The sequence below is a fragment of the Zootoca vivipara genome, chromosome 12, assembly GCF_965207765.1.
Source record: "Zootoca vivipara chromosome 12, rZooViv2.hap1.1, whole genome shotgun sequence".
Taxonomy (NCBI): Eukaryota; Metazoa; Chordata; class Lepidosauria; order Squamata; family Lacertidae; genus Zootoca; species Zootoca vivipara.
The window spans coordinates 41,830,605-41,891,552 of NC_142595.1; the positions used below are offsets into that span (position 1 = coordinate 41,830,605).

Consider the following 60,948-nt stretch of genomic DNA (forward strand, 5'->3'; position numbering starts at 1 on the left):
CCTTCGGTAGAATCAATGCTCTCAAAAGAGGTTTCTTTGCATTCATTTGTCAACCAATTCTGCCATACACCACCTAATAAGCAATGGCTTTTAAGTCCATTCTGATTCTTGGAGCTTTAGAGTTTTGGAATATAGGGAACTGTCTTATACAGAGTCAAATCACTGATCCGTCCAGCTCAGTATTATCTACACTGGGAACGGCTTGGCCTGAGGAGAGTTGTAGTTCAGAAACATCTGCAGAGAGCCAAAGGCTTTCCCACACCTGCTGTATACAGACTGATAGCTGCTTTCAAAGGTTACAGAGAAAGAGTCTACACATGAGACCTTCTGAATGCAACATATATGTGTTACCATTGCGGTAGGGCCCTCCCCCAAAGTAAGGAAAGCAGGTAAAGAGAAACACAGATGGTGAAGTACAAGAGCCTGAAGAGAGACAATTTTCAAGTACCGCAAACCAGAGGAAAGAATTGGCAGCCAATCGGTATGTTATTTTGGGTTAATCAGCTGCTGGTGGCAATGGGACATAAGGAGGTGGCTTAGAAGTATCAGTAAAAGCCAGGTCACGGCAGTACAATATGTTGTCCGTGCCGAAACCCATATTGTATTGCCAGACAAAAATGCTGGTATTTGGAGGAAGATTGAGGCTGAGTTTTTCAGAGATGTCAGCTGCATCGCTCCATGTTTCATCTCTGCTGTCAATCTTTGTCCCGCCATATTCAGCTGAAAGGGAAATTTGTGCCTGCAACAGTAATTTAGTGAGACCTGATGCTCCAACTTCCACAGACGAAGCGACTTTCCAGTTGCGTTCCATGCTCTGCTTCTTTGTCTTCACATATCCAACCTTCTTAGTAATTTGCTGTTCCCAAGAAACACTTACTTTGGCATCATTTCTGATGGTTTTGACAGACTTCCAGACACCAAAAGCTTTACCATTGTTTATAGACACGCCTCCAGGGAGGAAGTTGAGCACATTAGCATGTATGGAAAATGTGGTAGGGCTTTTGTTTGACATGTCGTCGACTCGGTAATACTCAACTCCCCATTTGCTATTTGGTCTCAGAAGGTATATTTTGTCCTTGGTTCCCCAGTAATACAGACCATCTTTGAGCTTTGGGTGAAGAGGAAGCTCCTTGGCATCTAGGTCTTCATGCATATTGGTGACACGGCGGTACACTCCCCTCTTCTTGAATATAATGAAAAAGTACTTATCGTAGGAGAAGTAATGGTCCCCGTTTTGGCAGTTCCGATGGAGAGTGTAGACCACACTATGACTGTCAGTGTTCAGGTTGCCTACTCGGCGGTAAGAGGTCCCCTTGATGATGTAAAATAAGTCATCACCATGGGCCAAGTAGTGGTCTCCACCACGGACAGAGTTGTGCAGACTGAAGATCTCGAGGTCTTTGCCTTGATTGAAATTAGTAGATCTCATGTAGCAGCCCAGGTCTGAACGGACAATGTAGTAATACTCGTCCACACCACAGAAATCAATTCCTTTAGTTTTGCTCTTGGGAAGTATTCCATTCACCCCTTTAGAAGAAAGAAGGAAGAAAGAAATGGCTAGTTAGTACTCTCATTTAGTTTGTTCAGCATCCTTGCACCAACTTACTCCCACTGCATATTTCTTAGAGGAAAAACTGGTTTCCTATCTAGTAACAGCAAAAACCAATCAAAAATTGAACCACCTGGTACAAGTCAGGCAAAGATGATAATTCACTGCCACCCTCTACATGCCCCCCTGCAGGACACTCCATTCCATTCTGTCTCCTGTGTGCTTTCCATTCCTGTACCCTCAACAGTCAGTCAGTCACCATTCCACGACAATTCAGCAAGCTTAGGCCTCACTGGCTGGTTTCCCCTCTCAATCATACCTGCCACGTCCTGGACTGCAGAATCCCAGACTGGCAGCTGCGTAGTCATCCCGCGTAGTAGTCAGCATAGCTGCCAAGTACCCCATATTTCCTGGGAAACCCCCGGGTTTTTTAGCCTTTCCTGCTGGTCTACCATTTGAGCTCCTCTCCCGTTAATCCCCCTTATTTTATCCCCTATCGCGTAGACGCAACTTCCGGTGTCACTTTGCCCATCTATGGGCACCAAAAATGACCGCCGCCGGACATGCGTAGACGTGACTTTCAGCACCAGCGCCGGCCATTTTCGGTGCCCATAGATGGGCAAAGCAGGAAAAAGTGGCCGCTGGCAGGAGAATATAAGGGAGAATAACGGGAGATGAAGTGATATGGGGGACCGCTGGGAAAAGGTACGAATAGGTATGAAAAAACAGGGGTTTCCTGGGGAAAACGGGGTACTTGGCAGCTATACTCTCAATTAATTATGCCAACCCATACATTTCTGTTATTTGTACTTTGAGAACCTTGGACATTCTTTTTAAAGCTTTATTTAAATAAAACAAGTATTACATGTATTACAAGTATTTATTACATGTTATTTAAGTATTACAAAACAAACAAGAGGGGGAAAACCCAACAATTCAAAACAAACATATATATTCAATATATTCAAACAAACCTAAAGAAAAAAATAACCTTTTCCCTTTCCCTCTCCCATCCCTCACACTTCCCTCTATCTCTATCCATGTCCAATCTTCTTTTACCTACTGCTCTATTTATAGTTGCATTGTTCACTATATCTATTTATTTATTTATCCTATCATTCCTACTAAATTTCATGGTAAAGGTAAAGGTAAAGGGACCCCTGACCATTTGGTCCAGTCGTGACCGACTCATCTAACTTTATTGGCCAAGGGAGCCGGCGTACAGCTTCCAGGTCATGTGGCCAGCATGACTAAGCTGCTTCTGGCGAAGCAGAGCAGAACACGGAAACGCTGTTTACCTTCCCGCTGGAGCAGTACCTATTTATCTACTTGCACTTGACGTGCTTTCAAACTGCTAGGTTGGCAGCAGCAGGGACCGAGCAATGGGAGCTCACCCCATCGCAGGGATTTGAACTGCCGACCTTCTGATCGGCAATCTCTTTCATGTTACCTTGCGGCTATTAAGTTACACCATATTAATTTTCAGACTCTAGCACCCACTTCCACCATGTATTCCTTAACACAATTCCACTCTTTCTTAATTGCTTGATTAGAACACCCTCTGATTGATGCTGTTAATTGTGCCATCTCCGCAAATTCAAACATCTTTATTCTCCATTCTATTAATTCTGGTATTTTGTCAGATTTCCAGTTTCTTGCCAGTACATTTTTGGCTGCTGCGGTTGCATAAAGAAATACATTCCTGTTGTTCTTAGGGATGTCATTGGAAACTAAACTTAATTTAAAAAAAGCCTCTGGTTTCTTCAAGATTGAAATTCTAAATATCCTTTTAAGCTCCTCATGTATCATTGTCCAATTTTTTTTCACTATCTTGCACCCCCCACCACATGTGATACATCGTCCCCACCCCTGCTTTACATCTCCAACTTAAGTTCATTTGTTTTTTTTATTCATCTTTGATAGTTTAGCTGGTGTGAGGTACCAGCGGTAAAACATAAAATGGTCTCAAGAGCTGGGTCAAACAATTACTTTAGACAGATGGGAAAGAGTTCCAAAGGTGGGGGCATGAGTGGTCACTGTTGGATAGGTCCCTGGCTGTTGTTGGGCAAATTTGTATGTTGCAATTTGATGGGTCAGCCCCCTGGGTATAAAAGCCAAGGAGAAAGGTTTCTCTTTCTCTTTGGCTGTGTTTTCGGATCCCCACCCTCCCTCAGCTGTTTTTAGGCCTCTGTGTTGACATTGCTGTCCCTCTCTTGGGGTCGCCTGTATTCAGGGGCCTGGTAGGAATTTTTTCCATTTGGCTAATTAGCTGGTGCCATCTGGTTTTTGCCTACTGCATAGCAAATAGTCACAACTTGTAAGGTTGGCGGTTAGGCATTGGCTATTGGTTGTGTATGGGGTCTGATGACTGTGTTTGCCCCATGAGTTAATGCCTAAGTTAGAGGAAGTTCTGGTCAGGAATACAGGGGCTCTATGCAGTGTCCATAACCCTGGTGGGGGGCCAGCAACACACATGAGCCCCAGGGAGCCTGAGGGGAGAGGGGAGAGCCAATTGGACCCGACTCCCTGTCTCTCCCTGTAGGGTTTCCTCTTGTTGACAAGGCGAGTTTATTTCTGTCCTTAGGTGACAGTTGGAGAACCAATGCCTACGCAACCACTCACTTATTTTATATTTCTATTTCAATAAATTTGTGGCCAAATTCATGCCAAAAACCATTAAACAAAAATTCTGTCTATGGTGTGAGTTATTTGAGGGGTGGTTTTGGGGACCTCCACACGCAAAAAAATTACAGCGTGCTACACAATTAAGCAGAACCTTGGACATTGGATCTTTTCTGAATGTTTGTGCACAAATTGTGCTATTTTACTACAGGGACTATGACATTCACCTCTGAAACACCTTTGATATTTGATATTTTTTTTAATGAAATAGCAGTCTAGCGTCTAGAATTTTTTAAAAAATAAATGCTGTCCCCCACCCCTGGTCTAGACACTCATTTTCTGTTTAAAAGAAACCATTACAAAGCGCAAGCTGTTCAATACTCACCAGTTGGGCCTGGGGCTGAAAGCCCCTGCCCACATATGCACGCCAGGAGGAACAAGAAGATTGACAGCATTTTTCTTCTCCTTAGTGCTCAGAAAGGCTCCAGCCATTTATTAAAAACTGTAGCTGGTGTGAGAGGCTGCAGAGGTGGGTCATGAAAGATCCTGGCCAATCACTTGTGCACACAACACACCGGGTCGGATCCAGATGGGCCACATTTCATAGCTGCTTTCTAGACCCAAAGGTATGCACAACTTTATAGGAAGAGGGCAGGCAAACAGGACCCTCTCATAGCAAGCATATCTCTGTTTAAGACCTAGCTGGTTGCCCCTTGATCCTTCTGCATTCCCCACTAGTCACATTGGAAATGTTGCCTGTGGTCCTTTGCAGATGACCTGTTCATTGAGCATACATTCTCCCATTGCCTCCTGTTTCTAGAACATCCCACGTTCAATACCCAGGATCTCCACAAACAGCTGGAAGATGCCCTATGTCACCTAATTACTTAGGCATAACTCACTGGCTTAAGAGATGAGACATAGATATGCATTATATAAATAATTGACTTCTTCATGAATTCAAGTAATCTCAAGTCATCTGGCTATGGTTCTATGCACCAGTCTTCACTGACAGGAACAGGGAAGACCAGCCAAAGACCACAACTTGAAAATGAGAGACAAAACAAAAAGATGTAAAATCAGTTGAGGGAAAGCAGGGGGAAATAGTGTGTAAATTTCAACAGAAGGTAGCAAACCAGTTTCTCGGAGTGGCTCATGCTTAAGATTTAAAGCATTTTGAAAAATGTATGTTGCGGTTTCGGAGATGTCCCTCCGTTGACCAATAAATTCATCCATGGGGCAGAATCATTAAGTATGTCATTAACACATTGACCTGCAGAGGAAGATATACCAGACCTTCATGGTTTCAAAACAATTCTGTTCTCTGCTAACTGCGGAGCTCTGTATCCAAAGCCCCTGATATTTTGGAAGCAACCAAAGAATGGCTACCTGCCCTGAAACAGGGTTTGACTGAAAGCAGGGCTTACCTGCCCATTAGGCCATGTGAGGTGACTACCTCTCCCCAATCCCCCGGGCAGCGAATCTGACCCCCAACTTATAGGTGCCACTCCCACTTAGATATTTCTCCAGCTGCATCCCACCCCCACCCCAACCCCTCTGTAGCCTCAGCCCTTTGGATATTTGAAAATTGCAATTATATCTCCTCTCAGTCTCCTCTTATCCAGGCTAAACATGCCCAGATCCCTCAACCATTGCTTATGAAGCCTTGACTTCCAGAGCCTTCCCCATCTTGGTGGCCTTCCTCTGCACCTGTTCCAGCTTATCTTTATCCTTCTTATATTGTGGTGCTCCAAACTGGACACAGTACATCAGGTGTGGTCTGACCAAAGCAGAATAGAGCAGTACTATTATTTCTCTTTATCTGGACACTAGACTTGTTTTGATGCAATCAAGACTAGTAGTAGTAATAATAATAATAATAATAATAATAATAATAATAATAATAATAATAATAATAATTTTATTCATACCCCACCCTTCCCAGTCGAGACCGGGCAAGCATAAAAGAAACAATTCAATTAAAATGCAGATTAAATACAATGTTAAAATTCAATTTTAAAAATAGGAATCTACAAGTGCAACCTCATTTAAATATCTGTAGAATAAAGCCTTAGGGGAGGGTAACACCGGGGTCAGACTGAGTCAGTCCAAAGGCCAGGCGGAACAGCTACATCTTGCAGGCCCTACGAAAAGATGACAACTCCCGCTGGGCCCTAGTCTCCTGAGAGGGAGTGTTCCACCAGGTCAGGGCTAGTACTGAAAAGGCCCTGGTCCTGGTCGAGGCCAGTCTAACAACCTTGTGACTCGGGATCTCCAGTATGTTATTATTTGTGGACCTTAACGTCCTCTGTGGGGCATACTGGGAGGCGTGGTCCCATAGGTACGAGGGTCCTAAAACTAGCATTAGCTTTCTTTAGTGCTGCATCATGCTGTTGACTCATGTGATGATTGTGGTTTACCAAGACCCCTAAATCCTTGCCCCATGTACTGGCCTGGATGGACCAATGGTCTGGCTTGGTATGAGGCAGTTTCCTATACTTCTGAGTGCATCTATATGCAGCCGCTGGGGGAGATCATCAGGGGGTTTGGGCTGGGTGTTCATCAGTATGCAGATGATACCCAGCTCTATCTCTCTTTCAAATCAGAACCAGTGAAGGCGGTGAAGGTCCTGTGTGAGTGTCTGGAGGGGGTTGGAGGATGGATGGCGGCTAACAGATTGAGATTAAATCCTGGCAAGACAGAAGTACTGTTTGTGGGGGACATGAGGCGGGCAGGTATGGGGGACTCCCTGGTCCTGAAGGGGGTAACTGTGCCCCTGAAGAACTAGGTACGCGGCCTGGGAGGCATTTTGGACTCACAGCTGTCCATGGAGGCGCAGGTTAATTCTGTCTCCAGGGCAGCTGTTTAACAGCTCCATCTGCTACGCAGGCTGAGACCCTACCTCCCCGCGGACTGTCTCGCCAGAGTGGTGCATGCTCTGGTTATCTCTCACTTGGACTACTGCAATGCGCTCTACGGGGGCTACCTTTGAAGGTGACGCGGAAACTACAATTAATCCAGATTGCGGTAGCTAGACTGGTGACTGTGAGTGGCCACTGAGACGAGTCCTGATTACACCAGTCCTGAAAGACCTACAATGTCTCCCAGTATGTTTCTGAGCAAAATTCAAAGTGTTGGTGCTGACCTTTAAAGCCCTAAATGGCCTCGGGTCCAGTATACCTGAAGGATTGTCTCTACCTCCATCTCTCTGCCAAGGGCCTTTTGGCGGTTCCCTTGCTGTGAGAAGCCAAGTTACAGGGAACCAGGCAGAGGGCTTCTCAGTAGTGGCACCCGCCCTGTGGAACACCCTCCCATCAGATGTCAAAAAGTAAAATAACTACCAGATTCTTAGAGGACACCTGAAGGCTGCCCTGTTTAGGGAAGCTTTTAATCTTCAAGAAATTAGTGTATTCTAATATTTTTGTTGGAAGCCGCCCAGAGTGGCTGGGGAAACCCAGCCAGATGGGCGTGGTATGAATAAATAATAATAATAATAATAATAATAATAATAATAATAATAATAAATCTGAATGAGTATCAACCATCAGGTTCAACAGGATAAAATAGCCACTAACCACCAAATGATTGCAGGATGTAGATAGCTTATATTTAATGGGTGCAAGTACAGTGTGTATCTGTTACTGGCAAGTAAATAATGTACTCTTCAGAGCATATAATGCAAATTTCTAAGACTGTAATCCTATCCACAGTTTGGGTGAGTAAGCCCTATTGAACACAGCCCTATTGAAGAAGAGTTTGGATTTGATATCCTGCTTCATCACTTCCCGAAGGAGTCTCAAAGCGGCTAATATTCCCCTTTCCCTTCCTCCCCTACAACAAACACTCTGTGAGGTGAGTGGGGCTGAGAGACTTCAGAGAAGTGTGACTAGCCCTAGGTCACCCAGCAGCTGCATGTGGAGGAGAGGAGATGTGAACCCGGTTCACTAGATTACGAGTCCACCGCTCTTAACCACTATACCACACTGGCTCAAATTAGGCTTACTTTTGCATGGAGACACTTATCCAAGCATTTGGGTGTCCTTCAGTATGTAGACACATGTTATGAAATTTTTATATAGTGAAATTTATATAGCACTTGATTGTAAACAACGATAACTCTGAAAGGCACACTTGAGGCTGGAAAATCCAGCCAGATGGGGGTGGGGTATAACTACTACTACTACTACTACTACTACTACTTGTATCAGCAGGGTTGAGACGGAGGTTTGCAGGAGAAGGTGGAATTGTTCCAAGAAACCGAAAGCAGACATTGGGGTCTCAACAATAGATGAAATCTGGAGGGGGCAGGGAGAAATGCAACTGTGTACCTAATCCCCTGGTACCCCGTACTACAACTTTTTGTTGTAGATTCTACTTGTTAATATAATTTCTCAATATGAAGTTCTGCTAATAAATGCATTGTATATCTTTTTTTCTTTATAAGCAACTAATATTTTAAAAAATACTGCTGCAAATTGCTCCTTGCAGAATATTGAGGTAGGGTAAGAATAATGTAAAATGCTCAGTTTCTAGTGGACCACTGAGGTTTCGGGATGTTGCAAAGCATTGGGGCTTAACAAAAAATTAATCTCTAAAATATATAAAACCATTGCTAGAATGGGAGTCTAAAGACGAATTTCCTGTTGTTTTTAAGCTACACCAAACATTCTCTGGAGCAATTCACAGTGATTAATTAAACCTTAACTGGTTGTTGTTGTTGTTGTTTTTGAAATCATTGTTATTGTTTTTACAAATACAAAGTACAAATAAACAGAGAACAAAAAATGTATCTATATCTCCAAATCTCAGGACTTCCTCCCATCCTCTCCATGGGGTCTCGTTTTAAACATCTACCACTGCATATTCATCCATACTCCAATTTTTATATCAAACCATTTACACCCATTATCCATGGTAATTTTTTCACTACAAGTGAAATAAAAATCCTGCTTTTGTTTCTATCTGCTTACAGTGGTCTCCTAAGTAACTTATAAATATTTCCCATTCTTTTATAAAGTTTTTATCCTCCTGGTTTCTGAGTTTTCCAGTCAGTTTTGCCATCTTGGCATAGTCCATCAGCTTGGTGTGGCATTCTTCTCTGGTAGGAACTTTATCTTCTTTCCATCTCTGAGCTAGTAGCATCTAGGCAGCTGTTGAAAAGTTTTTCTGTTCCTTTGGTATGTCGGTACCTGTAATTCCTAATAAAAAGGCTTCTGGTTTCTTAGCAAAAGTTAGTTCAAGCATTTTTTCCCATTTCATTATATATCATCTCCCAGAAAGCTTTTATTACCTTACAAGTCCACTACATCTGATAAAAGGTACCTTCTTTTTCTTTACATTTCTAGCATATATTAGTACTTGTCCTATACATCTTTGCTAACTTTTAGGAGTCAAATACCACCTGCACATCATTTTGATAGATTTTTCTTTCAATGTACAACATGCCGCAAATTTCAAATCTGTTTTCCAAAACCTTTCCCAATCTGCAATCTGGATATTACGTCCCAAATCCTTTGCCCAGTGTATCATTACTGACTTCTGAAGACTTCTGAGTCACTAAGACAGTGGGATAGTCCTTAGTACACAACCTTCCAACTGGTATAAAGCAAATTGTTTGGCTTTCCTTTGCACCACATAAGTGAGGTGAAATATGGGGGCAGGGGTGAAGAAGTAAAAGGAGGGCAGAAATCCCCTACTCCCATAGATGGGGTGCCTAAGGGATCAGCGAAGCGACAGCTCTCTCATTGTAAAAGGACCTTGGAAACTGCCCTTTCTTTCTCCTTGCAGATCACACCAAGCAGCTCTGCAGCTGGTGAAGGGTAAAAACAGCAGCAGGGGGGGGGGCTTAGAGCAAAGGAAACAGCCTTGCAGTGGGGTGGCCGGGGCTTAGCTGCCCTGCTTTTGTGCACCAGAACTGGAGTGGGGGGGGGACAACCTGGGATTTCCTGGACCTTGATATGCCACACCAATCAGTTTCCCTCCCTGCCAGGCAAGGGAAACCAAGGCAGGGAAACACCTGCATTGCACAGGGTTGGAATAGATGAAGGGCCTTCTGAAACATCTCAAGGCAAAACAGGCTGAAGCTCCAGGCTGAAAGACTGTGAGACTTAACACAGGAACTTCAGAGAAACCAACCTTGCTTTTATTAATGCATTCCAGCAAAACGTACAGCAGAGGTATGACACATTCCTTCCTTGATACAAGACATCAGTTTGGGAAAACTTCCACCAGGAGAAATCAAGCCAGGATCAGTAATGTTTCCAAATTTAAGAGATAACGAAATGGGTTGAAACCTCAGGCTCTATTCCCCCTCTCCCCCAGGCTACTCTATCCAGCCCTTTGAAGTTCCCCAAGCTTCCTTCCCTTCACTTCAATCTTCTCTCTGATTATTTGTATTCAGAAATGCATGCATGATTATCACTTTTTCTTTTTAAAGGAAATTCGTTGGTGAGATTTGCTGGGAAATTTAGTTGAGCCCTAATAACAGATAATCAATACTGGTGCTACTTTACATGTTCACTTTTGCAGCCATAAGCCTATTGTCAGGAAATAATTGCATCATACTCTGCATGATTTCTATGTAAGATCCAAAATTGTAACTATGGGCCTGCACTAATGCTCAGTCCCTTGCAGGAATTTGTTTTCCAGCAGGAGAGGACAAAGATGACTCGTCTGTAATCAACTAATTATTCTGTAAATCGAAAATAAATTAGGACCTCTTTTAAGATGAATTAGGACCTCTTTTAAGATGAATTACATTACGCCTGTGGGTCAGAGGATCTTCAGGAAGTAGTAGTCCCAGAAGTGAAGCTCTTCGCATTTCAGGCAACTGCCTACAAAATACATGGGGAGATGAAGTGATTCATTTTTGGCATGCCCCCAAACTGGAAGTGCTGCCCTAGTAGAAAAACCACTGCAGCTATCTTTCTAACCTTTGGTAGAATCAATGCTCTCAAAAGAGGTTTCTTTGCATTCATTTGTCAACCAATTCTGTCATGCATCACCTAAAATGTTATTGATGCTCAATCCATTCTCATTCTTGGAGCTTTAGAATGTAGGAATGTAGGGAACTGTCATACCGAGTCAGATCATTGATCTGTCCAGCTCAGTATTATCTACAATGGGAACTGCTGGGCCTGAGGGGAGTTGTAGTTCAGAAACATCTGCAGAGAGCCAAAGGTTTTCCCACACCTGGTGTATGTAGACCAATAGCTGCTTTCAAGGGTTTCAGAGAAAGGGTCTGGAAAGCAGGTAAATAAAAAACACAGATGGTGAAATAGAAGAGACTGAAGAGAGACGATTTTCAAGTACCATTAACCAGAGGACAGAATTGGCCGCCTATTGCTATGTTATTTTGGGTTAATCAGCTGCCGGTGGCAAAGGGACAAAAGTAGGTTGCTTAGAAGTATCAGTAAAAGCCAGGTCACGGCAGTACAATATGTCATCTTTGCCAAAACCCATCTTGTATTGCCAGACATAAATGTTGGTATTAGGAGGAATAGTGAGGTTGAGTTTTTCAGAGATATCAGTTGCGTCGCTCCATGTTTCATCTGTGCTGTCAATTTTTGTCCCGCCATATTCAGCTGTCATGGAGAATTGTGCCTGCAACAGTAATTTAGTGAGACCTTCTGCCCCAACTTTAACAGTTGAAGAGACTTTCCAGTTGTGCTCCATGCTGTTCACCTGTTCCTTCACGTATCCAACCTTCTTAGTAATTTGCTGTTCCCAAGAAATACTTATTTTGGCACTATTACTGATGGTTTTTACAGACTTCCAGACACCAAAAGCTTTACCATTATTTATAGACACGCCTCCAGGGAGGAAGTTAAGCACATTAGCATGGAAGGAAAGTGTGGAAGGGTTTTTATTCATCATGTCTTCGACTCGGTAAAACTCAACTCCCCATAACTTGTTTGGTTTCAGAAGGTATATACGGTTGTTGATTCCCCAGTAATACAGACCATCTTTGAGCTTTGGGTGAATAGTAGACTCAATAGCATCTCGGTCTTCATGCATATTGGTGACACGGCGGTACCATCCCCTCTTCTTGAATATAATGAAAAAGTACTTATCGTAGGAGAAGTAAAAGTCCCCATTTTGGCAGTTGCGATGGAGAGTGTAGACCGCACTATTACTGTCAGTGTTCAGGCTGGTTACTTGGCGGTAAGAGTTCCCCTTGATGATGTAAAATAAGCCATTACTATGGGCCAGGTAGTGGTCTCCACCACGGAGAGAGTTGTGCAGACCGAATATCTCCATCTCTTTGCCTTCATGGAAATCAGTAGATCTCAAGTAGCAGCCCAGGTCTGAACGGATAATGAAGTAATACTTGTCCACACCACAGAAATCAATTCCTTTAGTTTTGCTCTTGGGAAGTATTCCATTCACCTCTTTAGAAGAAAGACAGAAATGGCTAGTTAGTTCTCTCAGTTGGTTGGTTAACTGTTGTTCAGTGTTCTTGCACCAACTAACTCCCAATGCGTATTTGTTAGAGAAAGATCACGTGGTATGTCAGGCAAATGTAATATTTCAATGCTGTCCTCTGCATGCCCTCCTGCAGGACACTCCATTCCAATCCCTCTCTTGCATGGGTTTCCATTCCCCACACCTTCAACAGTCAGTCAATACTCCATGGGAATTGAGCAAGCTCAAGCCTCACGGGGTTGTTTCCTCCCCCAATTAATTACCCCAAAATGCATACTTCTTTTTTTGTACTTGGGAGAACCTTGGACATTCTATAGGCTTCCTGATATCTCCTGATTATTGTGCACAAATGGTGTTATTTGGCACTGTGACCCCCCCCCCCTTTTAAAGGCTATGCATCCAACTGATTACATTTGTCTCAAACGCTGCAATGATGTGGGGAATCCATGCAAAACTTCCTTCACAAAAAATATACACTAGTGGCCAAAATTGTGAAAAACTTTGTGATAATTCGTACTGTATTTCTAAGGTTTGATGGCTCATAACACCAGTCTTCTTTAGAATAATGCCATAAATTTTATATATCATTAGAAAGAAAATCTAATTCAGAATACAATGCAGGAAACTGTGTTGAATTAAATTCATTCTGAGGATTGATGAGACCAAACTATCCATGTCTGGTAGTGATGGAATAAAGTATGTATGAAGAAGAATTGGAGAAGGTTTGCCTCCTCAATGTATTACAGCTACCATGAAGCATCCAGTTAGTGTTATGGTGTGACAGCAAAGGCTCCATATCAGAGCCAGGAAGGAACAATGGCAAACATATTGGCCGGCTTGCAGGTTTTTGCCTACCTCATAGCAACCACCACAATTTTGCTGGATAAGGCATTGGGCTGGATCCTTAGTCACATGGATTGTTAGTCACTGAGGGATCCAGGAGGGAAGACTCTGTCCATGAGTCCACAGGGGGCCAATGGGCAAATATACCTCTCCCAATGGCAGCCTGAGCAGGATCATGGCACCCAATACACGTCGGGAGCGACTCCACAACACAAGGCTGTACACAAATATGGTTCCTATCAGGTATCAGAAAGCTGCCTGATGATGGATACATGCCCAATGCCTTAGCGAAACCTACTGTTTCCAGTAATCAGTAAAGCTGTGTCCTAATTCAACCAATACCAATCTCAGTGTCCATTTTTTAGGTCCTCCATGCACCAGTTTCCAGAATTTTGAACACTAGTGTATAGAACTTTAAATGTCTTTAAATCAGGCATCCCCAAACTCAGCCCTTCAGCTGTTTGGGGACTACAGTTCCCATTATCCCTGACCACTGGTCCTGTTAGCTAAGGATGATGGGAGTTGTAGTCCCAAAACAGCTGGAGGGCTGAGTTTGGGGGTGCTTGCTTTAAATGAAAAACTATATATGTATACTAGCTGGCCCTGCCACGCGTTGCTGTGGGTTATTTGTGTGATTTCCCCTACCCTGTGCCTATCCATAACATATCCCTATGATCCCCCCTCATCCCCCTCCCTCATCCCAACTCTGTCCTGATCCATGACCTATTATGCCCCTCTTTCCCCCACCCCAGCTTACCCCTGTGATTTCCCTCCGTCCAACCCCCTCTGGGTTATCCCTGTGACCCGTTCATTTTGCACACAATCATTCCCCCAATGCGGGTGTTCTGTAAAATTTTGCCCTGTCCCAACCCTGACTCCCCTACCCACGTGTGTTATGTGAAATAACATTTATTCTACCCAAAGGCGCGGCCCTGTAAAAGGCCCATATTCAGTTGATTCTATGCTGCGGCCTATTTGCCCCCCTGCATCCCCCACCCAGACAGGCCCCTAAATCCACTCAGCCTAGTCTGCAAAGCCGAACTGAAATACTGTGGAGAGGGCAGGTTTCATCCCTGTGTCTCCCCCCACCCTGTTCTGATCCATTACCTATCCCTGCCCCCCTATTCGCCCACCCCGGCAGGCCCCTACCTCCACCTGGCAATGTTGGGCCTTGTTGCTGCAAAAGGCCTGTTTTCAGTTGCTTGCTGTGGAATGTTGTGATGTCATCTGGTGGTGCATTTTTCGAGGCAGCAGTGGGCGATCTGCCTTCCTATTGGATGCTGCTGGAGTCTTCAGAGCTTCTGCTGGTGACGTCTAATTTGGGCGCCACTTTTTTGTGTTTAATCATTATTTTATGTATGAAAGGTTTGCTTTTTGGTGGGGGGAAATTATGCCAGATCCCTCACTGATGGACATGGAACATTGTGGCCAAATTTGTTACATTACAGTTCAGCGGTTACGGAGAAAGGCTGTGACCTCTGCGCAGGCAATGCCTACATTTATATATATATAGATATAATAAAATTCCTGCAGTAGACGTTCATATTCTGTATTAAAAGAATTTATTACCAATCCCTGGCTGATCATCAATACTCACCATTTGGACCTGGGGCTGAAAGCCCCTGCTCACATAGGGAGGCCAGCAGGAACAAGAGGCCTGGCAGCATCTTTCTTCTTCTTAGTGTGCAGAGTGGCTTCAGACCTTGCTTAAATAGGCAGCATGAGCGGCTGCAGAGGTGGGTCATGAAAGACCCTGGCTAATCACATGTGCACATAACACACAGGGTCTTGTGGATCTTGATGGGCAGCATTTCATAGCTGCTTTCCAGATCCAAAGGTATGCACAACTTTATAGGAAGAGGGCAGGCAAACAGGACCCTCTCATAGCAAGCATATCTCTGTTTAAGACCAAGCTGGAATGCTGAGATTAGTCTCCCACAGAGCACCCATGGGGTTGCCCCTTAATCCTTCTGCATTCCCCACTAGTCACATTGGAGATGTTGCCTGTGGTGCCTTGCAGATGACCTATTTATTGAGCATACATTCTCCTAGTGCCTCCTATTTCAAGAGGGATGATGGGTCAATGGCACATAACCTGCATGATATGCAGAAGGTCCCAGGTTCAATCCTCAGCATCTCCACATAGGGCTGGAAGAGACCCTATGTCTTCTAGTTACAGTCATACCTTGGTTTAAGTATGCTTCGGTCTGAGTACTTTCAGTTTAAGTACTCCACGGACCTGTCTGGAACGGATTAATCCACTTTCCATTACTTTCAATGGGAAAGTTCACTTCAGGTTAAGTACGCTTCAGTTTAAGTACTCCGCGGACTGTCTGGAATGGATTAATCCACTTTCCATTACTTTCTTTTTTTTATATATAAACATTTTTATTAGATTTTTCCAATTTAAATATCTAATCCATTTTCCAATTATATAAATTATACAAATATCAATTAAACATTTTAACAATATCAATTAAACAGATCTTTGTAGTATTTATATATGTTGGAAGCCACCCAGAGTAGTTGGGGAACCCAATAAGATGGATTGGGTACTACTACTACTACTACTACTACTAAGCAATCTGCAGGCTGACCAAGTGGTGTCTAAAAAGGGCTATGTGCATAAACGTATTGTTCAAAGGACATCAATGTGCAATCTCCTGGCTGGTTCATCATTGCTCAAAGTTAAGATACATGCTTTGAATGCATAAGATTCTATGTCCATGAGCAGCTATTGCTAGTTGATGGCTTATCTAGCCCTGCCTGGGACGATAATGCTGCAATGAGCCATTGGTCCAACTCAATGAGATTTGTGACCTTGGAGTGCTGACCTCTACGATGCCTTCCAGTTTCGTGAATCTATGGTTAAAGTGTGCAATCTACTAAAGTTTGATAGCTTGTCATGCCAGTTTGGCAGACCTAGGCTGGCATACCCTTTCATAAGGCAAATACAGTGGTACTTCTGAATAAGAACTTAATTCGTTCCGGAGGTCCGTTTTTAACCTGAAACAGTTCTTAACCTGAGGTACCACTTTAGCTAATGGAGACTTCTGCTGCTGCTGTGCCACCACCACACGATTTCGGTTCTCATCCTGAGGTAAAGTTCTTAACACGAGGTACTACTTCTGGGTTAGCAGAGTCTGTAACCTGAAGTGTCTGTAACCTGAGGTGTCTGTAACCCAAGGTACTACTGTATAAGTGATGTGATGCCACGGAAATAAAACAGTGGTGGTTCTCCTTAGCTCATCTCAGCAATGACAAGGGAAAAGCCAATGACAAGGAAATAGCTATCCTGCCATGTGCGACAATGTTGCTAAATGAACACATATTTCATTCCCTCAAACGATGGGAAAGACAATAAATCTTTGTGTGAAAAAGAGCACCCTAAAGTTCTGAGTGAGGCAGAAAGAGAGATAGAGAGGGCTGAGCTTTGGCCTGTGTGGGCATGTGATGAGAACTGGGCAGAGTGGGTTATGGTTATTGGAGTGCTTAAGCTACGTTTCTCCACCTAATAAGGACATATGAAGAATACAGCTGGATTGGATCCAAGGACCAACTGGTTCAGCATACTGTCCTTACCAATGGCCAACTGGATGCCTATTATGGGAAGTCCTCAAGCAGCACCTGAGTAAATGGAGAGTGTGCATGCTCCCCCCTCAAATGTACATAGAAATGAGGAAGCCTTTCTCACCATGGCCAGCATTCTGGGGTCTGCATGCAAGTGGGGCTAACAAAAGCAGGCAGTACCAGAACACACACACACATAGAGGCATACATGTGGTGCACACTCCACACATCATGCACTTCCACAGACCTATATCCATGCATACAGCTGAAGCAGCTATCACTGAGCTATGGCCCTTTTGCACGTCACTTTGAATGCTTTATGTTCTATGCCAATAGCACCCATCATCAATCCTGGCTGTTCAATGCTCACTGTTTGCAGGTGGTCCTAGGGGTAGGGCTGTGACCCCCAGCCTATAAAGGAAGGCCTGGAGATGGAAGAGTATTTACAGTCTATTTCATCTCTGTGGTAATCAGTGAGAACAGCCATTGATTAAATAGTTGAAGTCAGAGGTTATAGAGATGGGTCATCAAAGGTCCTGGTCAGTTACATCTGTCTGTAGCACATAAATGTCTGTGCATCTAGATGGACAGCATTTTATAGCAGTAAGGTTTTATATGAAGAAGGCAGGCAAACAAGACCCTGTTATAGCAAACATGCTAATACCTACCTGGAATGTTGAGCTTTGTTTCCTACAGAGCAGCTATATCATTAACCCTTGAATCATCCACATTCTCCATTAGCTGCGAAGGACAACTAAAGAGGATGGTTTAGAGAACAGGTGGAAAAACTTTTCCATTCCAGCTTTCATATCCCTCCCTTTTAGGGGTCCCGTGTCAGTGATGGGTGGTGGCAGAGGCAAAGAGTGGGTGCAGTCATGGATGTGACTCTTAACTTGTAATCTGCTGAACCGGGTTCGATTCCCTGCACCTCCACATGCAGCTGCTGGGTGACCTTGGGCTAGTCACACTTCTCTGAAGTCTCTCAGCCTCACTCACCTAACAGAGTGTTTGTTGTGGAGGAGGAAGGGAAAGGAGATGGTTAGCCGCTTTGAGACTCCTTTGGGTAGTGATAAAGCGGGATATCAAATCCAAACTCTTCTTCTTCTTAGCTTTGTGCAGCAGGTGACCTTCCAGCCATGTAAATGTCATCTGCCCTATACAATTAAAGTAGTATTGTACCACTATAAACAGTAATGACTCCCCGTCCAAGAATCCTGGGAACTATACTTCATTAAAGGTGCTTAGAGTCGCTAAGAGACTCCCTCTCACAGTGACAATTCCCTGGGAAGAGGTATTGATTGTTAAACCACTCTAGGGACTGTGGCAGGGGGTTGGACTGGATGGCCCTTGTGGTCTCTTCCAACTCTATGATTCTATGATTCTAAACCTAACCAACTAGGGTCAAGATTTGTGCAGAGAGGAAGAAATAATGGAAGTGACACTGTGCAACTAACTAACTAACATTAAAACACAGACCCAAACAGCAATTATGTTATTTTATTTTTACAATAAGGAATAGGATGGAACTTGAATAGAATGAAAAAGGGTTGGAAAACAAGCAAAAATGTTTGGTAGAGTACAGTACTTGTATGAATGAAGCTAAAGAAAGACAAGCTGAACAGATTAATAAAGATAGGACTGAGATTGATAGGGAAGAGGTGGAAACAAGGCTGGTAGAGTACTGAAGTAGTAAGGACAAGCTGTCTCAGATGCCTTTCAATATGGTTATATGCATTTCAAAAGCAAAATGAATGCTCGCAATGGTGCTCCACTTGTTTCCATTCAACCTGCCTGTTTGAAGGTCTCTTAAGTAGAACAGTTCCTTTGACACATGTGCTTCCTTTGAGGCACCAAGAGGAGTCCACACTTGCGCCTCAACTTCCTCATGGCTTCCTTTACCTCTTGGTTCCTCAGGGTGTAGATAAAGGGATTGAGGGCAGGTGTGACCACCATGTAGAACACAGAGGCCAGCTTGTTCTTGTGGGAGCTGGAGAAGGGCTTGAGATACACAATAACACAGGGCACGTAGAAGAGGCAGACCACAGCCAGGTGGGAGCTGCAGGTGGACAGAGCCTTCCCGCTGCCCTGCCTGAAATGGCCACAGAGGCTGGTCAGAATTGTGATGTATGAAAGGAGCAAGGCCAGAAAGCATGGCAGTGTTAGCAAGCTGCTGTTGACTACCATGAGTATCTCATAGGCGTATGTGTCTGCACAGCCCAGCTTGATCAGTTCTGGGATATCGCAGAAGAAGTTGTCCAGGACATTGGGCCCACAGAATGGTAGGTGGGCAATCAAGACCATCTGAATTGTGGAATGAATGAGGCCCCCTGCCCAGCAGAGCATGAGAAACCTGAAGCAGCGTTGGCCACTCATGATGACTGTGTACCTTAGCGGGTGGCAGATGGCCACATAGCGATCATAGGCCATGAGGGTGAGGAGGAGCATCTCTGCACCACCGAAGACATGGAGGAAGAAGATCTGGGCCATGCAACCCCCATAGGAAATGGTATGGCCACAGTTCAACAGATCTACAGCTAGCTTTGGAGCTGCTACTGAGCTGAGGGACATGTCTGCAAGACCCAGATTGGCGAGAAAGAAGTACATGGGGATGTGTTGCAGCTGTGTCTCAGACATCACAGTCACTATGATCAAGAGGTTGCCCAGAATGACAATGGTGTAGCAGGCAAACACCATGGCAAAAAAGAAGACCTGGAAAGGGCGGGAGGCAGAGAAGCCCAGCAAAATAAACTCTGAAATGGTGCTTCCATTCATGATGAGGGCTGATTCTAGTAGGAGAGACAGAGAGAAATGGCACAAGGTGGTAACATTCCTTCAAGCCATGCTCATAGGGACAACCCAATACATTTTGCTGCCTGGTGGGAAGGACATGAGGGCACCCCCCATTCCATGTGCAGAATCCGAATGAGCTGGCTGTTGAATCTCGTTTCAGCGCTGGTGGTGGGGCAATATCTTCCTCCAAATCTGAGGGGTGCAGGAGAATTTAAGAGATACGGAGCAGGAAATCTAGGGGATTAAATGATAATCATTGGGTAGAATGAGTGCTACGCCCTCTCATCAGGCTCCCTCACTTTGCCTTATGGGAGGACCTGACCTGCAATCACATTTAGCCAACCCCATCTGGAGCTGTGAATAATATTATCCAAGACTTCTTAGTCCTATCTCTTCTGTTTTATTCCCAAATTACTGCATGCAACAAACAAAGAAAAAGACTCTGTTTAAAACAGCACTATACCTAAATTAGGCAGAGTTTGCTGATTTATAACCCCCCCCACACACACAAACACACACCTTTTGTTTCTGCTATGCATAAAGAGTTTGGGTAAGACTATACAGAGTGCAGAAACCCAGTCCCTGACAGTAGAATATCACCACAAGCAGCTGTGGTCTTTGTTATGCCACCAAGCATTTCAAGCATATTTTTACAGTATTAAGATCTAGAAACTAGATTGTGAATGACAACTGAGATTTTTCAGGATATCAGGTTCTGTGTCTAGCAGAATTTTGGGACGCATACAACTAAGACTATCCATAACATCTGACACAGCAATGACCACAAGTGGTTTCGTCATTACTGGAGTTTCAGGTGCAGATAAAAGCTTATCACTTTTTTGTTTCTTTTAAAAGGTGGGGGATTTATGTGTTTTTAGCAAGTGAGTTACTACTTTGGTAAAAATGGTGATGTTCTGCTATCCATGAAGCCCAGTTTTATGCATGTTTCCTCAGAAGTACGTCTCACTATGTTAAATGGGCCTCAGCTCAAAGAAGTCTGCATAGTCCTGTTGTGTTCAATGACATGTTGGAATTTACATGTTCTCATTTTTATAGTTTTTTCCTACTTTTATTAATTGTGTGTGTTGGTCTTTCTTGCTTGCAAGTCACTTTGGGAGCTGCAAATAGAAAACGAATCCAAAATCTCATTAACAACAACTTAAATTATGACTATAAATGCTACAAATTCTATATTATTATTATTATTATTATTATTATTATTATTATTATTATTTTATAAACAATCCTGCATCATAAAATCTCAGGGTGCTTCACAGAGTAAAATACAGGGTTAAAAACAATAATAAAGAAATAAAAATAAATTCCCATTGCAGGGTCAAGAAGAAGAGATATAGTCTGCAATCCTAAATCAATTTACCACAGAACTCAGCGGGATTTACTTCTGAACAGTATTGTACTGATAACTATGATAACAAAATGACTGGATATTCCAAAACTTTGGAATACGGGAATTAAATTTACGGCAAGTGTAACGCTGAAAGAGAACCTATTCAAAATGATGTATAGGTGGTATCTTACCCCGACCAAGCTTGTAAAAATGTATAGAACAGGGGATAAAAAATGCTGGAAATGTGGTGAAAAGGACGGTGATTTTATCCACTTGTGGTGGAAATGTGAAAAGATTAAAGTATTCTGGGAAGGCATCTATAATGAACTGAAAAGAATATTAAGATATACCTTTAGGAAAACACCAGAGGCTTTTCTCCTGGGGATGGTCGGGGAAGATATTGAGAAAAACGATTACAATTTTTTCCTGTATGCAACAATGGGGCCGAGACTGCTTATTGCAAAGTTGTGGAAACAGAAGCAACTTCCAACCATAGAGGAATGGCAGCAGAAAGTGCTAGAATATGCGGAAATAGCCAGATTAACGGCAAGAATTAGATATCAGGGTGATGAAACATTTCTGAAAGAAGGGAGTAAATTTATGGAATACATTGATAAAACGAGTGGCTTATTCAATTACAAGTAAAGTAGACAAACACCTCAGATCAGAACATAAAATTTTAAAAGAAGAGAGTTTATCTATGACTAATACCAATTAGTTGGTTTAAACTACATAAGAAAATTGTAAATATTAAGGGTAAAAAAAAATTCAGATAAAATAAGAAATACAGAAATTCAACTGAAAGCTGAAATAAACAACGCAAACTATAAGGAGGACTAAAGAAAACAGAAGAAAGAAGACGGGAAGTCGATTAGTGGGGAATAAGGGGAAAGGGGGAAGGGTTATATTTCATTTTCAAAGTGTATCAATATGGGTAATATAAGGGTTTATGTAATATAAGCCTTTACTTGGTTTTGGCAATGAGTGTAAACAAATGAGTTATAAATTAACAAATGGAATGTAAAATGTAATTGGAATGTAAGATGCTATATGTGTGTAAAAAATTAATAAAGATTATAATTTATACAAAACAAAACAAAATGACAGGATGCAAGAGTCATGCCACTGCTAGAAATAACTACCATGGCCACTTTCATAACAATAGAAGGCAATCCAGTGTCCATACCTCCTTCAATCTCTGCTATCTACACACTATTCCAAGGCAATCCTGCATTCTCCAAGTTTTGCGATCTTTTAAAAGTGCCTAGGTTGGCACATCCAGGCGGACAAAAGGAGAAAGAGAGGGGGGAGGGGGAAGTTGGGTGGATGGTTGGATGGTGACTATCTCCAGGATTCATTTGTGATGGTGGATGGTGGTGAGGAAAAACTGAGAACCCGAGTAGAGGGGGGTGGGAATCCTCCATGCAATTGTGACTATTGAGAATGAGAGTAAGAATGAGCACTTTCCTCAAATTTCTTCCAGACCTTTTTGAAACAAAAAGATGGCATATCTCGGAGTTTCCTTTTATATACTCCTCCGGCAACAGATGTCTTTGGTTCCCACCCTATGTGAATAAACATGGATTAACTCTTCTTGATGCTGCTAGCAGCCTAGAGACAGTGTACTGGCTGCTGTGTGGTCCCAAATGGGGTAATTAAAAATCGAACAGGCTTAGAAGCTGTTTTAAAAGACCTATCTGCTGCATAATATGTTCGGTTTCTTCCACTCCACTTGGGAGAATATCTGATGCTAGTAAATATTGGTGTGTTTTATTTGTTTTGTATCAGAACACTTCAAGGGTCTCCAATGTTCCCTCCCCATCTCATCTTCACAACAACTCTTGAGCTAGCATGGCCCAAGGACAATAACCTACACAACCCAGTGGGCAAACCATGAATAATTTGGGATTTTAACTCACATCTCCCTTAAGAAAGAACCAGTGAGATGTGATGGAGGTTAGTCCACGAGTAGGAATGGGGCACTGTCCCACCAACCACAATCTGCCCTCAGCCAGCCTCCATGTGGCTCCCTTCCAACTTCACAATGAGTCCAGAGGGGCACTACCTGTTGACTTCCTCCTCCATAGTCTCCATGTAGACCCCAGGGACTTCCTGCTTCCATCTCTTCTAGTGTCACCTGCCAGATTATACATTTTCTCAGAAGTGGGAAGAAAAAAAACAAAATCGTCTTCGGCTTAAAAACCCAGATGACTTTAGTACCAATCTCAAGAGGATGTATCCAATGTACAGTATTGATCATGACATATATACAAAAAAAAAACCTTCAAGCTTGTTATTTCATGACACCTTTCTTCCAGGCTGTTTAATATGTTTTCAACTCTGCCATGAATTGCATTCAACAACACTCCAATGAAACTATAAAACTCAGCAATTTAATAAAGCATTCATGATCAAGATGGCAGCAGCGTTATTTTCAATAGCAGAAATGGAACTCACACATACTACTTCAGGGAAAGGTCTTCCTTCAACATTAGTCATACTCAGAGGGGACCCATTGAAATTTATAGCCCTAAGTTAGTCATCTCTATTAATTTCAACAGGTCTATTTCAAGTATGACTAACATTAGACACAACGCAACATGTTTGGGCATTATCCCTCCTTGATAATATCGGGTGGGAGCATTCAGAAATGTTCTTTCTTCATCCTGTCATCCAGAATTTTACCATCAGCTCATGGGTATGGAACGTCAGGCCTAGGGGCTAAATGCCTAGCCTTTGGAATGCTCCCCGGACAACACACACCTCCTTAGGCCATGCCCTTCACTTGCTCTGCTTCATGCACAGAATGCTTTTGCCTGGCAAGAATGCATCTTTGAATTCTGACAATGCATTTTGGATGCCTGGGTGGAGGATAGAAAGGGGTCTGTGAGTGTGTAAGGAAACTAACCTACTGTCAGGGCTGGAGTCATAGACAGGTCAGCATGAAAGACGCAGGACTTTCTTGTCTGTGAAGCTAACTTTTTATTCAAAGAAATAAAGAATCATGGATCCACTGTGTGGATGGGGAAGGGTCATGGTCAATGGTGGAGCATTTGCTTTGCTTGCAGAAGTTCCCAGGTTCAATTCCCAGCATCTCAGTGTAGACAACACAGAACTATTTAGACCAATGGCCAGACTTTTCTATGTTCTAGAACCATTTAGACCAATGACCAGACTTTCTACAAAGCAGCTTTCTATGTTCCTGAACAGTTGCAAGCCATGCCACATTTTCCTGTGGGTCTCATTTGTCCTTGATGTTTTAAATAAATTGGAGATGCATTCCCCATCTGCCCATATTCCTTGGTCTGCACATCAACCATGTCAAAGCAGTCTGATGTAACAAGAAGTCGGTGATGCAATAGGGGCTCCTCTGCCTTTGTTACCTACCTGCTTTCTCTGCCTCCCCTTGAACCCCATAGGTGGTAATCCATGGAATGTCCTTGTGCAACAAATTGGATGAGCCCCCTGAAATAGAGGTCTATGAATCATCAGTGAACATCCTAGCGACCTTTTCTGAAAATTGTTGACAAAGGTGTCAAAACTCTGGGGAACACTTGCTACTGTTGAATGCCCCAGAGAGTAATTAAAAATAATGATTCAAGAAATTTTGGGAAATATTCAGCTCCAAAACAGTTCACCATGTGCAAATATGGGGATTTGAGAGATTTCCCTGTTGGGGCACCATATATAGCACCCTTCCAATATACCTGATGAGGAGGCCCACCCTCTTTCTGACCCACTCTTGACCTTTCCTGGATCCAGTATTTTTTACCATGGGTTCCTTCTGGATTTGCCAGCTATCACATCTAATCATTTGTAGAAGCATGGGGAATGAATTTTCTCCCAATCATTGTGGTCTGAATAATCGTACATTATGAAAATAGGAAGCTGCCTTACTCTAAGCAGGACCACTGGTCCATCTTGATCAGTATTGCCCATGTTGATATGGCACCTGCTAACCAGGAGCTGCCAGGGATTTAACTAGGGATTCTATCTAGCTATTGCATGTTTGTGATGCAGAGATACAACAGAAACTGTAACCAAGAAAAATAAAACTAATCCAGCCAGTGTCAGGAGTATGGGCAGGAGTCAGTCTCTGGGGCCTGTAGTGCTTTGCAGGACTGGGGCCTGCCTCAGCTTGTGCTGGAGAAGCTAGGAGTGGCCACTCAGGTGAGGCCACTTGATAACTCACTGCACCTGGTGGCAAGAGCTGGGAGGGATAAAAGCTCAGCATTTCCCTTCAGCTCTTTGCCACAGCAACGGTATCCCTGCCTTGTTGCATCTGGCCTCCTGTTCCTTGATTCTTCACCTTGCTCCTCGACCCTTGGACCTTCGCCTTGCCGATGCCTTGCTCCTTGACTCCCAGCCCTTTGCCTTTGCCTCCGCCTTGCTGCTTGACCCTGCGACTGCTTGCTGCTGGACTCTCAGCCCTGCACCTGTTCCTGCTTCTACACCACCATCTTGCCTCTGGTCCTGACATCCTCAGCCAGGGCTTCAACCGCCTGCCAACCAGACCGTGACAGTTTTCTGTGGCCCACCCACGTCCCGGCCAGGGTGCAAGATGGACAGAGCCCAGCCTATGGACCTCGCCACTGTGCTGCAGCACCTCCACATGCAGGTAGCTACACTGCTGCGGCCCCAGCCCAACCGACTCTCCCTGTCCCAGTGCCAGAGAAATTCAAGGGGGAGTGTGGGGCTCCTCCAGCCACTACCCCCCCCCAGGCTGTGGTCAACCCCTTCTATGGACTTACACAACCATCCCTGCACACCAACGGCGTCCCTCGTGCCTTCTGCCAATGATCAGGTCTCCCACATCCCGGAGACACAAGCTGATCTGACATGGCACCTAGAGAGGGCCAAGGCGGACTATAAGGCGCAAGCGGATCGACGGCGGCAGCAGGGGCCTGCGTTCCAGGTTGGGGATAAGGTTTGGCTGTCCCTGGAACACCACCGCACGAAACGTCCCTCGGCTAAGCTGGACTACAAGTACCAGGGACCTTTCACCATCCTGCAGCAGGTCAACCCGGTTGCCTACAAGTTGGAGCTTCCCCCCTCTCTGAAGACCCACCTCGTGTTCCACGTATCCCTGCTGAAACCTTGCCACATGGACCATTTTCTGGGCCGCATTACACCACCACCACCACTGGTCCAAGTTGACGGCCATGAGGAGTTCGAGGTTGCCCAGGTCCTGGATTCGAGGTGGCTCCGTGGGGAGCTCCAATACCTAATAGACTGGGTGGGCTACAGGCCGGAGGAGCGATCTTGGGAACCAGCCGAATTCGTGCACGTGCCCGCTAAGGTTTGAGCCTTCCATCGAAGGTTCCCAAATAAGCCTGGGCCATGACTGGGGGTGGAACCCCGTTTCCCTATGGGGGGAGTACTGTCAGGAGTATGGGCAGGAGTCAGGCTCTGGGGCCTGTAGTGCTTTGCAGGACTGGGGCCTGCCTCAGCTTGTGCTGGAGAAGCAGGGAGTGGCCACTCAGGTGAGGCCTCAGCTTGTGCTGGAGAGGCAAGGAGTATCCACTCAGGTGAGGCCACTTGATATCTCACTGCACCTGGTGGCAGGAGCTGGGAGGGATAAAAGCTCAGCATTTCCCTTCAGCTCTTTGCCACAGCAATGCGATCCCTGCCTTGTTGCATCTGGCCTCCTGTTCCTTGTCCTTCGCCTTGCTCCTCGACCCTTGGACCTTCGCCTTGCCAACGCCTTGCTTCTCAACCCTTGGACCTTCGCCTCCGCCTTGCTCCTTGACCCTGCGACTGCCTGCTGCTGGACCCTCAGCCCTGCACCTGTTCCTGCTTCTACCATCTTGCCTCTGGTCCTGACGTCCTCAGCCAGGGCTTCAACCGCCTGTCGACCGGACCGTGACAGACAGTATTTTTTTTGTTTTTTGGGGGGGGGGATAGAATGGTACTTCAACATTTCCAGTTTAAGTAAGTTCTCTCAATTAGAAGGCAATTATTGATACTGTTTTGATTTTGATTTTATTTTTTACTTATATTTATTCTGTTGGTGGATAAGCTTCCATATCTCATTTAAATTTTGTTTTAGAAGAAATCCAGTGACAACAACATATGGCTATTGTCCTAATGCATATTGAAGAGTTGCAGATGGAGCTTTAAGTTCTGGAACGCATATTGGCTCAGTGACAATGTTTTAATGACTTTTCTTTTTCATAGAAAAGATTCTGTGAGACATGGAGTAAAGATGAGAAACTTGGTTTGGCTTACATTTTAATGCTCCTGATTTGCATTTACCAAAGCAATACATGAACCAAAACACAGCTCTCCTTTGAAATCGGTACTTCTCCAAACGTTGCAATGTAGTTCTCGAACCAAAAACATGTGTGCAAAAAATGTGTCCATTCATGAGAATAGCATATAAAAATGCATTTTATTAAGCTTCCAAAAATGTGCATTTTAAGAGAAACAAAAACTAAAACAGATGAATTGTTGTGAGGACTTTGCAATCTGATATGGGAATGTTGTGAAAAACAAGAAACTGAGAGGAACCACAAATAACAGATTTGTTCATCCCTAGAATGAAGAGAACTTCATTCTCCAGACAAAGTGAATCACACTGCAATCCTATTGATATTAATGTACAACTAGAACCAAACCCCAAAAGTTGCAAATCCACATTCTCATATTAACTTTCCAGTTAACATTACAATTTCATAATACTATACGAGTAATAGTTTTAGACATTTATTTTCTTCTTGTTACTCCTTATTAGCTGCTCTCTTCTGTTCAGTTCAGGCTTCAGAAGAATTATGTATACTTTGGGGGGGGAAGATGCAGCCCAACAATCCAGCACTGGAGGCCAAGATGGAGAAACTTTCTACACCCACCATGTAGTTCCCTTTGGTGCTTGGATAAGTTGGAACAAAAGAGACCCACACACTGAAAAACACCAACATACTGAAGGTGATGAACTTGGCTTCATTGAAAGTATCTGGCAGCTTCTGAGCAAAGAAAGCTACAGTGAAGCTGACAAAAGCCAGCAATCCTATGCAACTAATAATATAGTAGAACATGCTGGTTGATCCTTCATTGCATTCCACTATGATTTCTTCAGGCAAGGAGTGCATGTCCAAATCTGGGAAAGGATGGTCAGCACATAGCCATATCATGCAAATGCTTACTTGAATACTTGAGCAGCAGAGAACAAGAAAGACTGAAAACCGGTTCCCAATCCATTACCAAGCTCAAAACTACGGAGCCACCTGGGATGAACAGAGATATCGGATTCTTACCTCATTATTCATGATCTAGCTTTCTTTTGTGCCTTGCTTCCCCGCAGAACCAATTGCAGTCATCAGCAGTCATTAACAGCCATCAACAGGTTCACCTCTCCTATCAGCCCATCACCCATTCCCCCCCCCCGCACCCCCCCACCCTCTGAATATAAATAAGGGTCTGGTTGATTCTGTTTCAGTGTATCTGGCGAAGTGTGCATGCACACGAAAGCTCATACCAAAATAAAAACTTAGTTGGTCTTTAAGGTGCTACTGGAGGAATTTTTTTATTTTTCTTATCTGGGATGTAGGCTTCGTGGCCATGAAAACCAGAAGCACAGCGAGAGTTTTTACCAAGATGGAAGACATGGACATGGAGAAGACTACTCCGAAAGTTGTTTGTCGTAGATAGCAAGTCAGCAACTGGGGATGGCCAATGAATAGCAAGGAACAGAGGAAGCAGAGCAGGAGGGAGATGAGAAGAGTGTAGGTGAGGTTCTCATTGTTGGCTTTGACGATGGGAGTCTTCCTATGTTTGATGAAGATTCCAAGCACCAGAACTGTGAAATCAGAACAAATAAAGACACAGCTTTCTTAGAATTATTAGTATATGCCACAATACTTCTGTTAGTCTTGACATAACTCAAAGATCCTGCTGTTTGTGCTGACAGAGGGCAATAAACTGAATTAATAAATTATAAAGGCAAATTATGATTCACTTATTTTTTAAGTGGCAGAACCTAGCAGTTCAAAAGCATACCAGTGCAAGTAGATAAATAGCTACCACTGCAGCAGGAAGGTAAACAGCGTCTCCATGCATTTTGGCATTCGTCATGGTTTCCCATTATGCCAGAAGCAGTTTAGTCAAGCTGCCCACATGACCTGGAAAAGCTGTCTGTGGACAAACGCCAGCTCCCTTGGCCTGAAGCGAGATGGGCACTGCACCCCATAGTCGAGTTTGACTGGACTTAACTGTACAGAGGCCCTTTACCTTTTTTAAGGCCTGGGAGTCCCTACCTGTGTTATAAAGTTTGTTGGAACCTATTCTGAGACCTTATGGGGAAAGATGGGAAATAAATTTAATTAAAATAAAATAAGGAAGAAAAAGTCCCTTAACTCTTAAAAAAGCACCAGATGTATCCCATGTTTTTCTTTTAGCAAAATATGTTATTTAACTTTAGAATGTTTCTCATCACTCAAGGTACAAATTGTCTCCATTGACGACTATGGTGGTTTAGGATGTTGCAAAAAGTCTTGTACATGTGCAGAAATTGAGCTTTCTGACACACAGACTAATGCACCCTCCCTATCTCCTTACCCTCTTGAGGACATGAAGTTTCTTTCACTTCCTGTCTGCAAATGAGCACCGCACAGTCACAAATTAATAATTCCCTTTGCGATAAAGCTCTGGGATATGGCATCACTAACTTCTCATGAAGCATTCATTCATTGTGCTTATACTTGTTTCCTTCCTTCACCTTCAGAAGCGATATATCAGCAGCCACAAACATATTCCATGGAATAGGGAGTGGAGTCTCTGTGTGGTGGGACCAGGAAATGTAACAGCTCCACACTAGGACAATGGAGGTAAATGTCTGCAAACCAAAGACAATTAAGACATTCTCATGGCTTACTACAGCATTTCTAATGGCTGTGCTAGTTGCTGAGGCTGTTGGATAGAATTATTGCCTTGGTAGACCTTGACTTGAAGCAGCAAGTTAAGAGAACCTGCATAAGAACTCTCATTTTGTAGACTTAAAATATGTAGGTGGGATTCGTGTGTGTGTGTGTGTGTGTGTGTGTGTGTGTGTGTGTAGTTGTGTCATATAAGACAGATGTTAGCCCATCTCTGATGTAAAAGAATAGACTTTGTTGAATGGACATCCAGGTCAAAAACAGCATGGCAAGGTGAAACCTGACAAAATCAAGTAATTTGTGTATTTATTTATTTATTTGCAATTATTCTATACTTCCAAAATGAAGAAAAAAATCACAGCATAATAGCATAAAATCAACAATAACATTACATAACTAGGGGCATTACAAATGCTTACAATGTATCTTAGTTGTCAATCAAATTGCTATTTATAATCAATGTAGTCATGATGCAGAGGTGCAGGCAGAAGTTCACCCTTGTTTGTTTTTGTTTTTAAAGAAAAACAACAGCATCTTTCCCTCTGTCTCAAATATGAACATAGCAAACTGTCTTATACTGAATCACACCGTTGATGGATGTGGCTCAATGTGCAAAGCAGATGCTCTACCAAGGAGCCCTGACGCTCCCCTCATAGCTGCCAAGTTTTCCCTTTTCTCGCGAGGAAGCCTATTCAGCATAAGGGAAAATCCCTGTAAAAAAGGGATAACTTGGCAGCTATGGCTCCCCTTAATGTTCAGGCTGTGAGTGTCATTGCTTATGTAACCAAAATAGCACCACTCATGAGAGGGAGGTACCAGCAGGCACAGAGTAGTTTCAAAGTGTTCGGGACTTTTTTTGAAGGAAAATATTCTAAGGGAAGCGGACTCCAAAGCTTCCCAGTGAGAACTGATCATGCCTCATTGTCATGGAATGCCCACATGAAATGGGGGAATATAAAATGGGGACGGGGTTGGAATGAAGTAGAAACACTGGAGATCTAAATAGCAGCTCTGCCCACCGCAGTTTTGTTGCAGTTTCTATGTTTTAAGAAAGAGAGCAAAACGAGTACCCAGAAATACCACCAGCTGCATACAGCCCACAAAGTGATGCTTGTTTCCACACACACAGATCCAAGCAATTCTATCATGTGGACAATACTGAGCTGAATGGTCCAATGGTCTGGACTGATATAATGCTGTTTCTCATGGTCCTGTAAAAAAAACGTCCACAACATCAATGGGACAATTTTTCTTTATTTAATTCTTTCTTCCATAGCTTTTATTGATAACTATCCTGTATTCTTTCAGAGTCCCATCAGTGGGGCCTTAACACACATGCTGGAAGGAGAGAACAACACCACTGTGAAAGAGTTTGTATTTCTTGGGCTGACCAGCAAGCTAGAAGTGAAGGTACTCTTGTTTGCTTTCTTCTTGGCAGTATATGGCACAACCATGCTGGGCAACCTCTTAATTGTTAGCCTAGTGGCTTACGCACCTATCCTCCATACCCCTATGTACTTCCTCTTAGGAAACCTCTCATTCCTTGATTTCTGCTACTCTAGCATAACTGCCCCTAAAATGTTGGCTGGTTTTCTATCAAAGACCAACACCATCTCTTATGTGGGCTGCATTTGCCAGATCTTCTTCTTCCACTTCATTGGCGGCATCAAGATCTTCCTTCTTGTCATCATGGCCTATGACCGTTACATTGCCATCTTCTCCCCATTGCGCTACATGGTCATCATGAAGGGGGCAGTGTGTGGTGGGCTGGTGTGTGCCTCCTGGACTGGTGGCTTTGTCCACTCCATCATCCAAGTGGCCATTATTACCCAGTTGCCCTTTTGTGGCCCCAACAAGCTGGACAACTTCTACTGTGACGTGCCACAGGTGGTCAAACTGGCTTGTACTGATACCTTTGTGGTGGAGCTACTCATGGTCTCCAACAGTGGCCTCGTGACATTAATGTGCTTTGTGGTGTTGCTTGTGTCATACTCCATCCTTCTGGCCAAGCTCAGAGCAGGGTCTGCACCCAACCGGAGCAAAGCTATTTCCACCTGTGCTTCCCATGTCACTGTAGTGACCTTGATTTTTGGTCCTTGCATCTACATTTACATCCATCCCTTCCACAGCTTCCCCATTGACAAAGCCATCTCCGTTCTCTATACTGTCATCACTCCCATCTTGAACCCTTTCATTTATACCCTGAGGAACAAAGATTTCAAAGTTGCATTAGAAAAGCTCAAGGGAAAGAAGCAGAAGAAATTGACTTCCTGACAGCCTTTGCAACTGACTCCCATTCATATTGTGTATGGTTTCTTCACCATTCAAGGTGAAGCTGTGCACAAATGACCATGTTGTGGAAATCAGACCACGAGAGAATTATGTGAAACATATGTCGGTGCATCTCTTTATTTTCTGATATGCGTAACAGGAGAGAAACCTTGCACACCTGTGCCATAGGCGCTCTGAACATTGTAAGTGCAAAATATTTATACAGAAGTTGACATACAACAAGCACACAAGTCACTTTCTCAAATATACTGGAAAATTACTGTACAAAAGTTGCAAGAAGATTTCAAGAAGTTACTAAAATAGGTTTGCTCTTTTTAACATCCAGTTGTCTAGCAGTTTTCTTAGTGTTATGTGATAGTTTGTGATAGTTTATAGTTATCCCCATCCTTTGTTTCATACAAATTTTAACTGTTGTGCGGAGCAAAGTTGATTTGTCAATTATCCAGAAGTCTAAGCCTTATTGATTTCTCCAGCAACCTCTTGATTTTCTGCACCCTATTGGGGGGGGGAGAAATTGGGGCTGCCACATCCCAGAATTTTCTAAGGGATAGGAAAGCAATTCTTTAATGGTTTCTCAGGGTTTGGGGGCCCTCCCCTTTCCAAGTGGCACTAAGAAATAGCTTCCTTCTTGTTTTCCTAAGGTTAATTGTTTTCTACCACTGCTAGGGATAACAAGTACTTCCACACCACTTTGCATCCACCACAATTTCCAAGACCTAGCATCTTTCCAGGGAATTTTGTGTTTGTGAGGTAAAAGTAAAGGGACCCCTGACTGTTAGCTCCAGTCGTGGATGACTCTGGGCTTGCGCTGCTCATCTCACTTTACTGGCCGAGGGAGCCGGTGTACAGCTTCTGGGTCATGTGGCCAGTGTGACTAAGCCGCTTCTGGCAAACCAGAGCAGTGCATGGAAACACTATTTACCTTCCCGCCGGGGCGGTACCTATTTAACTACTTGCACTTTGATGTGCTTTCGAACTGCTAGGTTCGCAGGAGCAGGGACCGAGCAACGGGAGCTCACCCCGTCACAGGGATTCAAACCGCCGACCTTTGATCGGCAAGCCCTAGGCTCTCTGGTTTACCCACAGCGCCAACCACGCTGTGTTTGTAACGACAAACAAAAAATTGCTACATAAGCAATGGCATGCGCAGACTGAACCTGAAGGTCCCTGGTTCAGTCACCATCACCTCTAGGTAGGGCATGGAACGATTCCCTGCCTGAAATCCTGGATGGCTACTGTATAATACTATACAATATTGTCTACATACATCAATATTCTAGGCGAAATTGATGGTGCCAAATATTTGGAGAATTTCAATGGCTCTCATCTTGAGCCAAACCAAATGATGTAATTATTATTAATATTACCACTTCACTAGAATGGTTTACAAAAGATGAACAGGTTAAATCTGTAATGATACATTGGGTGAAATACTGTGAGTATACAGGTGAAACTCAGAAAATTAGAATACCATTGAAAAGTGCATTTATTTCAATAATGCAACTTTTATTTTAATTTTTTATTTTAATTTTTACAAGTGCTTTCTTTTGTAAATTCCACAGTAATAAAACAAATAATACAAAAATAAACATCACATTTCATTAATTCCATTCCATTTATAATTGACCCGACTAATGACAAATAATTACAATTACAACAAATAAAGGCTTGACATATCTTGCTTTGCATGTCATGCATCTGTCTCGTGTATTGGTTTCACCTTTTAAGTTGCATTACTGAAATAAATGCACTTTTCGACAATATTCTAATTTTCTGAGTTTCACCTGTAATATACAATTTTGCAGCATGGGAGAAGTTACGGAAATGTGATTTTAAAATTTACAGCATGTTGTACATTTGAAAGAAAATAATATGAAAATGATGTATTGATGGTATCTACTTCCAAGTAAATTAGCAGGATCAAATATGTGTTATGTGCAGAAATTCCAAAGGAGCAGAAAAGATTATTTATGTACGCACTGACGGATGTGCGGATGTTATTAGCCCAGAGTTGGAAAGAAGACAGAGCCTCTACCAGAGAAGAATGGCAGATTAAATTGATGGACTATGCCAAAATGGCAACAATGACCGGAAGAATCAGAAATCAGGATGACCAAGGCTTTAAAAAGGAATGGGGAAAACTTATAATTTATATTAAAAACCACTGTAAACAATGAAAATTGTTACTGGGATTGGAATAACACTTGTAATGTAACGATGAGCTATGGACATAATGGAGATACACAAATATGGATCAATATAAAAGATGCAGAAGGAAAGGATTAACAATAAGACCCACAAAGGGGAGGAGGGAAGCCCAAGGGATTATATATATAATGTATATATATATATATATATATATATATATATATATATATATATATATATATATATATATAATGTGTGTGTGTGTGTGTGTGTGTGTGTGTGTGTGTGTATTACTGTATTATTAAGAAATAGATGAACAAACAGCAAACCACTCTACCTCCCATTCCATCTTAATCCCAAACCAAACAGCTCCTGCTGAAATCTTAATCTACCAGTTGAAAAGGTAAAAAAGGTACAAAGTATTTTAGGGGAATGTATGTGTAAAACTGCATCTATTGGTGAAAGGAACATAGAAAAATGCATTACATATTATTAAAATGCATTACACTGTGTTAAAAAATGCATTGCGCGTTGTTAAAAATGTGCATACTGGGTAAAATGTCATTCCAATATATGTATATATGTACGGGGAAAATGTATACTAAAATGCTGGCGAATTTCTGTGATGACTTTTTTTAGGGGTCGTGGTGGTTGTGAACTGTGGAAATATTTGGATCTGAATTTAATACTGGGAAAATGAGAAACTGGGGGGATACTGAAATTGACAGATTTTCCAATCCCTACATAATACTGACAGCCAGTGTGGTATAGTAGTTAGAGTGTCCGACTAGGGCCTGGGAGACCAGGGTTCAAATCCCCGCTTGGCTACAAAGCATACTGCATGACCTTGGGCTAGGCACTGCTTCTCAGCCTAACCTACTTCACAGGCTTCTTGCAATGTTATAATGAATCAGACAGGGAATTCTTGGATGCTGGCCCATTGCCTTTCTCATCTCCTACTGTAACTTTCAGTAGCCAGGGGAACTCCTCAAAGTTTCTTTTCCTTCTGAGTACCTTATGGGAAAACGCAAGTTGCACTTTTAATAATTCCCCTTGCAACCTGCATGTCGCCCAGAAGTCGCTCATGCTCTCTTGGGCCCCAACTGATCCAGAACTTCCAAGCCCATTAAGGGCGTTGCGTTTTGTAGATCAAATCATATGTTGCTAAGAAGATGCTCTCTCTGGTTGAGCAAATGCTGTGCTGGTGGAAAGAAGTAGCTTCACCTTAGCTGGTAGGTGCCATGAAGACTCTTGCTAATCCATAGTCCCTCTAGTCCTGCGAGTTATTCTTCCCCATAAAAGGCTTCCAGGATGCTTTTTGTTTTAAGATAATGCCTTTTCCTACAGAGAGTATGATTGCTACAGGTGGCAAGAAATACCTCTTTGATTTCAGAATTTTTTATTTCTATAGCACTCTACAGAATTGATTTTAGGAGGTACTGTTTTTAATTTTTCTTTGGCCGCCCTTCATTAATGGCAGTTTTATCTGAAGTAGGTCAGAAAAAGATTTGTGGCTAAGAAGTGAGTATGGTGTGTGTAAAGTATTAGTCAGGTATGACTAAAGGCTGACAATAGATATTAGGATGGAAAGAAATCAGAGAGCAAGAAGGTTGGAAAACAGTTGACTAATGGATGAGAAAGGTCCAAATGAGAGGAGAGTAATAGGTTCCTATTTCAGCCAACTTGCCTGAGGTATTGAATACATCCTAAATAAAGAGTGTGGAAGAAGTGAATAAGGAAGCACAAGGTGGCAATTTCTTTTCCAATAGCTAGCTAAACCAGGAATGTTTTGAAATAATTTAGCACAGAATTGTTAACACTGGGGAAACCATGAAACTGAAAGAATATTTGTTCATTTCACATTTGTTTCATGAGTCCTCCAAAAGGTTTGTGGGAGTTCTCTTCTCTCCCATGTGAGGTCACTTTGGAATTAGCAGACTGGTGTGGAATTCAACACAGGCCTCCCAGGTTCTAGACCAGTCCTCCTCAGTCCAGGATATTTTGGACTCCAACTCCCAACAGCCCCAGTCAGCATAGTCAATGTCCCAGGATGGAGGAACTTGTAGTCGTGCAACGTCTCGAGGGCACCTGGTTGGAGAAGTCTGTTCTCAACTGATGCTACTACACTGATTTGCTGTTCACCAAGGAATATATAAATAAGAAAATACTGAGAAAAGGAATGAGGTGTGAGAAAAAAACCTCCTTTATAAATCTCTATAGACATGTAATTATTCTTGCAGCAAAAACAACACAGTGTGTTGTGGTGCATTAGAAATTAATACATTTATTATGGCATAAGCTTTTGCGGTCTTGAGTTCATGGAAGCCTACATCATAATAAAAGTGTCAGCCATTAAGATTGCACAAGACTCTGTTGTTGCTTTTAGGAGAGAGCTCTGTGTGACAGAGACATACTTGCGGAAGGGCTGCAGGTCAGTGACAGAGCATCTGTTGGCATGTAGAAAGTCACAGGTTCAGGCCCCGACATCTTCAGATAGGGTTAAGAAAAATGCACCTTTCTGAAAATCTGAAGAGCTGCTGCCAGTCGGATGGACCTTTGGCTCCTGTGTTCAAGTGACAGCAAAAGACACAGAAGTAATTTCTGTTGTCTAAATGCTTTGCTAAACACAGGAATAGCCAACATGGTGCCCTCCAGGTGTTAGACTTTTAGCTCCTATAATCCTTGACTACAGGTGGCGTTATAGTCCAAGTACATCTGAAAAGGATCACATTGGCTGACTTGGAACATCTTTCATGAGGTCCTCAATATCAGGCCTGCCCCTTTAATATAAGGATTTATAACCCCTCTGCATAGGAAGCTGCTCAGAGTTGCTTACAAATACTTTTCTGTGCTAATGTCACAGCTGCTACTTTCATGAAAGGCAGACACACCCAGCACCACCGGCTCTTATCTGCCCTCCTACACGCAATGCCACCCAAGGGTGCCAACTTGAATAAAATGGTGGGGGGAGCCCAGGTAAGCCCCACTCTTGAGATGCAGTGCACAATCACCATTTGAATGGCTCAATGTCCATCAACTTCGGAGGGGAGCTGAAGGGACCTCAGCCACTAATAGTTGGCTCCTGTGATGCCACCAGGGACGTGGGTGGCACTGTGGTCTAAACCACTCAGCCTCTTGGGCTTGCCGATCAGAAGGTCGGCGGTTCTAATCCCCGCAATGGGGTGAGCGCCCGTTGTTCGGTCCCTGCTCCTGCCAAGCTAACAGTTCGAAAGCACGTCAAAGATAAGATAAGATAAGATAATCTTTATTGTCATTGTCCCCTTGCGGGAACAACGAAATTACTCTGGTTACCACATCAACTCAGATAAAGCTCAGATATTCCACATAATCCAGAATTACTACAAAACACTAATTAAAACAATGCAATACAATACAATATAACAAGTAAAAGAAGATGACTTCAAAGTCCAGATTTTCCATTTAAGGTCAAAATCGCTCTAGAGAAGAAACTGCTCTTGAGACGGCTCGGTCTTGCCTGCATTGTTCTATATCTCCCTCCCGATGGCAGGAGCTTGAAGAAACGGTGACCAGGGTGCTTTTGATCTCTTGATATGTCTAGTGCTTTTCTATGACACCTGGTGGTATAGATTTGTTCTAAGGTGGAGAGTGAGCAACCAATAAAGTGCAAGTAGATAAATAGGTACCGCTCCGGCGGGAAGGTAAACAGTGTTTCCGTGTGCTGCTCTGGTTTCACCAGAAGTGGCTTAATCATGCTGGCCACATGACCCAGAAGCTGTACGCCTGCTCCCCTGGCCAGTAAAGTGAGATGAGTGCCACAACCCCAGAGTTGCCCATGACTGGACCTAATGGTCAGGGGTCCCTTTACCTTTTACCTGTGACGCCACCAGCTTTCTCTTACTTTCCCTTATATTGCTGATTTGTTTGAAAATGTAAAGTGGAGCTCTAGGGTGAAACATCATAAAAAGGTGAGAATGAGGTTTATTTGGTGTGGTTGGCACCTAATCAGGTCCTTGGTGAATTAAGGAACAGAGGAAGCTGTGTTATGTTTTATTGTAATTTATATTCAGTGTTAGGTGCCCTGAGCCCAGCCCTGGTCGGGGAGGGTGGGGTATAAATTAAAATTTTGTTGTTTGTTTGACATCTAATGGGAGGGCATTACACAGGGTGGGCACCACTTCCAAGAAGGCCCTCTGCCTGGTTCCCTGTAACTTCACTTATCACACTGAGGGAACTGCCAGAAGGCCCTCGACGCTGGACCTCAGTGTCCGGGCAGAACGATGGGGGTGGAGATGTTCCTTTATGATCTCCTCCTCTTTTCTCACTGCTCTTTCTTTTCTCCTGGTCCCCCTTTCGTATCTAGGTGCAGATCGCTTAAACTTCACTCGAGGTATGGAGGACACCACAGGAGTGGCCAAACTTAGGTTGCTGAAGTCTACCCACTTGGAGGGTCTGAGGAACAGCACCCAAGTGACTGAGTTCATCCTGACAGGACTGTCGCATGAACGGGGGGTCCAGCTTTTCCTCTTTGCCCTGTTCCTCACTTTCTACATGATTGTCCTGCCAAGCAATGTGCTGATCATCATCACCATCCGGAGTGACCCTCATCTCAGCTCACCCATGTATTTCCTATTGGCCAACTTGGCATTCCTGGACATCTGGTATTCCTCCATCACTGCCCCCAAGATGCTAGTTGATTTCTTTGCTGAGCGCAAGATCATTTCTTTCTGGGGCTGCATTGCTCAGCTCTTCTTCCTCCACTTTGTGGGTGCCTCTGAGATGTTCCTGCTCACAGTCATGGCCTATGACCGCTACGTTGCCATCTGCCGTCCTTTGCACTACTCCACTATGATGGGCCGGCGCTTGTGCATCCTACTGGTGATAGCCTCTTGGGCTGGGGGCTTCGTCCACTCTCTCATCCAAGTTGTGCTGATCCTCCGCCTTCCATTCTGTGGACCTAATGAATTGGACAATTACTTCTGTGACATCACCCAGGTTCTGAGGATCACCTGTGCCAACTCCTTTGCTGAGGAGATGGTCATGATATTCAGCAGCGGCCTCATCTCTGTGGTCTGCTTTGTGGCCCTCTTGGTTTCCTACATCTTCTTGCTCACCATGCTGAAGAAGAACAGTGGTGAGTCAGCCAGCAAGGCTCTCTCCACTTGCTATTCACACATCACCATAGTTATTTTCATGTTTACCCCTGCCATCTACATCTATGCCCGGCCCTTTGATGAATATGCTCCTGACAAGGTGGTCTCTGTCTTCCACACAATAATCTTTCCGCTCCTAAACCCCATTATTTATACCCTCAGGAACAAGGAGATCACCGCAGCTATGAAGAAGGTGGTCAACAGATACCTCCTGTGCAAGAAAACATGAGATCCATAGAATGGTAGTCATCCTGGGGTCTTCCTTGCTTGACCAAGGGTGAGACGATATGGTCAGCTTTAATAAGAAAGCATCACTAGGAAACACCATTTCTCCACAATTTTCCATTGGCTTCTTTTGCTTATGATTGATCTCCCAAACCCCTTTCTGCCTCTACACACTCTTACTCACATAAATATGATTAAATTGAAACACATCTAAATAAAACATTATATTCAATTACCCCTTGAATATTTGTTTCTTGACTTCATCAGTTTATGCTCAAATTATAGGAAAATTCTAACTGAAAATTGCATTTCTTGGCATAAAAAAAATCCAAATAAATTCTAGTGTGCTCTATAATAGAATACATTTCTTTCAGAGACTCCTGTGAAATAAAATTTTAGAAGCAGTCCTTAAAAATTCTAACAAATTATCAATTGCCTTTTAACAAGTACATGGAATAAAGTACCTATAAGTAAATAATATTAAAGGTGTACATGTTGGTTAAGTGAACTATTAATAAGCTCTTTCTATTGTTCTACTGAGCTTAGTTTAATGGAGTAAGCTTGTTTTTTAAATGGTGCGAACGTCCTTCAGCAGTGTAAAATTAAGAAATCTTTTCAATTCCAGAATACAAAACCCTGCTGTGAAATAATAAAAAACTGTTGAGATGTGTACATTACCCTAAGCCTGCTGGAGAGTTTGCATAATGAAATTAAGATACCACAGACATTACACATTATGCCTGGAGAATGTACAAAATGGTCTGACACATGCACATCCCACAAAGTCTACTAGAGAGTATGCCTAATGTAAGATTTTAAACATATGTCATTAATTCCAAAACTAAAAGGCTTACCGACTCCTCCTTGACTTCCTAGTCAAGGAGGAGGAGGAGGAGGTTGAGTTGTCTATAATTAAATGGGCCCAATATCTAGGCCATACTATAGAGATGTCCCAATGGGAGAACCTATGGAAGGTGAATTGAAGGTTTACTGCCTGTTACTCCAAAAGGGAAAACCTGCAAAAAACGTTATACCGTTGGTACTTGACGCCACAGAAACTCTCCAAGATGTACAAAAATATACCAGACCAGACCTCTGTTGGAGATGCGGAGAAACAGGAGGCATCTTGTTTCACATATGGTGGACCTGGAGGAAGGTCAAAAAGTTATGGAGCGACATACACTCAGAAATTGGGTCCTCCCTAACAAGAGGGCACGTGTTGGGCTTGCGCTTGACCTTGGTATGCCGTTGTGAGTTGTCTATCGTTGGGACAGGGGCATGGCAGGAATTTTCCCCACTTGCCTGATTGGCTGGTGCCATTTGGGTTTCACCTGCCGCGTAGCAAATCATCACAACTTGTAAGGTTGCGGATAGGCTCTGGTTCAAGTGATAGGGGTGGCAGGATGCCTAGCCATCCCTATGTGTTGGGTATTCTGCTAAAGGAATCAACAGACTCATGGTTGGTCTTCCCTGTGAGGGGTTGTGCACAGAGCCTGAGTCCAGGGAACATCTGGGTGGAGGTCTAGCAGGGTCCTGCTTGGCATTGTCCCAGGTGTTCACCCGAGGCTGACTTATGGTTGGTGCCCAGGGTCAGTGCTACCTGCGAGGGTGCAGGGAGCTAGTCGAACCAGAGCCTATGCAACCACTCACTTGATTGTAATCAATAAATTTGTGGCCTAAATTCTGCCAAAAACCAAACCAAAAACTTGATTCTTGTCTGAATTTATTTCGGGGGGTGGTTAAAAGGTCTACGCATGCAATTAAAAATAATGTTAAAGGTAAATTTCCCAAGAAAACCAGGCACTGCAATCCCCAAGAGTATAAGAAAAAAACTTATATGCAACCGCGGCCACAAGAGTGCTTATTGCGACATATTGGAAAAATGACAAACTTCCTACCAGAGTCGAATGGTTACTCAAATTGACAGAATGTGCAGAATTAGCCTCCCTTTTGGAAAGAATCAGAGATAAACCCAGACAGGAGTTCATTCCAGAATGGGGTAATTTCAAAAACTATTTGAAAAATAGCTGTAACTTAAACACGGTAATTGCCTTTGAATGATTTCTGTAAATAATGCATATGATGGAAAATGATATCAAAATGGAAAAGAGAATTTTTATAAACTAACAATAGTTAAGTAAAGCAAGATGTTTAATATAAAGGAGTAGTTACAGGTAGGTAGCCGTGTTGGTCTGCTGTAGTCGACCAACCTTAGAGACCAACTATAAGTTTGTCATTGGTATGAGCTTTCGTATCTGAAGAAGCATGCATGCACACGAAACTCATACCAATGGCATACTTAGTTGGTCTCTAAGGTGATACTGGAAGGAATTTTAATATAAAGGAAACATGGAGAGGGTGGGAAGTCATAGAAAGCACATAGTTGAAATAGTATGTATCTTTTGCGATATTATTATTGGATTGATCAAAATAAAGATGACTACATGTTGTATATATATGGAAAATGAATAACAAAGCATTGTATTTATACACATATATAAAAGACTATGCCTAATGTCTGGAGAATGTATAAAATGTAGCTGAGATATGTATCCCCCAATATGTATTGAAGAGGATGCACACAATATTTATTGGAGAGGAGTACACACAATTTCCCATTCATGAACAGATTATGTGCTTATCTTCCATGTGTTGTACAATGACTGGTAAGGTAAAGGGACCCCTGACCATTAGGTCCAGTCATGACCGACTCTGGGGTTGCGCGCTCATCTCGCATTATTGGCCGAGGGAGCCGGTGTACAGCTTCCAGGTCATGTGGCCAGCATGACAAAGCCGCTTCTGGCAAACCAGAGCAGCACATGGAAATGCCGTTTACCTTCCTGCTGGAGCGGTACCTATTTATCAACTTGCACTTTGACGTGCTTTCAAACTGCTAGGTTGGCAGGAGCTGGGACCGAGCAACGGGAGCTCACCCCGTCACGGGGATTCGAACCGCCGACCTTCTGATCAGCAAGCCCTAGGCTCTGTGGTTTAACTGGTAGTTGTGCACAGTATATTGCTCAATATAAGGTAAAAGGTAAAGGACCCTTGGATGGTTAAGTCCAGTCAAAGGCTGCTACGGGGTTGCAGCGCTCATCTTGCTTTCCGGCTGAGGGAGCCAGCATTTGTTCAGCATTTGTTCACATACAGCTTTCTGGGTCATGTGGCCAGCATGACTAAACCACTTCTGGTGCAACGGAACACTGTGACAGAAACCAGAGTGCAGAGAAACACCATTTACCTTCCCACCACAGCAGTACCTATTTATCTACTTGCACTGGCGTGCTTTCAAACTGCTAGGTTGGCAGGCGCTGGGACAGAGCAGCGGGAGCTCACCCCATCGCGGGGATTCGAACTGCCGACCTTCTGATCAGCAAGCCCAAGACCCTCAGTGGTTTAGACCACAGTGCCACCCATGTTGCTCAATATACATTACCATTAACATATATATTGTGGAAGTAGAAGCACCTCTGGATCCAGTCCATAAAAGTGCAATAACACCCATTTTTCTACCTGACAGTGATCTGCATCAAGTTGTTCATGGCATAACAAAGTGCCAGAGCAGTCTCCTCTGTCAGCTGTTTGCCTCTTAAACCCTCACCACTGTTTAATTCAGAAGGTGGAATTACCAGCTCAACAAATGCAATCCCACTAAGTTTCCTTCCTCCCCACTTAGAAGCTTAAAGTGCACTGTGTTCTGTAAGCAAATAAATGTTTTTATATGTGTAATCATGAGCATCTAGTTATCCCATGGTATTCATTTTATTCCTTCTATGCATCACTCTCTCTCTAAAAAAAAAAAAATCTTCATGAGGCCTGGAAGCTCCCACCACTTTAAAATCACACTGATTTGCAATAAGCTGTAAAATGGGACCAGTCGTTATCACTAAGCATAAACCTCTTCACAGAGGATAACATTGGGCAGGGCGGGGGGGGGGGGAGAACCACATAAGCTTTCCTAAGGTCCTTCGACCTTATTATACTTTGATCCTGTATAAAAGTATAATAATCAATCAAAGTATAATAATCAAAGGATCAAAGTATAATAAAATAAATAAATGAGTTTCCCTGGAAGGGATAGGCACACATCAACCTATATTTCAAAATTTCTAATGAAGAAAGAGTCCAGTGCCTTCTAAGGAAGGCTGCTCCACTGTTGCACAGCTCATACCATCAAACAAGCCCTCCCTCTACACCTTTTAATTGGAATTCTTTAGTTTGGATCCTGCCCTCCTGAGCAGCAGAAAACAAATTTCCTCCAACTCAGGGGTGGGGAAGCTCTGGTTTGTGGGTTAATCTTGGCCAGTCAGGGGGTCCTAAGCCCACTAGGGTTTTATCCTGTAGCTGAACCAAATTAAAGATTTGTTCTCTGTTTCCCCCTGTCTTTCCTTCTCTATCCTTCCTTCCTTGTTTTTCTTGAATCAAGTTTTAGTCTGTAAGCTCCTTGGAGGCAGAGGCCTGTCCTCTTTTATGACGTGAAATACTGTGTACACTGCTGATGAAACAAAACAATTGCTTCAACATTTGTAAAACAAGGAGGCTATTCAATAGCTGTCAAGTTCTCCCTTTTTTTAAGGGGAAATTCCCTTATGCTGAATAGGCTTCCTCATGAGAAAAGGGAAAAGTTGATAGCTATGGGCTATTCCAGTGCACTCTATTGGGTTTATTGAGTTCAGATCAAATCTAAACGGAGCATGGATGAATTTGCTGTGCTTTGCAAGTTCTCAAAGTTTGCTTCCTTTGCCTCACTGGGGACACCAGAGCCGGATGCCAGAGCGGTAACTTTGGAAACAAACTCCCTTTGTAACAGTGATCATCCAGCTCTTTAATGCTCAGAGCACCAGTTTGCCTTGCCACGATCTAAAGGGATAAATTGAGCAGCCTCTTCATCATCCCCATTTTCCATCTGGCATGGAGAGTTCGAAGTCATCAAGCAAAACCAGAATGCTGCTTCTCAGTCTAAGATTGGATCAGCTGTGGAAAGAAGTTCTCTGTGTAATCTTCAAGTGACCTCAGAGTGAGTGAGTAAGGGGCAAGTGAGATGGATGGGGCTGATGGGGTACATCAGATTCAAATTTGCTAAAAAATAAATAAATAAATACCCCCCTTCAGACACGAGCTGAGTTGCAAAGAAAGTTTAGATTCTATATTTTAATTCACACCTGATCAATGTTATGCCTTTCACATGCTGCTGGATTAAAGGCAGCCCTCTTTAGTGAAGATTTTAATATTTGATGAATTATTGTATTTTAATATTTTGCTGGAATCTGCCCAGAGTGGCTGGGAAAACCCAGCCAGATGGGTGGGGTATAAATAAATTATTATTATTACTATTTATTATTATTATTATTATTATTATTATTATTATTATTAAAACTTCCATCATCACTGGCTGGGTTGGTTGGACTTGATTAACATCGTGACAACATCCCACTGGCTATATCTATTCTAATTCTCTATTGTGGGATATGGGAGTGATAAATGATTTTGAGTTCAGAGAGGTCAGGCAGAGATTCTGTGCATTGTGATCATTCCACAATTCTGTCAATTGTCTACTGATACCTGTAAGCACACAATGCTTTGCTCCTCTGTTTTCACCTTCACCTCATGCCTGCCTCACATTTTCTACCACCTCCCTTGCACACAAACCACTGCATGTACCTCTTGTATCTTCCCCCTCCCAAAGACTTCAACATCTAAGCACTGTTTTCACATTCTGCCCAACTCCCATACTGTAGACCTTTCTATGCCAGTGCTTTCATATTCAACCTCATTCCCCTTCCTTCTACTCATTCGGGGGTTTTTTGGGGGGGTATTGGCAACCCCCTTTCCACCTCCATTTGCAGCTTCACTCTTTTTTTTATCTTCCCACCCATCTCCTTTCTCTTCTCAGTTCTCCCTTCTGTGTGATCACCATCTTTTCCATACCTTCTTCTATTCTGCAGCCCCCTTTGTGTATACAACCCATACTGATATATGTTGCTCATCTTTAATATGAGAATCTTAAGAGCAAGCTGTCACTTTGCTTATTGAGATAGAGAATCTCAAGTTCAGTTGATGGATGTTGTGCATGTATGGATGTTTAAAATACCCTTTCTAAATTACCACATTGAATCTAGAACCTCAGGTTAAAGACAACAAATGGTACCAGGAGAGATAATCATAGATACAATGGAATATTAGAGGGCCTTGTATCCTTTTTCTTTCTCACACGAGGCAACTGAGAAATGGAAGAGGGAAAAGTTTAAAACATCAATTTTCACTCTTCTTCATTGGATTCTCGGAGTCCCTTCCAGCTATACTGTTCTATGATTCTTTGAATCTATAACAGCAGAAGTTTGCATAAAGCAGTGGTGGAGAGACACAGAAAAGAAAATAGCAATTTTAATTGATGGAAATGGTCTGAGCAACGTGGAATGAAGGGACACAGAAGAAAATGACAGTTTGCAGCAGCAGCAACAACAACAACAACAACAACAACAACAACAACAACAACAACAACAGAGGTTTGATTAAAGCAGGGATAAAGGGATGGGAGGGAAGTGGTGGTTTTAAACAGTGCTTTTCTTCTAGAAAGAAAGGTGTCAGTACTGCATAACCTTGAGTACCCCAGAAAAAAGCCCTGGCTTTTTAACACGATATATTCTATTCAAACATCTTCCAGAGAAAGCTATGCAGAAGATCAGTTCTGGAATAAATGTTTCATGCATAGAGAAGTGAATCAAAACTACTCCCTTTACTTAGAAGCAAATGAAAGCTAGTCATGTTCATTCATTTCAATTGGTTTACTTTGAAAGGGAAAAACATTGGGTTTACCTTTTGTTTACTAACTTGTTCCCTGTCCTCTCTCTCAAGGAACCTATTTTATGATGTTTTAGCAATTTTATAGCATACTGAGATGATATCTTCAATGAGCTGGCCACTTAGAAAATATTTTTCAATGAATGAATAAAAAAATATGTTCCCCCCCCTTTTTACAGGTTAAATGGGGCACCTAAAAGAAAACCACACAAAAATAAATGAATTCCTCTTGATGGCCCTATCCCCCACATGGGAGTCCCAAGCCATCCTCTTTGTGGTCTTCCTTCTGGTTTACGCAGCTACCATAGTGGGAAATAGTCTTATCATGCTGACAGTGTCTTCTGACCTTCGATTGTGGACACCCATGTACTTCCTGCTGGGGAACCTCTCCTTTGTGGACCTTTGCTACTCCACAGTCACAACCCCTAAAATTCTAGTGGACCTCTTGTCCAAGAAGAAGAGCATCTCCTTTGATGCCTGCATGGCCCAGCTCTTTTTCCTCCATTTTGTGGGTGCTACCGAGATGTTCCTTCTCACCATCATGGCCTATGACCGGTATGTGGCTATTTGCAAGCCTCTGCACTATCCCAATATCATGAACAGGCAGCTTTGTAGCTGGCTGGTGGCAGCCTCTTGGACTGGGGGCTTCATCCACTCCACAGTCCAGTTAGTCCTCACTATAGGACTTCCCTACTGTGGGCCCCACCAACTGGACAACTTCTTCTGTGATGTCCCACCGGTTATCAAGCTGGCCTGCACTGACACCTACATCATTGAACTCCTCATAGTCTCCAACAGTGGCCTCATCTCAACCAGCTGCTTTGTCATCTTGGTGGCTTCCTATGCCACCATCCTGGTGAGGATCCGCTCCCCTGAGGGACGGCGCAAAGCCCTCAATGTCTGTGCTTCTCACCTAATGGTGGTGACATTGTTCTTTGGTCCTTGCATCTTCATCTACGGTGGGCCCTTATCCACTATCTCAGTAGACAAGCTGACCCCTGTCCTGTACAATATCAATATCATCACCCCCATGCTGAATCCATTGATCTACACTCTGAGAAACAAAGATGTGAAGTTAGCCATAAGGAAGCTGAGAATTAAGGAAACAACTTCTGGTGGGTAGACACGTGATTCCCTGGGTTATTGCTTATAGAGACCTTCACAGCAGCAAAGTTGCATGTAGCATGTAATTGGAGAGTGTTGAAAGCAACCATTTCTGATAAAAACTGGACTGATCTTTTTTTTAAAAAAAAAAATGCTTTTGCACATTTGATATATGAATTAAGTACCCATCATATTCTTTTTAATGCTGAAGAGTTAGTAAGAAATCTAAATAACAACAAGAACAATAAGAACCTATAGGCTTAATCAGCAAGTCCTTTATCAGTAAGGAGGCTTCATTTTTAAAACCAATATTATGGCACTATGGTTTTCATTTCCTATGCAAAAACCCTGCTAGCTTCTGGTCAAATCTCAATTATTACAACCTGAATGTGATTGACAATCAAATAAAAAAGAGGTTAAATGCATGTGAATATAACCTGTAATTAAATAAACTTAGTGTGTGTATTAAACCAAAATATCAATTTTTGATATATGACATTTAATAAACCTGATAATGTGATATGTTAAGTTGCAGAACTGGGAACACTCTTGAGTCCAGAAACATATTTCATTGACACTACCAAAGTAATTATTTCTGAACAACCACCCTACTCCAATTATTTTGGGGACATGACATGTAGGGTCTTTAACCTTTTCTCCCCACACTATTGTCCTGATCCAGATTGCCTATTCTGAACTGCTATAACACATGGAAGGGGAAATTAGCAGTCACTGTGAACCTCTTAGATCCCTACGCCCTCTGCCACCTATCCTGTAGCCAAATCCAAGCAGATGCTACCGAATCATTTACATGCTCTTTCCCTGTTTATCTCTCTCTACCCTTCCTTCTTTTAAACTGTAAGATCCTTGGAAGCATAGTTATTTTTTTCTTTTATGCTGTGGACAATTATGGTGCAACAATATCAATTCCTTTCAAATTTTTAAATCAAGGAAGTGTTTGCAAAGTACAAATCCATCCTATGGCACATAATACATGCCAATTAAAAGTAATTCCTGGGGAGGAATTACCTTTACAAATTCTCAAGGTTTTCTGCCTTTCCCTCACTGGAGACATCAGAGCAGTAACTTTGGCAAGAAACTCCCTTTGCAGCCGCAATCATTCAGGTCCCCCATACTCACCACATCAGTTTGCCTTACCAAGATAAATCAGGAAGTCTTTTCATTATTCTCACTTGCTGACTTTCAAAGGCATTGAGTGACACTGGAATGCCACTTCCCACTCCCTGGTGCAAGATCTTAGTGGCTGTGGAGAGATGTTCCCCATGCAACCTCCGAGTGAGTAAGGAGAGAGCAAATGAGATGGACAGGGGCCAGGCTGATGGGGTAGACTTGATCTAAATTCGCTAAGCAATTTCCCCCCTTCAAACACAAACTATGTTGCAAAAAAGGTTACAATCTGTCTTGTAATTCACAGATAGCCAATGTGGTGTCTTCCAGATGTTTCTGAACTACAATTCCCATCACCCTTGACCATGTTGCATGGGGTTGATTGGAGCTGGCATTGAATAACCCTCGGGCAGCATCCTACTGATAGCCACCAATTCTCTGTTATAGGATTTGAGACTATAGCTGCTTTTGGGTTGAGAGATTTTAGGGGGGGGGGAGATTCTGCATCTTGTGATTGTTTCATAATTCTTTCAGTTGTCTAGCAGTCCTTATCAAGCACAAAAGCAGGGCTGGGCTGGCACTACCATTGGGCAAAGTGAGGCAATCACCCTCAGTGGCCCATGTTGGTACCATTTTAAAACTTGCTTTGGGTTGGGTTTTGAGAAAAAAGCAACTAATTAAAGATACTTGTGATGGTGGTGATAATATTACTACTATGAGGCAGCAGCTCCCCAGTTTTCCTCTGACACACCACAGACATTCTCCAAGATGGTTGAGGCAGGCAAAAGTAAACCAAAGTGGAATGAAAAGTATTTATAGGGAGCTGAAAAAGGAATCTCTGCTTGTCCTGTTTCATTCTTCTTGGGATTCTTTCATTCTTTTTTGCATGCTTATGTATTTGAAAAACCTACACAGCCTGTTAAACTAGATTGCCTGCGTCTGCTTCAATTTGTAAGGAAACCTCTAGAGGCTTGCTGACATTTTTCCAATATATGTGTTTATTCAGAAACATATAGGTTGGGTGCAGGTGAAGTTGTAGCTTAAATATTCCTCCAGACTGTCCAGGTCCAATGCACCTCTGTCAGGTTCCTAGGGAGCTGTCCAGCACCTCAATCACTGTTAACTCCCAGAGCCCCAAAGTCATTTCTCTGTCTCTCTGTCTACCCGCCCCCTCTTTATTTCACCAACTGCAGTTTCTTTTCTCAGACAGATTGTTTTCACCATTCTTAGCTGTGTTGGAGAGTAGAGAGTGTGAGCACACATGATTTATTCGAGGGGAGGTTAGGCAACATTGCATCAAGGCAGTGTTAATTCATACTTTTGTCTGCCCCCATAGCACAAAAGTGCAATATTTCTGGAGGCATGTTTGTAGCACAAGGCTTCCCAATCACCTGTAAATGCACAACCTGAATTTCCTGGCATGTGATTGAACCCTACCTGAAGATGCTGATACTCTAGAACAGACATCCCCAAACTTCGGCCCTCCAGATATTTTGGACTACAATTCCCATCATCCCTGACCACTGGTCCTGTTAGCTAGGGATCATGGGAGTTGTAGGCCAAAACATCTAGAGGGCCAAAGTTTGGGGATGCCTGCTCTAGAAACACCCAGAGAGAGATTTTACTTCTTGGCCATTCAAAGGGGCAGCTATTGATACCGTAGCAACCAGCCGCCCCCCCACCCCCAGTCAAATGAGACATTTGACTTTTTCCCAGGGCTGATAAGGCTTTATCTAACAGCTTTTCCTGGTTCTACCAACCATCTCATGTCCAGTCAACACAACAACCCCCAGTGTACAATATAGATAAATATTAAAATTTCTTGATGCAGAACTACCTATGCTCTCAAATGTTGAAGCAAATCCTAGTACATAAAGGATGCAACTCAGTCTACTCTTTCCCTAGTCCAAGTCTCATTGAACACACCAAATTTGATCTAGACTGACAGTGCAAGTCCATCCATGTCTACTCATAAGTAAGTCCCATCCATAGGCATGCATATTTAAACTGTCCCTTCATATTTGCTCAACATGTATATATGTAAACAAAGACAGATATGACAAAACGATGATTAAGATTTATTTTAAATTATTATAAATATATTTATTTACCGTTGTATCATAGAAACCTATCATAGTGGTTTATGATAATTTAAAACATGAACCATACAGTAAAATCATTTTACAAAATAAAAACATGTTAAAAGCAAAAGAATAAAAAAATACAGGAATGCTGGCAATCAAGGAAACAATTTCTGATGGGAAGGTAGACATGTAATTCTCTGGATTATTGCTTATAAAGACCTTCACAACAGCAAAGCTGGGCAAAATATGTAATGGCAGTGTCTCAAAAACAATAATCTAAACTAATGTGTTTTTTTTAAAAAAAACAACATGTGATGGGCATTCAAACTATGGATGTATGATTTTAGGACCAAAACTATTCTTTTGATCTTATGGTGGTTAAGAAATCTGAATGATGATAACAACAGCAAATTACAAACTTAATAAGCAAGTCCTTAGACAGTAAGGAATTTTCATTTTAAAAATAGATATTATGGCAGTATGCTTTGCATTTCTTAGGTAGATTACCTTCAAGCTTCCGACTGAATCCCAATTGTTAATTCCTGACTGTGATGTACAAATGCCGCATATACTCAGATAAACAAAGAGGTTTAAAATATGCAAAAATAACAATAAGCTAAGTATTCAAGAAAAAATGACCCTGCTAATATAATGGTGCAGTGATATGTACATAAAAATATACCAATTTTATTTATATGAATGTTGTGATGGAGAACCCTTGGGTCTGCCTCTTTGTGACCCAACAGCCAGTGGGAGCTGACAAGTAGATCAACTAATCAAGAGGGGTGGGGGAATGGAATGTCAAGGACTGGCTGGATGAGGAACAGTATTGGAAGCTGCCTGCCCAAGAGTCCCTCAGGAAGGACTCAGATGATGACTTAGATCCTGGATCACGGTGGTGGGACACTGAAGAGCAGTCTGCAGAAGGGACGGGCTGAGAGGTGCTAGAAGCAGGGAGTTTGAGTGATCAAGAATGGTCAGAAGGAGCGCCTTCCAGGATAGAGTTAGAGACTGAGAGTCACAGTGTGAGCACAGACTCAGACAAAGAGGAGTCAGAGGTTGCCCTTGCTGCCCAACAGCAGAACAGTCCCAGTCCTGCTGCCTCTCCTCCCCCTCTGACACCCTGCTTGAGGAGAGTCCTGCACATTGCTGAACAACAGGTCAAACAGGCCTAGAGGAGGAGCCCACTCCCTCGACACAGCCTTTGTCTGCTTGGGATGAATCAAGAGAGAGAGGCTAGAGGGGGAAGATCAGAGCTGATGATCAATTTCAGCAACAACTCAGCTGGATTAAGACAAACCAGAGGACTCTACTGTGCTGTTATTTTCTGTTAATAAAAAGCTGATTGCATTCCATGTCTACCATGTGTCCCTGCCCTGTGGTCAATGTGGGCTCTGGCTAACCAAGCAGACTCAGATAGGATAGAGGAAACAGATTGTGTTAGTGTTGGTGTTAGGAATAGTTTGTGGCCAGACAATTTTCTCTTTACCTAAAGAGAGGGTTAAGATTTGGAGGGGCTGGAAGTGTTCTGTGGGTGGAGTAAAACAAGAGCCAGTCCTAGGAAGCATTTCTCTGTCCACTGGAATGTCTTATTAAACATCACTGTTAAGCCACAACCTCTTATATAAACGTATAAAGTTCCTGTTTTGTTATAAGTGCCTTTACTTCATTTATCTGGGTGAGAGCTGAATGGTCACAAGTTCCCCTTCACCTGTTGTTTAGTCGTTTAGTCGTGTCCGACTCTTCGTGACCCCATGGACCATGGCACGCCAGGCACTCCTGTCACCTATTTATACCATATTGGTTCTGGTAAATAAAGGGCTCTACTACAATTGGTTTAGACCAGTGTTTCCCAACCTTGTGCCTCCAGATGTTTTGAGACTACAATTCCCATCATCCCTATCTAGCAAGACTAGTGGTCAGGAATGATGGGAATTGTAGTCCGAAAACAGCTGGAGGCACAAGGTTGGGAAACACTGGTTTAGACCAGAACTTCTGCTATGGGAAGAGTACAGGCAGCCGGTCTCATTTCACCACCTAAGGAAAAACAGGAATGTAGGCGGGGTCTTGGTCTATTCAATACTGTAAAGCACCGTGACACTGGTGTTGCAACACTGTGGATTGCTTTCAGATTTATTAAGCAGGAAGGTGGTTGCAATGTACAAATCCATTCTAATTGACTTGCTAAGTGAAGATTAAAGGTAAACTGGGTTGAGAAGGGATTTCCATTGCAAGTTCTCAAAGTTTACTGCCCTTCTCTCACTGGGGATAGCTCAGAACAGTAACTTTGGAAAGAAACTCCCTTTGCAACCACAGTCACCAGCCCCTTAATGCCTACACATATGTGCCAAGACTCAAAGAGATAATTAAATAAGACTTTCAGTGGTTCCCATTTGCCAGCTTCCAAAGTCATTGAGCGACACCGCAAGGCCACTTCTCACTTCACACTCCAAGATTTGATTAGCTGTGGAGAGATGTTCCCTGTGCAACCTCAGAGTGAGTAAGGAAGAGAGTGTAAGTGAGACACACAGGGCTGATGGGGTAGACCTAACATAAATTTGCTAACCAATTTCCCTCCTCCAGACACAGACTAGCTTGCAAAAAAAGGGTTAGAACCTGTCTTGTAATTCACAGCTAACTAATGCGGTGTTCTCCAGATGTTTCTGGACCACAGCTACCATCATCCTTGAGCATGTTGCCTGGGACTGATTGGAGCTAGGGTTGAATAACCCCAAGGCAGCATCCGATTGGCAGCCCCATTCTAATTCTCTGTTATAGGATTTGTGATGATAGATGCTTTGAGGCTGAGAGATTTTAGGGGGAGATTCCGCACCTTGTGAATATTCCATAATTCTCTCAATTGTCTTGTGATTCCTGTCAAATAGAGAAGCAGGGCAAAGTGAGGCAATCACTTCAGGTGGCACATACCGGCTTCATTTTGAAGTTGCTCTGGGTCACATTTCATGAAAAAAGCAACAAATAGAGGATAATGGTGGTTGTGGTGATAGTAATGATAATGCTGGGGGTGGGCAGAGAGCAACCCTCTGGCTGCTTCATCTCACACACCACATCCAGTCCCCAAGATTGTTGAGGCAGACACAGTTGAACCAAAGTCCTCATACGGAGCAGAAGACAATTAGAAAGAAGGGTCTGTGATTTTCCTATTTTGTTCTTTCTGGGATTGGATTTATTTCTCTTTCTGCAAGTATGTGTATTTCAAAAGTCTACCCCGCCTCTTGAACCAGGTTGCCTGGGTCTGGTTCCTGTTGGGAGATCTCTGGAAGCTTATGGGCATTTTGTAATATGTGTGTTTATTTGGAAAAATACAAGCTGAGTATAGGTGCTGGAATAGCTTAAACCTCCTAATAGACTAGTTACAGGTAGGTAGCCGTGTTGGTCTGAGTCGAAACAAAATAAAAAACATTTCCTTCAGTAGCACCTTAAAGACCAACTAAGTATTTATTGTGGTATGAGCTTTTGTGTGCATGCACACTTCTTCAGGTATTATGCACACTGAAGAAGTGTGCATGCACACGAAAGCTTATACCAAAATAAAAACTTAGTTGGTCTTTAAGGTGCTACTGAAAGAAGATTTTTTTTTTGCTCCTAATAGACTGTCAAGGACCACCCTCCCCCCCCCCCCAACATCAGGTTCGCAGGTAGCAATCCAGTACCCCCCAAACCCTGTTAACTCCCAGAGTCCCAAATTCATCTCTTGCCTTCTCTCTGTGTATGTTTTCCCCCTCCAACTGCAGTTTCTCCTCCTAGGTAGGCATCTCAATTGCGCAATTCTCCCCACCCTAGGGGAGCAGAGATTCTGGGCACTTGCAGAAGACCTGTTTATTGAGCAGTCAGCTCGATTCATTTGTAATTTGGTTAGGCAAGATTGCATCAAGGAAGTGTTGCCTCATACTTTCCTCTGCATTTTTCTTATCAGAAAATAAGTTAAATATTTTTTGGGGGGGGGGAAGCATGTCTAGAGTGCAAGATTTCCCAAACAACTGTAAATGTACAATCTGAATTTTGTCGTAAAGTAACTGAATCCTACCTGAAAATTATGACACCCTGAAAGGGCCCAGAAAGAGATCTTACTCTTAGATATTCCTTGGACCACACAAAAACCCAGCTATTGATAGCAATCTCCCAATCACCTTTTTAAAGGAGACATTTGACATTAGTCAGGACTAATAAGGAATTCTGTGGCAGTTTTATTGGTTCCATTAGCTCTCTCTTACCCCCCCCCCCAATGGATAGAATTTTAAAATCTCCTGATGCAGAACTACCTGGGTCCTCAAAAGGCAAGCCAACTCCAGGTATAATTTTTATGACATAAAGGTTGCATTCCAGCACACACTTTTCTGGGACTATGGTGTAAGTCATGTTTGCCAGAGTTACTGAAGATACCTTAAAAACTGCTTCATTAGGAGAGTGCTAAATGATACCCACTGCCATCGTAGGTGATCATTAGAAGAGCTTTCTGATTCATTTAAGGACTTGAATATGCTGGGAAAATCTAGTGAAGAAGGTTACTAATTGTGTTAGCCTATCCATAAGGGTGCTTAGAACAGTTCTTTGCTGCGCTAGTGAACTCATGACAAGTGTGCATGCACACGAAAGCTCATACCAAAATAAAAACTTAGTTGGTCTTTAAGGTGCTATTGAAGGAATTTTTTTATTTTGTCATGATAAGCAGTGTTGTATCTTAGCTTTTATTGATGCCTTTATTGGTTTTATGGTATTAATTAGACTATATACCACCTTACAATATTGCATATGAAAGTGCTGTTTATGAATATGTAAATAAAGAAAACAGAACTTGTTACACTCATCCCGTTTAAAGCGCTAAGTAGTTCCAGGGGTATAGTGCTTGCCTGGATCTAGTTTCTATTGGAAGTTACTAGAGGCTTATTGGAATTTGGTAAAACTTAACTTTGTAGTTCTCTAGCCAATTGTGCAGGGGCAGACCTTGGTAATCTTTCACAATAAGAGGCTTCTATGAGGCCACATTTGGCACCTTCAAATGTATATTATCATTTTGCATCCCCTCAGCTTGGTGCCCTGTGTGGGCGAATCCCCCACACCATCCTCATTCTAGCACTGAGTAGTGCATGCAAAAATGCATACACAAGGGTATAGTCCGCTTACAAATACAAATGTTAGTGAAAATAACAAACAGAAATGGGTCGTATTAGGGTAAAATGGCTTTCAAAAATGAATATATTAGGCAAAATTGCATAGAAAAATGTGTATGTTATGGGAAATGTGATTTAAAATGCTGATGAATTTTCATGAGGCTACATCTCAAACTGATATAGAAATGTAGTGAACTGGATGCTACAAAAATGGAAAATTGCTAAAATGAAATTGACAGATTTACCCATTCCTACACCTTGTACGCAGGTGGTGCTGTGGGTTAAACCACAGAGCCTAGGGCCTGCCAATCAGAAGGTTGGCGGTTTGAATCCCCACGATGGGGTGTGTGCTGTCCTCACTACCGTGCCTGGTGACCTAGGTAGTTCGACATACAGCTAAACCTTCTTGTCTTCGACGGAAAAAAGAGACTGGTTTTTTAAAAAAACTTTTAATCCTATACTTTATTAACAGTCAAGAACGAGGTAAAACAAATCGAATAAGACAAATAATAAGTGTGAAGACAAGTATTAAATGGTAAAACGACGATACAATCTTGCAGGTGGAGAACATGTAACAGCACTCCCTCTGGTACCCTCACACCCACTGAACTCCTCCTCTCTAACCTCAGCCACCAACTGTCCCCAACTGTCAGCAACTGCCGTTCTTGCAATATTCTTTTTGGCCAGTAGGTGGAGCCGCGCTACCCAGTACAATAACAGCCTATACAAACTAAATACATTTATGAACTTTGCCCGTGCCAAAGGCACGACACTCCCCGCTTGGTATCAACGGATACCAATATTTGACTCCCTCGATGACAACAGTAGAATCAGTTCAGAGACTGGTCTAAGAAACAAATTTGTTTGTTGGTTTTTGCATGTTGGTTTTGCCAAAAGCACGACAGGGTGAGCTCCCGTTGTTCGGTCCCAGCTCCTGCCAACCTAGCAGTTCAAAAGCACAACAAAGTGCAAGTAGACAAATAGGTACCGCTACAGCGGGAAGGTAAACGGCGTTTCTGTGTGCTGCTCTGGTTCGCCAGAAGCGGCTTTGTCATGCTGGCCACATGACCTGGAAGCTGTACGCTGGCTCCCTCGGCCAATAATGCAAGATGAACGCTGCAACCCCAGAGCTGGTCACAACTGGACCTAATGGTCAGGGGTCCCTTTACCTTTACACCTTGTATATTCTGTATACACCTTGACATTCTGGAGACCAGATATATAAAAAGGTTGAATGGACAGAGAGATATTACACTGTATACCTAAAATGTTGTTGCTATTGACATTCAACCTGTGAAAGTTGGCAATCCCAGGCAATTGCTGTCAGTGTCCAAAAGTGTCCAGTAAATGTCTCCAGTCACCTATATGTGTAGTGTGTATGGCAGAAGAGTTGGGTAATAAATTGATATTGATCAATTGTATCTGGAAATTCAAACATTTACATGAATTTGAACTTTGGGCCTGATTTTGGACTTTTTGAACAGTAGGGGTAATGAGTATCATTTGGCAATTATGCTTAAAAACCACCAAGAAGGCCCTTTCATGGGTCAATGAAACCAAGCAGAAGTCAGGGGTGGCAGGACTAATGGGGCCCTGTAATGTATCTGTTATGGCTTTGCCAGGAAAGGAACAGCTTGGCCACAGTCGTGCAAGCCTTGGCAACTTCTAGAATGCATTATTGCAATGCACTCCATGTAAGGCTACCCTTGAAACTGCAGCTAATGCAGAATGCTGCATCCCAGCATTTGGCCAGAGCAACTCCTTATTAACATACTACCCTGGTGCTGAATGCTGTGCAATGTCTGTCAGTACATTACTAGGCTAGAATATAACAGAGGAGGAGGAGGAGGAGGAGGAGGAGGAGGAGGAGGAGGAGGAGGAGGAGGAGGAGGAGGAGGAGGAGGAGGAGGAAGAGGAGAGCAGCTCTGAAGAAATGCAAAGCATAGTTCAATCCTTGCTTATATTCTATCAGTGATAGTTCTTCCATGGACACTAGTCATTCTTATCTGCTATATAATAATAATAATAATAATAATAATAATAATAATAATAATAATAATAATAATAATGTATTATTTATACCCCGCCCATCTGGCTGGGTTTCCCCAGCCATTCTGGGCGGCTTCCAACCGCATGTTAAAAACAGTACAGCATCGAACACTAAAAACTTCCCTTAAAAGGGCCGCCTTCAGTTGTCTTCTAAAAGTAAAACAATTGCTTAATGCTTGACATCTGCTGGGAGGGTGTTCCACAGGGCGGGTGCCACTACCAAGAAGGCCCTCTGTCTGGTTCCCTGTAACCTCACTTCTTGCAATGAGGGCTCTCGGTGCTGGATCTCAGTGTCCCGGCTGAATGATGGGGGTGGAGACGCTCCTTCAGGTATACAGGACCGAGGCCGTTTAGGGCTTTAAAGGTCAGTACCAACACTTTGAACTGTGAACTGTGCTCGGAAACGTACTGGGAGAGATAACCAGAGCATGCACCACTCATTTAGGAATCTGCCTTAGTCGGTAACTAAAGTCATCAAAAGCAGTGGGGAAGGATCACTTTAGCAGCATTTATAAGGATGGGGTAAAATGTTACCAACCTGAAGATGGTGAAGAAGAGGCCAAAAATAAGAAGGTGTTTTGGACAGTTTGTTTTAAGTATGAACAGTGAGCACATTCTACCCTGATTTAAGTTGCAGATATGCCATCCACATTCTAGGTCCAACTGCACACTTTAAAAATCCCCTTGGAGGTAACAGTCTTATTGTTAGTGAATAAACTGCTTAAAGAACCTGGATCCAGGTTACTCAAAGGACCAAATTTCCCCTAGTGTACAGGTCTGATCAGTATAATCACTTGGCCAAGCCTTCCTGACTGCCCCACAGTTATCTCATATTGATTTATCTTCTGTACCAACTGAAAGTTTTTATGGTAGTGGTTACTTGGCCATCTGTTGTTAATATTTTTAGTTTCACCAAGCACTTTTAGATAATTGATTTGATTCAGTCTGGGTAATCTGAACCATATTTTGTGATTTAGGGTAGAGTTCAATGCTAGTCATATTCAGCGTAGAGCCAATGAAATTGATGGGCCATTCATTTGAATGGATCTACTCTAAGTAGGAATAGCATTGGATACAGCATATATTTAGTTGGTTGGTTGGTTGGTTATAGCTTGCCATTCCCCCCCCCCCAAAAAAACATCCAATTTTATAAAGTTTTCTTGATTTTATTTTGCACCCCCATGATTTGCTTTAATGAATTGGTCACTTATCAATATTCTTATCCATAAATAAATAAAACTATGTCTCTTTCCACTTTTGCAGGCAAAATGGATCACCTGAAAGGAAACTACACCAGAGTCAATGAATTCCTCTTTGTGGCCCTTTCTCCATCATGGCAGTCCCAAGCCACCCTCTTTGTGTTCTTCCTCCTGGTCTATGCAACCACCCTAGTAGGAAACAGCCTGATCCTGCTGACAGTGACCTCTGACCCTCGACTGAGAACACCCATGTACTTTCTGCTTGGGAACCTCTCATTTCTAGACCTTTGCTACTCCCATGTCACAACCCCTAAGATGTTGGTGGACTTTTTGTCTGAGAAGAAGAGCATCTCCTTTGATGCCTGCATGGCCCAGCTCTTTTCCCTCCATCTCTTGGCCGCTGCTGAGATGTTCCTCCTCACTGTCATGGCCTATGACAGGTATGTGGCCATTTGCAAGCCTCTGCACTATCCCAATATCATGAACAGGCAGCTCTGCAGCTGGCTAGTGGCAGCCTCTTGGACTGGAGGCTTCATCCACTCCATGGTTCAATTACTCCTCACTATAGACCTTCCCTACTGCGGGCCCAACCAATTGGACAACTTCTTCTGTGATGTGCCACCAGTCATCAAGCTGGCCTGCACTGACACCTACATCACTGAGCTTCTCATAGTCTCCAACAGTGGCCTCATTTCAGCCAGCTGCTTTGTCCTTTTGGTGATCTCCTATGCAACCATCCTGGTGAGGATCCGCTCTCCTGAGGGACGACGCAAAGCCCTCAATGTCTGTGCCTCCCACCTAATGGTGGTGACATTGTTCTTTGGACCCTGCATCTTTATCTACACTGAGCCTTTAACTGCTATCACGGTAGACAAGCTGACCCAGGTTCTTTACAATATCAATCTCATCACCCCTATGCTGAATCCATTAATCTACACTCTGAGAAACAAAGATGTGAAGTCAGCAATAAGGAAGCTGATAGGGAAGGAAATGATTTCTGATGGGAAGGTAGAGACGTGATTCTAAAGACCTTCACAGAATACCCTCCAAAAAAGCTATCTAAACAGCTATGCTTTTGATTTCATGGAGAAGGGTGGATAGCAAATTTAAATAATGACAACAGCAAAAACATACAAATTTAACCAGCAAATGCTTAATCAAAATCAACAATGACACTTCTTTTTGAAACTGATATTATGGCACTTTGGTTTTTATTTCCTATGCAGAAGCTTGAGATTGAATCACAGTTATTACTCCCTGACAATGATGAAAACATCCTAGGCAATCAAAAAATAAAGAGATCAAGCACATGAAAATATAACATGTAATCAAATAAACTGAGTATGCATATTTAACCAAAATATCAATGTTCAAATAAATAACATCAATACACATGATAATACAATAGTGTTTGTTTTTGTGTGTGTGTGAATGAAATGTTGTATGCAACTTAAATGTAATATAGTTGGTGAGCTTCTCCATAGACCAGAAGACTAGTAGTGGCTCTGCAAATATTTTGGGGTGGGGTGGGTGAGAGAGTCAGCAGTGAAATCTGAAGTGGGTAACATAAAGACATACAGACATAATTGTATTTGTAGCATCATGATGCTTGGATAATTGTCAAGGTTTAAACCCTCC

General features: G+C 42.8%; 7 protein-coding genes across 9 annotated transcripts in view; 4 read left to right on the forward strand and 3 right to left on the reverse strand.

The window, feature by feature from the left end:
- Positions 1-1,917, reverse strand: part of LOC148684026 (uncharacterized) — a 2,833-nt gene extending 916 nt beyond the window's left edge. The window contains exons 1-2 of the mRNA XM_088654751.1: positions 1,869-1,917; positions 1-1,527 (exon numbers count right to left, since the gene is read on the reverse strand). The exon at positions 1-1,527 is cut by the window's left edge and continues 916 nt beyond it. Of these exons, the coding sequence (XP_088510877.1) occupies positions 497-1,527; positions 1,869-1,917 (1,080 nt within the window). The 3' untranslated portion in view covers positions 1-496. The remainder of the gene's footprint in view (positions 1,528-1,868) is intronic.
- Positions 1,918-10,297: 8,380 nt separating this feature from the next.
- LOC148684027 (uncharacterized) lies at positions 10,298-13,712 on the reverse strand. Its single transcript, XM_088654752.1, has 2 exons — positions 13,586-13,712; positions 10,298-12,561 (listed from the first exon to the last, which is right to left on the reverse strand). Exons 1-2 carry the CDS (start codon positions 13,710-13,712, stop codon positions 11,531-11,533), a joined length of 1,158 nt encoding a protein of 385 aa, XP_088510878.1. The 3' UTR covers positions 10,298-11,530.
- A 5,102-nt stretch (positions 13,713-18,814) lies between these two features.
- LOC118095631 (olfactory receptor 4Q3-like) lies at positions 18,815-23,231 on the reverse strand. The gene is made up of 2 exons (XM_088654753.1): positions 23,212-23,231; positions 18,815-19,769 (listed from the first exon to the last, which is right to left on the reverse strand). The coding sequence occupies exons 1-2, from the start codon at positions 23,229-23,231 to the stop codon at positions 18,815-18,817; spliced, it is 975 nt and encodes a 324-aa protein (XP_088510879.1).
- A 2,494-nt stretch (positions 23,232-25,725) lies between these two features.
- LOC118094709 (olfactory receptor 4D5-like) lies at positions 25,726-32,290 on the forward strand. 3 transcript variants are annotated; one of them, XM_035135315.3, is made up of 2 exons: positions 25,726-25,764; positions 31,367-32,290. In XM_035135315.3, the coding sequence occupies exons 1-2, from the start codon at positions 25,726-25,728 to the stop codon at positions 32,288-32,290; spliced, it is 963 nt and encodes a 320-aa protein (XP_034991206.3). The 3 variants fall into 3 exon arrangements, with proteins under 3 accessions (XP_034991206.3, XP_088510720.1, XP_060137786.2); XM_088654594.1 differs by lacking the exon at positions 25,726-25,764 and adding an exon at positions 30,637-30,651; XM_060281803.2 differs by lacking the exon at positions 25,726-25,764 and having other exon boundaries at positions 31,352-32,290.
- A 6,537-nt stretch (positions 32,291-38,827) lies between these two features.
- On the forward strand, positions 38,828-39,817 carry LOC118095630 (olfactory receptor 4M1-like). The gene has a single exon (XM_035136877.2). The coding sequence runs from the start codon at positions 38,828-38,830 to the stop codon at positions 39,815-39,817; it is 990 nt and encodes a 329-aa protein (XP_034992768.2).
- A 6,981-nt stretch (positions 39,818-46,798) lies between these two features.
- On the forward strand, positions 46,799-51,123 carry LOC118095629 (olfactory receptor 4Q2-like). Its single transcript, XM_035136876.3, has 2 exons — positions 46,799-47,709; positions 51,084-51,123. Exons 1-2 carry the CDS (start codon positions 46,799-46,801, stop codon positions 51,121-51,123), a joined length of 951 nt encoding a protein of 316 aa, XP_034992767.3.
- Positions 51,124-59,379: 8,256 nt separating this feature from the next.
- On the forward strand, positions 59,380-60,701 carry LOC118095628 (olfactory receptor 4Q2-like). The gene has a single exon (XM_035136875.2). It carries the CDS (start codon positions 59,380-59,382, stop codon positions 60,328-60,330), a length of 951 nt encoding a protein of 316 aa, XP_034992766.1. The 3' UTR covers positions 60,331-60,701.
- The last annotated feature ends 247 nt before the right edge of the window (positions 60,702-60,948 follow it).

Bases quoted from the DNA above. Each gene is read 5' to 3' on its own strand.
- LOC118095629 (XM_035136876.3), top strand. From the start codon at position 46,799: ATGGGGCACCTAAAAGAAAACCACACAAAAATAAATGAATTCCTCTTG. The intron at 47,710-51,083 runs AATTAAGGAAAC...AGGAATGCTGGC, and splicing joins TTAGCCATAAGGAAGCTGAG to AATCAAGGAAACAATTTCTG.
- LOC118094709 (XM_035135315.3), top strand. From the start codon at position 25,726: ATGGACCTCGCCACTGTGCTGCAGCACCTCCACATGCAG. The intron at 25,765-31,366 runs GTAGCTACACTG...CTGGAAGGAGAG, and splicing joins TGCAGCACCTCCACATGCAG to AACAACACCACTGTGAAAGA.
- LOC118095630 (XM_035136877.2), top strand. From the start codon at position 38,828: ATGGAGGACACCACAGGAGTGGCCAAACTTAGGTTGCTGAAGTCTACC.
- LOC118095628 (XM_035136875.2), top strand. From the start codon at position 59,380: ATGGATCACCTGAAAGGAAACTACACCAGAGTCAATGAATTCCTCTTT.
- LOC118095631 (XM_088654753.1), bottom strand. From the start codon at position 23,231: ATGGAGGAGGAAGTCAACAG. The intron at 19,770-23,211 runs GTAGTGCCCCTC...CATGAATGGAAG, and splicing joins ATGGAGGAGGAAGTCAACAG to CACCATTTCAGAGTTTATTT.
- LOC148684027 (XM_088654752.1), bottom strand. From the start codon at position 13,712: ATGTATCCATCATCAGGCAGCTTTCTGATACCTGATAGGAACCATATT. The intron at 12,562-13,585 runs GTATATTTGCCC...TTTCTTCTAAAG, and splicing joins TCAGGCTGCCATTGGGAGAG to AGGTGAATGGAATACTTCCC.